General features: G+C 34.0%; 1 protein-coding gene across 1 annotated transcript; it reads left to right on the forward strand.

Moving 5' to 3' along the window:
* Nucleotides 1–7,275: 7,275 nt before the first annotated feature.
* On the forward strand, nucleotides 7,276–52,725 carry zgc:113162 (uncharacterized protein LOC553743 homolog). The gene is made up of 10 exons (XM_056446842.1): nucleotides 7,276–7,541; nucleotides 9,139–9,208; nucleotides 27,749–27,942; nucleotides 32,879–33,000; nucleotides 35,115–35,163; nucleotides 35,427–35,576; nucleotides 43,306–43,479; nucleotides 44,907–44,990; nucleotides 50,576–50,662; nucleotides 51,289–52,725. Exons 1-10 carry the CDS (start codon nucleotides 7,395–7,397, stop codon nucleotides 51,388–51,390), a joined length of 1,179 nt encoding a protein of 392 aa, XP_056302817.1. The 5' UTR covers nucleotides 7,276–7,394; the 3' UTR covers nucleotides 51,391–52,725.
* Nucleotides 52,726–72,089: the final 19,364 nt, after the last annotated feature.

Raw genomic sequence — 72,089 nt, forward strand, 5'->3', positions numbered from 1 at the left:
TCTAAGCTCAGAAGAAGCCTTGCACACAAATTTTACTTAAGGTTTCTGTCTCATTGTATTTGAATTTGAGGATGGGTAGATAAAAATATAGAAACTAATAAAAATTGGTAAATCAGCCTCTAAAAACTAATTAAAACTAACTGAATTTGAAAACGAAAAGTCAAAACGAATTAAATACTAAAACTAATTAAAAAATCCCAAACAATTATAACCTTGACTCAAACCCCTGTCGTTGTAGTCAACTCCTTTATGCGTCTCAAATCCGATGACAGACATGGCGAGCTTACTGGACAAACTGGTAACAGCAGGAAAGCTGGTAAGCGTGACAAGGAACGGCATCATACCGCCCTATGTCGTTCGTTTTAAAGACGTAATGCAGCCATACTGGCTACATAATTTGCGATCCCCAGAAATGTATATAGGGCTACGTTTTCAGGAAGAGCCTATGTTGAGTTTTTTTGGGGGGTGGGGGGGTGGGGGTGTACGGTAGAATTGTAGATAAAGTAGAATTGGAGATTTTAGATAAGCTAATAGAGTAACTCGCTTAAGCTCAGTTTTGAAGTTAGCAAAAATAGTCCAAAGCCCTGTTGAGATTTTCTCAATGTGCACTACTGTCGTGTATCTCCCGTGTTGACTATTTTTCTATGATCGTTTCGTTTTGTTCGCTCTATTTAGCTGTAGATTTCCAAATGTCAAGAGTGACGGTGCTTTTTCCACCAATGAAATTTATAGCTTATGCTTCCACGTATCAGGGGAGTCTTTTTCTGCACAAGTAGGTTGAATGTATGTTGTCGGTTTACCTTGTTAACTAAATTCAGCTCTTTTTTCTTTTTCACGCCACTTTTCTTTTTTCCCTGCATGTTGAACTGCTGTATTTTATAGTACTTGTGTTTTTTTCTCTCTCTCCTTTAGAGGTTTATTTTCATCTTTTGTGTAGGTACTATTACTATGCATAAGAAATCTCACATTGTGGTGCAGTTCTGGACTGTGTAAATCAGTCGGTCAGTCTCTTGTGTTTGTTCTATTGGATGTCGACTATTGAAGGAAATGTGTAATATTGAATTAAATATGCATGTGCGCTGGGGGGAAAAAACAAAGCCGGTAATACATACATATCACTATAAATGTGGATGTTTTAAAGATTTTGATGACCTTTAAATAATATATTTAGAAGCAGATTTTTTTGTTTAGAGAAAATAGGGAAAATCTATAAGGGATTTTATCTTTGCACATTAGAATGTTTAGCTGATTAAAAATTCAATGCATGTGTTAGGGCTGCACGCTATTGAAAAATTTAGGAAAATACACTCACCAGCCACTTTATTAGGTACACTTGTCCAACTGCTCGTTAACGCAAATTTTCAATCACATGTTATAAAGCGTGAATCGTCTCAGACTGGTTTCTTGAACATAACAGAGTTCACTGTTCTAAAATGGCCTCCACAGTCACCAGATCTCAATCCAATAGAGCACCTTTGGGATGTGGTGGAACAGGAGATTTGCATCATTATGGGTCCAACCCGGTACTAGTAAGGTGTACCTAATAAAGCGACCGGTAAGAGTATATTGCGAAATAAATACAATTTCACCAGATGACTTAAACGGCTCTATTTTTAAACTCATTTTAGATTGATTGGGATGATTTGTATGGGAATGAAATATAAATATATTTTATGTAATTTATTATATGCATATAATAAACAAACTACAGTCATTAATAAACACAATTTAGCAAATATTAAAGTGAAACAAACAGCGCTTTGAGTTTCTGGGGAGTGTCTAATAGTATTCGGGTACAGAAACTGAATAAAACGTAAAAGAGCATTGCATAGTCTTCATCAGATAAATAATTCAATAAAAATTATTTTCAAAACTTTTTTATGCTCTTTATGTTCTCTTAAAATGCTTCAAACTCTTAAAATGTTCACATGGGCCTTAAAAACACATGGAAATTTTAAATGTTGACTCTATAATGGTTAAATTCTACAGTGTCCACAAATCTCATGTGCTTTGACCTGTGGATTCTGCTCAACTATATTCATAACTCAACATTGCATCTTGCAATGTGACTATTTGGACCCACTCATTGCGATATCTACGCTCAAGCGATATATTGTGCAGCCCTAGCATGTGTATTGAAAACGTCAAACGAGGCCTCTGTACAATCGAAATTACACAAAAGATTCACCAGCTCAGATCTAAGACTTCTTTTTTATTATTAGCGTTTCTTATGTACAGCCGCTTTCTCCAAGACTGACTTTGCGAATGGTATAGATTGATTGTAGAGGTGTTTATGCTGTACTGTATATTTATAACCTCTTGAAATCACTCTTCACTGTATCTGCCCAGTATTTTCTTGAAGGGCTATTGTAAATGTTTGCATCCCTGTCACACAAGCGACTGCGTTTTGAGGGCTGTTTACAGGGACGTTACATTAATGCATGCTGTCACAGTCAAGCGGTTTCATTCGGCATGTTTTGGAAGCATGGTTGAGCTCTTTAATGCATCTCATTGCTGATCATTACATATATATAGTATATATATATAGTATATATTGTATCCAGTTGATTATTTAAATAAATTAAAGTTGCCTTTACTTTGGTTTTATTTATGTTTCATTATTAACAGTAGTGAATGATGTGGTTAAACCCTATTTTGTATTATAAAAAGTCATCATTTCAGCCTTTCATTTGTTCCCAAACCTCTCCTTTGCGTGAGGCTAATCTGCTGTGATTGGTCTGATGACCCAATCTATTGCGATTGGTCGACTGCGTTCAACGCAAGACAGAGAGAAACGCCCATCACTGTTATGAATTAACAGAGAAAACGTGAGAGCCCAGTGCAGGAACGCAATAAAGCAATGCAGTTAAACATCAGCATATTACTTCACTCTTAAACCTAACCCCAAGTAATAACAACGACACACATTCATGTGTATATCAAAGGTTAATCTCTCATCAATCCAAATACCTATATAAACTGTAACAGTTACTGACAAAGTCCCATATATAACATAATACTCTCTGCTACTCCTTCAATAGGAAGCAGTGAGCAAATCCTGCGTTGCAGCGTAGGCTTTTGTACCAATCATCAGAAAAATGACAGAAACAAACACAGCACTGGGTTGGCTATACTGTGGTATTGTTTTGAAAATCAACTTTAATCATTTATTCCCCACAGCTATATCTCTATCTATAGGTGATCGTCATCTTCGTGTCATGATCAGTCTCGTGTCTCTGCTAGTGTCTAAAGGGAAAGGCATGTTCACGTTTTACCGGAACTGATACTACATGTTTGGTGATGTACCGTTTCAACGTCGACGTGTTTAGGGAAAAGATCCGAACCCAACGTGATTCATTTATTCAACTCTGAGTCGACTATTTTGTTAAAGAATCAATAGTTTTAATCATGGTGCACTTTCAGATTTATACCCCAGCTGGATGTTTTAATTCTGAATGTTTTAATTGCTGTGTTATACACTGCATGGCAGATCATTTTCAAAAAAGCGTTAACCCATAATAATAATAATAATAAAAAACCCTCAAATCTATCTGCAATATTATTATGAAGATTTCTGTCATGTTTTTTGCTCTATTTGAGTGTGGTAGTCTTACAATAACAGACAGTAATAGTAATAGTGTTTACTTTGATTGGTTTACCCACAAATGAATTTCCTTTTACCCACAGTACAATCATAAAGGTTTGGGATGACTTTAGGGTGAATAAATGTCTGCAACTTCCATTTATAACCCTTAGAGGGCGGTAGAGGTCAGTTTTGCAAACATGAAAACACCTTGCTATTGTCTTGCCAGACCCCACTTTTTCTTCAGAACTGCTTTTTAGCACAGATTCAACAAGATGCTGGAAACATTTCTTTGAGATATTGGTCCAGTTGCTGGAGATTTGTGTGCCCAGCCCCAGCTTGGTGGGCCAAGTGAGGTGGGTCAGAAAAAATCTGATGTTCTCTGATAGTGTATTTGACCATTTATGCTTTCTGTGAGAAAATGCTGTTATGTTAACCCTTTAACTGCCCCACCAAGATAAAAAATTTTTTGGATTGCATAACTCCTACTGTCGTTAGTTAACACACTCCATGCATTTTTTTTCAACACATCCCATAGTCATTTGTCAATTTGTAAAATATAAACCTCTATCAAATAGATGATATGTTGGTTTATGATAAAACTGCCAGAATTAATACATACACTGTGAAGATCAGAAAATTTTAAGTGCTAGACCAATTTATTTAAAAAATAATCAAAATAAAACATTTTTGAATTCTAAATCCTCTTTATTGTTTGAAGTGTGCCATAATATATTTCAGATTCTATTTTAACACTTTTTCTTGTTTTTATTTACAGTAAAATCAAGCGTAGAAGTACAACAGGATTATGGTTTTTATTTTTTTGTGAACCAACAATGCTGTGTAGTGTAAACCATTATTTAAAACAGTCCACAAAACAAAAACCACAATATGGTGGTGAATGAGGAGACCCCCCCCCCCCCCCCCCCCCAAAAAAAAACTAAACAACTGATGTCTAGAAAAGCACTATATATATATATATATAGAAATAGAACTAAATAGAACAGGTGTTGTGCTGAGAAACGCACCCCTGCTTTGAAATGCCTTTCATACCCCTCTCATTAGCATTCTCAATCTACATTAATAAAAAAAAAATCAAAGGCCATTATTGATTAAAACGTAATATGATTTAAAATTGGGCTTTTTGGTGGGTTTTAAACAAACATTTACATGGAAAAATGTGTATTTAAAGTGAATCTATTAATTTTTTATTCTATATTTTCTGTAAGGGAAGGGTTCTATTCATGAAACTCATCTCAGTCACTCTCATTAGGGTCATAAATCTTAGCAAAAATTTGTATCATTTCATTTCAGAGGGGTGCATTTTATGGCAGGGGTGTGTCTGATTATCTTACTCTTTTTTTTTAGATAAGTGCTTTGGTTTTTGGAACAGAAATCAATGTGCTTTGCTGAATTAAGTTGTTTTTCATCTAATGCTGCTTGAATGGTTTAAAATTGTTAAAATTGTAAAATTTGAATGAAGATCGTAAATAAGTCTGACAGCTTGAATAATGTTTTTAAAGAACACGTCATGGTCACGTTTCATGCTGGTTTTTCAGTTTCAAATCATATTGAAAATATTTTGTTCTTACTGGGCCTGGGTGGACCAAGCTCCTTATTAGGTGGACCAGACCCACCCTGGCCACCCACACTGGGATCATGAAGGGAGTAACAACACTCAGGTAGGCTGTGACATTTAAATGATGTTTAGTTGGTGGCTCTTAAGTGTGCTGAGAAAATATCACCAAACTATGGACCCTTTGCACATTTTCTGGCTTTCACTGCTGATGTCAAATACAACAAATAATTTTTTACAATCCTATTTGCTGAAATAATAAAAGAAAAACTTCATTATGGTGTTGTCAAGACTGTGTGAGACTGATAACGGCAGCCATAAGAGAGAACATCATTAAATTTACTGTCCTGCCCATAGACGCTGAGTTAGAAACCCCTCACATAAGCGGCCTTTTGGGTTATTTTTTCGTAATTAGATGCAAAGATGACACCAGGGGCGGACTTGACTAATAAGTGAGGGAAGCAGCCGCTTAGGGCCCCGAGGAATTAGGGGGTCCCGACCAATACCAAGAAGACCATTTTAATAATATAGCTTTTTAAATACATTTTCTATCAAATGTTGTAAAATCTATCTATAACCATTAAGATTTTAATGTTATTACTTCTTTTCAAAACCGTGGGCCCCCATGAATAATGCAATGTTCCTTTCATATTGCACATGCTAATATTAAAATCTAAACACAAATATGGCTAATTAACTGTACATATAGTTAGTTTGTCAACTTGTGTTTTTTAATTTGTGAATTTATTGTATTTAATTAATTATTAAGTTTATACAAAAAAAAAAAAAAAAAGAATCTACAGAGAACAAAATATCTATAGGGAAAGAGAGTGTTTTGAGTTTTAATGCGAGGGCCCCATAGCTTGAATTGCTTAGGGGCCCCAAATCACTAAGTCTGGCCCTCTATAATACATACATAAATACACATAAATGTTCATGTTTTAAAAAAATAATCGAAATATTAAAAACTTTAAACGATTTAAGATGCTGATGACCGTTAAACAGTCGCGTGAAAAGTGTTCGTTACATACCACCAATCAGTTTTGAGTAATTATGGATGTGACATTTGCAGTAAAAACTCAAAACATATATTCACACAGAAAATGTACGTTAACATTATACTGAAATGTGTGTTTATATTTTCAAAAACAACTGACCACAGAGTTAAGAGACCAGAAAAATATCAATCTGTAAACATGTTCTGTACTTTAAATGAGGGAAATAAACATGCGTTATGGATGTGACCAAAAAGTCAGCAAGTTTACAATATACAACGTTTTCTGAAATTCTGAATGAATAAGAAATTCTGCGAATTAAACTGCACAACCCAAATGAAATAATGATAATCAAAAAGATAAGAGTCGGCTCACTAGAGAACAAAAATGATTGATTTTAATTTATTTGACATTTTTGCATTTATGGGGGAAAAAGCTTCGTTATGGATGTGACACCTCTCCGTTATGTGACAGATGTGAAATTGTCACTTGTGCTACTTTGGTAAATCAAATAGAATAGTTTGAAAACATAGTCGGAAACATTTTTGAGTATTTCTAACGTACTGCAAAATACTTGCTCACACAAAAAAATTACCAACGGTTTTCATATTTTGGTGAAAACATAATTTTTTTTTCATGGCAAGGTTGACATTTGCATGGAATGGCTCTTTACAGTTTGTTTTTGGTGCACAAACGAAGTAACATGCAATAATTGAACAACATATTTGGTTTCTTTTCTGGACTTTGAACTTTTTGGGACAGCTATTATCTTCGGAGGGTCAGAGAGCTCTCGGATTTCATCTAAAATATCTAAATCAGTATGTAGATAAAATATCTTAAGATGTACGAAGTTCTCAGGGGATTGGAACAACACGAGGGTGAGTATTAATAACAAAATGCTCATTTTGGGGTGAACAAACCCTTTAAGACATCAGACTTATTTTGCTTTCATACGTTTTTTTTCGAAATTACATTTTAAAAGGAATTAAGCAGAAAACTGTATTTGTAAACGTATCTGCCTGCCATAATTACAAATTGTAGGATATTTTCCCCGGAAATTGAAGCCAGTCTGTCGCGTGTGGGAGGCACCACTCGTGTTTGCGCGGATATGTGGAGCCCGTGATCAGCGTGAAGACTTCATTGCACTGGTTTCTATCGCAAATGATCAAACGGACTTGAGCGGCTGCGCGCGCTCTCTGCTTGTGTACAGCAGAACACGTTCGCGCGCCGGTCAACGGGAATGCGCACTGAACCACGCGAGTCTGTCCGCGACGGAAACTACACAAACACAAACCGTGTGCACTCATACTTTGCTTTGTCGTTAATTTCCGAGGTACGTTTTCGCTGGAAGGTGACAGGGAGGATTTTGAGGACGGCAGGTGCTTTAGTAAGTGCATATTTAGCTTTTCTTGTAGCTTGTTTGAGTTAGAGATGCTGTTATGGAGTCTGCAACGTTACTGTTTGCGTTTACGCTTAGGCGGATTCGTTTGTTTGTTTACTGGATACTAGTAACTTTTTAGACATTTGTGTTATGTAAATGTAGATCGTTTTAATATTTAAGACGTTCATGTCATCTTTTTAAGTTCAACAAGACTACAATGTTTCATAGAATTAAAATATACAAATGTAATCATGTAAATGAGTATAATACAGCAAATTGAAACCTAATATTGTTGGATGGTCATCATAACCACACTTTTTGAGGGACCAAAACCCTTTGCTAAATATTTAGAATAAAGCAATATGAAAAAAAGACTTATTTTTAAAATATAAATGTATTACATCATATATCATTGGGGAAAAAAGGAGTCTGTTTTAATTTTTAAACTTTAAGTTTTGAATTAAGAAAAATAATAGTAAATTATGGCCTATTGTCTTTTATTAGGCAAATAACAAACTGGCCAGTACATTTAACTTTCCTCCATCAGAATTTGACCATCTGAAAAATAAAAAATTAAAACATAATAATATGAATAATGTAGAGTTTCATGGTTTTTCTAGTCTCTTTTGTAAAAAAAATATGGGCCGCTTTTGGTGCTTTAAACCTTTTTATTGTTTTTTTTTAAGGTTTAGGTTAAGATTCAAGATTCAGAATAAACTTCACATACGTCAGATTGTGTTTTCTTGCACAGCTGGATCTTGGACTCATGAAAATAACTGTTTGCATTCATTGGAAGCCTTCTTTGATGGGTTCTTTTCACAATTTAAGATGGCATAGCAGTCAAAATATGACAAATAAGCTCATGTATGGGATAAATTCTAGACTTTTATCAGTGGGGGGTGGGTCTTTCGAACCATCTAAACAAAACCTCACCCCAACATTCCATTTATGTATGTATGTATGTATCTATGTAAGTATGTATATTTGTGTGTGTATATACATACATACATGCATACATACATACATACATATACAGTTGAAGTCAGAATTATTAAACCCTCTTTGAATTTCTTTTTCTTTTTCAAATATTTCCCAAATGATGTTTAACAGAGCACGGACATTTTCACAGTATGTCTGATAATATTTTGTCTTCTGGAGAAAGTCATAAATGTTTTATTTCAGCTAGAATAAAAGCAGTTCTTAATTTTTTAATAGCCATTTTAAGGTCAAAATTATTAGTTGGGCAAATAATTCTGACTTCAACTGTACATGAGTGACTTAATACATGTGTATTATTTTGGGGGTTTTAAATTGTATTACTTGCAAAAAATGCTCTAAAGCAGTAAGTGTCATAAACATAAGAAATGTACAAGAAAATAATCTGCAGTCTAGCCAGTTTATTTATTATAAGATCAGATATTTAATGCGTTATAAGTACAGACAAGATCTAGCTTTACAAAAATAAAGTGTGTAAAGAATGGAAAAATGCTGCCTAGTCATCTGACGCTTCTGTCTTCTGATCTGAACTGATGTTAGATTGTAATTCATCTTTAGGTATCATTTGCCATTTCAGTTTTTCATGGTGTGTGGTCTCTCTATCTAGACGCAGTCACAGGAAACTGACCATCGCCACCTCCTCATGATGCATATGAACAGCTTATTAAACCGATGGAGTAAGTATTTATTTTTTTACCTGTCAAATGTGTTTCCTTCTCTGCTTTTCATGTAAGACATGACCATGGAGAGCCATTTTAAGAGCAAGCTAAATGCAGTTGTCTCTACTATTTTATTTGGTCTGAGAGGGATATGAGCCCTAGTAGCTCGGGTTAAAATTAGTTGCAAGTTAGGTCAGAAGAGTGGATTGTATTGCAGAGGGAAATGACAGGTTAGTTTACCCGTCTGCGCAGTTGTTACTAAATGACATATGTTTGGAAATTTACTGCAATTGTCAAAGATATATAAAAATGCAAATTATATGAAGATACTGATAGATGGTGCATTGTTTTTGTGTCATCACATGTTTGACTTGATTTCTGTCTAATTTGTTGTTGTTATATCTAATGAAGAGGATTATTATTATGTTGTGTGAGATTTGACGCTTTCATTTGCATATTGCATAGGTGTGAAGAGTTGTTGAGAGTTCAGAGAGTTCGAATGGAAATGTAGGCGATAAATCAGATATTTATATCTAGTGAGGTAACAGGCCGCAGGGTTTCTATACCAGCAGTGTCTGTTTAGCACAAACAGAAACATCTCTGAAGGATAAGGCTGGATGAAAACTGAAATTGCAATAACCATGTCATTTGCAGGATAAACATCATGTACAAGGATATCAGGGTTTGTGTTTTAGGTGTGCACTTAAATTAGTTGGTTTTGGGCTTGCTTTGTGATTGGTTGTATTGTTGGAAGCCTGATTTGCTTAAATACTTGCACATTTCTGTCAATGCATTATTTTGTATTTTTTTGACAAACTTTTAGAGTTCATTTGAAACAGAATAATCCTTAATACAATTTTGAAAATGGAAAATTTGCTGTTAATTTACTCAGCCTCAGGACATAAAAATTTGACTTTTTTCACCAGCAGAACATCTAGAACAATATATTTTTAAATAAATCCATGTTCTTTGGTGATTCATATAAAATCAGTTGCTAACAGTACTTTAAAAAAACATGTTAGCAACAATTTAGCTGATTGCACATTTCTAATGAAGAAAAAATAAGTGTCAGTATGGTAAAAAAATAACACTGTAGTATTTACTCTAATGTATTATAGTACTTAGTCTGAAATGAATTTAACTTTTTTAGTCCCCATTTTTTTTATTTGTTTTTCACATTCTGATTCCAATGTCTAATTATTAAATAGTTAAATTTCTTAATAAATCAGAATTTCTGTTCTTTGAAATGGTTTATTTGCATTATGATGCCATTTTAATGTCATTCTGGCTTTATATAATAAGTGGCATAAAATGGTCTTAAAATGACAATAATATCATTTATCACAATAAATTTTAGTGCAGTATATTGTGACAAACATTTAGAGGTAATTTGACACAGAATTAATTTACTCTGTCTGAGGACATAAAAATGTGACACTTTTTCACCAGCGGAACATCTAGAACAATATATTTTTAAATAAATCTATGGTTTTTGGTGACTCATATAAAATCAATGACTAACAGTACTTTGAATGTAAAACAACACACAGGCAGAGTAAAATCAATGCATGTGGTTTCTGACAATATATTGAGGTTTTATAAATATTCTTTTTTTGGGTGAATTTCTGTTCCCAAATGTAATTTAATTCAAGATGTCTGTTTATACCTTGACATCATATATAATTTTTTTGAAAGACATTTCTCACCATATGCTCACCAAGGCTGTGTTTATTATATAAAAAACACATAAGAAACAGTAATATTGTGAAGTGTTTAAAGGTTCCGTGAAGTGCTTAAACATGTGCATTTTTATTTTATTTTGACGTAATCTCAATCGAAACACTAAGAGAGGGTGGGACATAGTGTAGCTCCTCCCCTTTAAAAACAAACAAACAAACAGCCAATAGCGTTTTGTTTTATCACAGGTCTGTCAGTGAGAGTGGTTGAGCTCAAGTGCATCAAATGAAAAGCAAATGAGAAGTTTTGAAGGGGGCGGGGCAAGTCAGATACTAGAGAGCATTTGATTGGTTATGATGTGATGAGAAACTAGTATGGGCTGACGTGAATAAAATCGTTAAACCATTTAGGTGGAAGTGACAAACTGCAAGCTTTACATGTTGATATCAGTTTTATATCTTCTAAACGTGAATTTTGTCACTGTTTTGGAGCACATTAGCTTATAGATATCTTAAAAAGGAACAATACTAATACCAACAACTAAAAAACATTTTAATTTCAGGAGACCTTTTAATAAATATATTTGAATGTTTTAATAATAAATTAAAATGTAATTTTTTCTTCTAAATTGTCAGAAGTCTTAATGGTGACAAGACTTTTGTTTACACAGGCAGTCAGTTTATTTAAATTCCATGTCGTTGCTAATGGGTTTTGTCAGATTAGAAATATCTCTTTTTTTTTTTGACAGCTCTGTGATGTCATCCAATAGTGGGAATATATTTGATAAGCATGAATGATTTGAAGAGGATATAATAGCAGGTGCAGGTGGAAAATAGCAGCTTTTCTAAAGAATGGCACAAAACATGCTCCATTTCGAGGTCAATGTATTGTTGTGCCTGTCAAAATAAATGCGTTCAAATTTAAAGGATGTCCAGGTTGTTCAACTTCACAGAAACGTCACTGTTGCCCATAACTTTCAGCAGTGAAATTTAAACTACACTGAACAGAACTAAACTGAACTTCAGCTCTGAAAAATAAACTAAATCAATTTCAATTCACTAGAACTTCTATGTTAAGCTGCTTTGACACAATCTACAGTATGTTGTAAAATCGCTTTAGTAATAAAGATGAATTGAGTTGAATTGAATCTTATTTATATTGGAAGGTCTCAATAGAAGGTTAAAGTTCATCTATGCAGGATAAACAAAGGGAACAAGGGTTTCAATTCATTATGACTCTGAGTTTGCCTGCTGTGGTTGGACAAGTCACTAGCACTCAAACACGCTGATAATCTCAGGTTTTTGCTAATCTCTCTTTTCTTGATGTAATCAGGATAAATTGTCCCTCACGTTTCGCATATTACCGGTTGGAGCCAGTAAGTCTTAAAGTTTTGGCTCAGTACAAACGCATGCAAGTGGAGATCAGGTGTCTAAAGTCCTCAAACAACGGAAAAGAGTCTCGTTTTCACAGGTGTCATTGACTTTTCTGCATGGCCTAAGATTTTCCAAGTGTATCAGTTTTTTAGGCCACAATATTGGATGTTATTTTTCTGGGATTTGGCCTTTGTGATTGTTATTTACTTTTTTTCAAGGCTTTATTTGGTATGTCTGTCCTCTTAATGTTGATCCTGAGTCTGGGAAGACTAGGAAATATGTGCTGCTTTTCTCATGTCAGATGCTTTGGAAGCTTCACCCGGTGTGGAATTTCACAGAATGGTGTGTTAGAATGAACCGCACCCAAGGTGTGTGTGGTTTTGGACATTGCTAATTAAGGCTGCATGATATTAGAAAAAATGGACATTGCGAAATTTTTGTTTGTCTGCGAAATGAGTATAATTTCACAACATTGACATAACTCCATTTGGAAGAATCCATAGTTTTAGATTAATCAGGTTTATTTTGTATGGAAATTATTCATGCATGACATAAATGAATACAACAGAACAAAGATAGAAATAAAATGAACGGTTTCATGGTTTTCTGTGAAATCTAACACTATTCAGGTGTAGAAATTCAGTAATCATACGTTAAACAACGCGTCTTTATTGTAAAAATAATTATATACAATTAATCTTTGTGAAAGCTTCAAACTTTATAACTTCTTGGTTTGCATTTGCTTGAAATCCAGAGGTGGCTAAAGTACACACATCCTTTACTCAAGTAGATGTACAGATACTAATGTTTAAAATGACTGTGGTAAAAGTTGAAGTACTGATTACACTTTTGTACTCAAGTAAAAGTAAAGAAGTACGGCCTGAAATATGTATGTAAGTAAAAAGTATTCATTACCACTACCTGTTGTAGTTTCACAGTGTATTTCAAAACTGAATGGCTGTTAAAAACAGCTGCCATACTTGTTCATAAACTCTACTACACAGGTGTCAATCTCAGTTTCTGGAGGGCTGCAGCTGTGCACAGTGTAGCTTTAACCCTTAAACGCACCTGATCACACCTGAGTCCTTCAGGCTTGTTTTAAAGTATACCTCCAGGTAAGTGTGTTGAAGCAGGGTTGAAACTAATCTATGCAGCGTTGCGACACTCCAGGAACTGAGTTTGACACGCCTGCTCTAAAACATAATTCTGTAGGCTTAAATATTTATTACTAATAAATGTCTTAAATTTTAAAACTTCATTTTGTCCAAAACATAATTTAGTTTTTTTTCTTTTGATAAAATAAAAAACTGAATTTATTTGACTACAAATAATTTTTTGAATTATGCTAAAGCTGCTTTGTTTTCTCAAACAGCAACACTCTTGCAGCTCATATGTATTCACTATAATTTTTTTTGTTTTATTTGTTTGTTTTCAGAGTATTGTGTGTAGTTTATTATTTAACGGATGAAGTAATTAATGCTGTTAATACTTTTTTGCATCATCTTGTTTTATGTGATAAATTACAGATTATTTGCATTATATTTTTATTCATAAATCACCCGGTGTAAATACTGATTTAAAAAAAAAAAAAGAAAAACAAAGAAAACTTTTTGCAATGACTCCACAAATCACATGGTCTGCACTGTGTTTTCTGCAAATTTGAGGTCCTTGGATGTGACTATTGCAGATTCATACATTGCGATATTGGTGGTTAAGTCCGGATAGGATACAGCTGCGGAAAATATATGATAATATATTATAATAATATGCGCACAATAATATTTTAAGATAATATGCGCACATCAATATAGCATAATTTTTGTGACACTGTATAACAATAATTCATATTTTTACAGTACTGTGACTGTTGGGTTTAGGGTTTGGGTAGGGGTAGTTAAAAAATACAATATAATGGGTAATTTAATAAATAATATAAATAATTCTGGTTAACTTCCTGCCACAACCGTATCTGATCTAGCCACAACCGATATCGGTACTGAAATGATATATTATGCATCCCTATTACTAATCAAGAGATTGGCATAGTAAAGCTTTTTAAAATGTTTTTTAAAGAATTGATTTGCTCACTTCTGCGTTTGTTTTAATGTATAAATGTATTCTTTTTATTAGAAATATTACTTTTTTTTAAGCAAATATTGCTCAGTCTGTAGATGTAAAATGATAAATCATTGTAATATGATTTGATCCATAAGAAATGTTTATTAAAGTTACTAAGTTATGTTGAAATTTGATTGAAAACAATTGTGCTGCTTGAGTTATGTGGGGAAAGGGTTTTAATTATGGATGTACTTATATTGAAATTTTGCCAGATACTGATAATTGATAACTCTTTATATTGCCTAGCTGATAGCTTACATTTACATCTATCCATTTAGCAGATGCTTGTATCCAATGTGACAAATGAGAATAAAAGAAGCACTTCAAACTACCAGAGAGCAGCAATATATAGCTTCCATGACAAGTCTAAGTTAGTTTAGCAGTTTTAATGCATGTATACACACGCATATACTGTACACAAACACACACAGACACGCTGATATATACACATGCACACAGAGAGGAAAGAATGTGTCTCCCAAAGGTGACTTGTCAAACCTACTCACTTGTATGAAGCACGCTCAGAATTGCACAATAATTTCCCAGAGGAAAGGAGTGTGTCTCCTACAGGTGGTGATAACTGATCAATAGGCCGATAAATATGAATCTTTACTCACTGGTAAAATATTATTGCAGCCAAGATATTTGCCCAATCATTTTCTTATTGGCCAGATAGCAATAAAATAAAAAAAAACCCAAAAACAAATCATTTATCAGCAATATGTCAGCAAATAATATTGCGCATCCCTTCTTTAATGTCACTTTTAATGCGTTTAAGACATCCTTACTAAATAAACTGTAAAGTATTTAATGTTTCATGCGTCATTATGCAACATGAAGCTCACGTTCTATCATAAATGCTCTCTGGATGGTGTAAAAGTAACATTTTACGAATAATGGTTTAGTTTTACTTGCACAGTTTGAATGTTTCCCTTTTAAAGACCTCAATGTATCTCCAGGAGCCACACGTGTTAAATTTGTTTAGCTTGTTTGTGTATTTTTACTCTCGCTATCGGTAACAGTTAATTTGCATTTTATTAAACAAAATAATATATTCTATCTAAAATAATAACACTTTATTTGAATGTTCTATTGATGAAAATTTCCCACATCTTGGATGCCTTGAAAGTGCATAAATAAAAAGCTAATTTTCTATCTTGCCTGAACGATCCCTTGAATTAAAAAAAAAAACAGTTTCAACCTTCCCAAAATTTGAAAGTCTTGTGTGTATGGTGTTATATCAGTGTCCTCAAATGCCTGACCCCTCTGTCTTCATCACACCAGCTTTTTCCAATGTTTGCTTGAGCTCAGCTATCCATGTCCTGCAGCGTGACACCTTTATTCTGTTTCTTTTCTTTTAAATGCGACCACTGATCTGTGATTGCAACCAGAAACATCTGTTTGTTGTAAAACAATCGCTTGATGAACCCCATGCACTGAAGTTCTGACATTAATTGATACTAGACAGTTGATTTCAATAACAAACTTTTGTTTCATCATTTCACTGGCGTCGTGCTGTTTTCATTTCTATGGCCCTTCAATGATAACCTTTTAGCATTCAATTTGGCTCGCCCAGTCATGGAGAAGCAATAAAGATAAGTAGGAGGATAGAAACTATTAATCCTAAACACTAAAAATTAAGTAACTATGACTACAGTTTGTATATAAAGACCATAAAGATCGGCTGCCAAATGTTTTGCTGTTTCTCGCTGTGAAGCTGAACATGCAGCTCTGCATAGTTTTAGGAAAGAGCGTTTATTTTCAACAGTTCCTGCTCATTTTAAACCTTAACAGACTGTGATTCACATTTTAGTGTGGATTGTTGTATGAAACTGTCAGACTTAAGAAAAAGCATTATTTTAAATAAATGAAAAAAATGTTACTTAAGTCTTATTAAAAATATTATTGAAACGTCTTTCCTGTCACTTTTGATTAATAAAACAATAGCATTACAGAAAATTAACATTAAAGTTATTTAAAAACAATAACTAAATAAAAAAATTGTATAATGTTAAAAAATATAAAAATAAATGCTGTTTTTAAATTTCATATGTAATGTAATGTGTATTTATATAGTGCATTTATTGTGTATGGCCATACGCCCAAAGCGCATCACAATCATGAGAGGGGTCTCTCCACACCACCATCAGTGTGCAGCATCCACTTGGATGATGCGATGGCAGCCACAGGACAACGGCGCCAGTGCGTTTACCACACACCAGCTATAGGGGGAGTGAAGAGGCAGTGATAGAGCCAATTCGATGGATGGGGAGGATCGGTAGGCCATGATGGGTAAGGGCTGATGGAGGGATTTGGCCAGGACACTGGGATTACACCCCTACTCTTAACAAAAAGTGTGATGTGATTTATAATGACCACAAAGAGTCAGGACCTCGGTTTAACGTCTCATCCGAAAGACGGCGCCCACTGACAGTAAAGTGTGCCCTTTACTTTACTGGAGCATTAGGATTCACGCAGACCACAGGTTGAGGGCCCCCTGCTGGCCTTACTAACACCACTTCTAACAGCAACCTAGTTCCCTAGTCCCATGTGGTCTCCCATCCAGGTACTGACCAGACTGAGCCCTGCTCAGTTGAGTAACCGGTCTTGGGCTGCAGGATGATATGGCTGTGGCAAATTTTTGTGAAAATCAAGATACATTTTTAAAAATTATTTCATATTAAATATTAAACTATATTAAAAAATTATATTTAACCACCATAAAAGTTACTACATTGAAATTTCTATTTTAAGAACCAATATTAATAAAAGAGTACCAGTAATAATTGAGAAAATCTGCATATTGAGCATATTTCTGAAGGAAGTTATTTTAAATTATAATAATGTTTTATTAATTTTTTGCCTATTGAAAAAAAAATGTAAATATTGAATTTTCCATAGCATAAATATGCCTTTTTGTATTCTAAAATCCATTAACTGTGCTGATAGTTGATCTGCATTTGTAAGAGTGTCTCTGTCATGAAAGCATCCAGTAAGTGTGAATTATGGATGTGCTGTCTGCATTACCTGTGATGACTGAGAACTGCTTAACCCACGCGTGCCTTCAGGGTTATTACCGGCCAAATCAAATCACTTAGAGATGCTTACCAATCTGAAATGACACAGATTTTCACAGCTTGCTGTTTCAGTAACCATCTGCGAGACGATATTGCTCTGAATATTCGAACATCATTTATAAGATTTGGAATAAATGTAGCCGAACAGTAATTTTCTTCGCCTCTTTCACTTTTTTTTTATTTTCTCACTCTTTCTGGGCTCACGTCATAGAAAGCAGAGCGGGGACGTGACCCAGGCAGCTTCAGTTGCCACACAGACAGAAGGAAACTTGATCAATCTCTGAAGGAGTGCATCCAAGAGATCTCACTTTCCACTGAATTATTCACTGCAGAAATGGCCTGTTTTAACCCTTGGTTGTTTTGCAGCACATGCTGGCTCGTGTGTCTAGTTTCTTTTTCCTCTGTGTACCTTAAGGGATGCATAATAGTGGAAAATAATTGTGTATATATTGCTGGATGTTGAATAAAATATAACATAACAACATAATATAATATAACGTAATGTAATGTAATGTAACATAGCACATAATATAGTATAATATAATGTAATGTAATGTAATGTAATATAATATAATATGTATTGCAGGAATTTTCATCAGGTGACTTGAATCACTGCATTTTAAGGATACGCCAATATGCAAATTTTCTCCAATAATGATAAATATTTATTGTTTGGCAAAAATAAAAAAAATCATAGGCCACATTTAAACTTTTTTTATGACTGTAAAATATTAATAATTATAATTGAATTATTATTATTACTATTAAATAAAATGTTTCTTTATATCATTATTTGAAGGACTGATTTCACTGTAAAATAATGATGACCTCCTACATTGTTTTAGTTCAATTTAATCAACAAATGAACTTCTCTAGTCAAACTAAAACTTAAGTTATACTTTGTATGACTAAAAAGACAATTTTGTTGAAACCTGATTAACATATTTAAAAAGTTAAAGTAACATAGACATATATAACACGGACATATATCAAAAGTAACCCATAAAGAAAATGTACCATATGCCAAAATCTGAGTCCAAAAATTATTTACTTTATCAGAACAGGGATCAGGGATCTTCATAGTGGGTTTGCTGTTGCTAATGTTAAAGTGGTACAGTACAGTTCGCTTTTTGGTACCTTTTGACATTGGAAACAGACATAAAAGTGCACAGAATTGTATCGTACCGTACCACCGTACAACCTTGCAAGGCCCATCTTTCTTGTTCATCTTTCTATACACGTATATAGACTGGGCCATTCTTGGCGATCATATTTTAAACTCTACTTAAAGCCACTGAAACCAATCTTGGAGGTAAACACTATAGCTATAAGGGATATCGCCAAACATAATGTCATGATTTTTGCGTATATTGATGTTTTCTTATACCCAAAACGATTTTATAATCACACTAAGCCATGTCGCAGTATTGCTTTTATTTTAAAATAAAGTTTAAGTGAAGTGAAAGTGAGATGTGCCTTGTCAAGTATGGGTTTACCCACACTTGAAATTGGTTTTCTGCTTTTTATCCATCCAAGTGTACGTACACATTTTCAGTGAGGAAGGAAAGCACACACAAACACACACAGTCAGCATACATCTTGAGTAGGCATGGGCCAGTATAAGATTCTGACGGTATGATAGCCTTAATTGGATAAAAATATCCCGGTTTCACGGTATTATGATTACTGCTCTAAAATATATGCATTTAAAATGTCTGGGTAAAAATCAAAAACTTTTTTCCCCTTTGAACGCAATATATTTTATTTTGAGAAACTTCTGTAATATTTTGGAGCAGTAAACATGTCAGGCTAAATAATTAAAGTAGATCATTGTCTTCTGCTGTCTTCATTAGTTTCAAAAACACTGATTTCAGAAAACATTTTCTGCTGGAGATACTGATGTCCTGAAAAAGAAAAAAAGTAAATAATAAATCGTACACATACCTTAGGAAATTTTCCATACCACGGTACACCTTGAAAACGGTTATTGTCCCATGCCTAACCCGGAGCAGTGGGCAGCTACTGTTTTCAGTGCCCGGGGAGCAATAGGGGTTAGGTACCGTCTTCATGGGCACCTCTGCTGGGTATCAAAGATGGAGAGTGCAGTTTATGCACTCCCTCCATCTTCAATTCCTCTCGGTACCAGGAATTGAACCTGCAATCTTTACAAATCCAACTTCCTAACCATTAGGCCACAACTGCCCCAAAAAGTCTACCTGAATGCTATACTGCTCATTTTCATAGAAGAATAAACTATTTTAAACATTTACGCTCTCCACAATATTAGTTTTCAGACTGTTTTCTAGCATTTTCCATGTGATTACATTACGTTGTTTCACCCTGAGCGCTTTGTAAAGACTAATTGGCCAATTTCTACCTCTCTTTTCCCCAAGTCAGATCAAACAAACACTTTGCGTCACATCACAACTGATTCCATATGCTCCCAAAACGCTGTTTGTTCTCTTTCTATGTCTGATTTACATCATCATGCCTGCAGACACTGAAAAATACACCTTGACTTGCTAAAGCCCCTTAAAGTCCACATCAGTCTCTTTTCTATTCACCTTTGTCATGTGCATGTGAGAAAAGCAAGGTACGTCTGTCTGGCGAAGCCGGTTTCAAGTGTCACGCATAACGGCAATGACATTTGAGGATGGCTTTAAGAGTCATTTGTGTGCGTGATTGTACAACATATCAAATATCAGCCAGTTATGCGCTGGCAGCAATTACCCTGTCCTTCTTATCGTACAGGATTAGTGAGTTTCTTATCTCATCTGGCATTGTGTCAGCTTTGATGCTTGGATGACCAGTATATCTTTGAGTTGTGTTTACTCTAGATAGTTGCGTTGATGCTCCCTTCTGATGATGATAAAAATATCAAGATTTAGGCCCCGATGGATCGTATTACATCTTAAGTACATACGCCATCATGGGGTGTGCGAGGAAGTTTTCAGAAAAATGTTTTTGTTTGTTCACACATGTACTGTAAGCTCACATGCGTGATTCGTGGAAGTATTTAGCATCATCCAAGCATGAAAAAGAAAACATGTCAGTCAACACCTTTTGTTAGCGCAGGTGCACTCCACATATGCCAGAGTTTTTCCATAAATCATTCGTACTAACTGTATTGTGGTGGAACTGTGGTAAAGCAATGGCATCAGATGGAAATATAGTGGCTTTTTTGTTGTTGTGGTGGCTCATTTTTAAAAATATTTAGCATTTGCTCCTTTGGAATAAAAGTATACACATACCTGACAAGTCTAGGAACAACAAATAATAACTTGACTTCTAGTTGATCATTTGCTATCAGAAGTAGCTTATATGAACAGCAAAGACCTCTGGATTACACTTATTTTACCAAAATAAAATATGATCTATCTTGATTTTTAATGATTTAATTAGGACAGTATAGTCTGACTTTGCTTAGGCAAAAGTCTTGTCACTTATCAGAAATAATGTACAGTGTAGAATAGGCATGGGTCGATAAACGGTTTCAAGGAATACCGCAGTTTGGAAAAGTCAAGGTTTTAAAACCGCAAAAGTTTTCTGTTATACTGTTCCTAAGGTATATGTTTGATTTTTTTATTATTTTTTTTACATGTTTTAGTTTTTACAACAACAGTATCTCCAGCAGAAATATATCTATAGATGCCTTTTTCAAATAGTAAGGAAATCAGTGTTTTTGAAACTAATGAAGACAGCAGAAGTCAATGATTTATTTGAATTATTTAGCCTGACATGTTTACTGCTCCAAAATATTATAAAAGTTTCTCAAAATAAAATGTATTGTGTTCAAAGAGGAAAAAGTTTTTGTTCTTTACCTACACATTTAAAAAAATATATATATATTTTAGAGCAGTAATCATAATACCATGAAACTGTGATCATTTTATCCAAGGTTATCATACCGTCAGAATCTTATACCGGCCCATGCCTAGTATAGAATATAAAGTCATGGTGCAGTGGTAGAAGAATAAATATTGTGTAGGACTCCCATGAGCTTGGACGACTGCATCCATACATCTCTGCAATGACTCAAATAACTTACTAATAAAGTCATCTGGAATGGCAAAGAAAGCGTTCTTACAGGACTCCCAGAGTTCATCAAGATTCTTTGGATTCATCTTCAATGCCTCCTCCATCTTACCCCAGACATGCTCAATGTTTATGTCTGGTAACTGGGCTGGCCAATCCTGGAGCACCTTGACCTTCTTTGCTTTCAGGAACTTTGATGTGAGGCAGAGGAGGAGCGCTATCCTGCTGAAGAATTTGCCCTCTCCTGTGGTTTGTAATATAACGGGCAGCACAAATGTCTTTATACCTCAGGCTGTTGATGTTGCCATCCACTCTGCAGATCTCTCACACGCCCCCATACTGAATGTAACCCCAAACCATGACTTTTCCTTCACCAAACTTGACTGATTCTGTGAGAATCTTTGGGCCATTCAGGTTCCAATAGGTCTTCTGCTGTGTTTGTGATGATTGGGATGAAGTTCAACAGATGATCGGAAAAATCTACCTTCCGCCACTTTTCAAATGATCAACTAGAAGTCAAGTTATTATTTGTTACTGTTACAACTGGGACTTTTGTCAGGTAGTGTACAGTCAAAGGTGTTAAAAAATAGGAAAATTATGTTAAATGATATTTAGAAATAAATGCATATTATCATATTTAAATTATATATCATTATATCATCTTATATTATGTTATTTGATATAATAATCATTGCATGGTTTTGTAATTTACCACAATTTAATTTTGTATAAAGCAAATTCTGATTGTCATTTGATTGCTATAGTGTATACTTTATATTTTCAATGTAACTAAAAATAATACCTTAGTATTTTTATGCTATATGACTTTTTTTTTTCTTTTGCATTAGGTAATACTGGTAAATCATTATCATTTGTTAAACTAAGCTCAAAAACAATGTCAAAACAATAGTAACAAACAGCTAAAGTGTAAAAAAAACAACTTGACCAAAACATCCTGAAAGACTAAATGATGTATCTAACAGACAAACATCATTGCAGTGATATAACCCAGTTATTTTATCCCTCTCTTGCCGCAAATCCCTTGGACTCTCTAATGATCGCAGTGTTGTCTCCGTATGTGCGGTCGGCTAGTTATCTAACCAGCTGTATATGCTGAGCTAACACTGATATTACAGTCTTTATTTTCCAGATCTTTCCAGCGCAGAAGCGATGCGTCATCAGCTTTAGGATTATTGCCACCAGTGCAGAGCTGTGGATATTTGAGGGCGATAGTTACACAGTGTGAAGGAGTCTTTTGTTTTCAGTAGCCTGAGGTCAAACACTGTTGTGTTGGAGGCAGATGAAGGATGGAGGTAGTTTGAGGATCATCACTTAAAAAAAACCCTGCGGGATGTTGCGTGTTTAAGCCAGTAAACATGTTATTGGGCAGTTTAGGAAACCCATAATGCTCTGAGAGATAAAGATGACGTGCTTTCAGTCAAGCAATGATGTAATCTCCAGCTGACACGCTAATACGCAACTCAATAAAATGTTCAGACTTATAGATGTTTAAAGGTTTTGCAGTGTGTGTTTTTTGCAAGCCACTGTGTTTAGTGTAGCACAAAAACGGTGTTATCTAGATCAAGTGTCAGGTGAAATGTATTGTAAATAAATATAAACTTTGGCTGGCCCCTTTTACTTTGACCAAAGTTCGAATATTGACCTCATGTTGCAGATTCAACCAATGAGAAGCCAACCAATATGTCATATGTTTTGCCCTAATAAAGTAAAACCATAATTAAAGTCACACTTACAGGCTTTTGTGCCTTAACTATGAGCACAAAGTCCATTTTTGCAGCTTTAGGTAACTAAAATGGCAACTTAGGTTATGCCTGGCTAAGATCCAGATTCAGAATTACCACAGATTGCTTTTTGTGATGGGTAAGACTGAAATCCAATATAACTGGGACAACAAAGGGCAATATAGAGGTGTGCTCAAGGGTACCTTGTTTACTTGTTTCTCAAACAAGCCTGGAGTATTTTTCTAAGAGCTGATGATGTCATTGTAAAGTCATTAAACTGGACCAGCTTGGTAGCTGGTAAATACAACTTACAGATTGTTGTGAAGTGCAGCTATTGTTGGGTAGATTCAAAGGACATTTCTGTTTTTTTATTAATACTACGGCACAGGTACCCTTTCAAAAAGAGTTTTTCCATTCTATATTTTTATTTATGTTTTGAATATTGTGTCAGATTTTTCAGGTCACAGTTTCAGGAATAAAAACTCTAGTCATTGTCGTTGTAGGGAAGCTACTTTTTAACAATAACTGATAAGGCCGACATCTTGTGAGCTCTGATGTTGTTAATAATTTGTTAATTTTTTGCCGAACCCATAAGTTCACATTAATTCAACTTATTTACAGAAAATATTTTTGATTTATTATTAATATTATTATATTTTCAAAAAAAATTTTTTTGACCTGGGTAGGGTTGCACCAGCTGTTTGTAAGTTCTTTCTTAAACTGGAATGTAAAGTCCACACTAGGGGCTTAGAAACTACTAGCTGCAACTGAATTTGTTCTCACTTCGGTTGCACCACGTGTTCTTAAAGAGCCCATATTATACATGAAATAGGGTCATATTTAGGTTGTAAGGGTCTCCAACAACAGTCTAATATGCATGCTAGGTCAAAAAACACTTTGATGGTCTTATAATCTGCATTTATTTTTACCTAATTATCCCAGCGACTCCCATATGAATCGTTCAGCGATTCATTTGTTCCCAAACCCCTCTTCAGCGCGAAGCTAATCTGCGCTGATTGGACCGATGACAGCCTGCTGCGATTGGTCGACACGGACAAGGCTTCAGCGCTAGAGTCAAATGCCCAGCTGCTAATCTACAATATAAAAGTAGTCACAGTGCATACACGCTTCATAGTGGATTTTGGCTGCCAGTGGGTGAATGTAAACACAGACGATGGACTAGAAAATACTGACGACTAACTATTTTATTGAGCAAAAAGTCCAAAAACTGGCGAGGAGGTCACAGTCTTCTTGCTCTTTTCACACACACACACACACACACACACACACACACACACACACACACACACACACACACACACAGGGCCTGCGCGTCCATAGAGGACCGGCTGAATAGAGAGGGCGCGGCGCTCAGTAATATCCGCGAATACCCGTGCGTTACACACACGAGGAGACACACACACACACAGAGGTCCGGCGCGTCCATAGAGGAGCGGCTGAATAGAGAGGGCGCTGCGCGGCGCTCAGTTATATACGCGAATACCCGTGCGTTACACACACGAGGAGACAGACTCACACAGGGCCGGCGCGTCCATAGAGGAGCGGCGCTCAGTTATATCCGCGAATACCCGTGCGTTACACACACGAGGAGACAATAATATTGAGCTGAAATATTTTGAAACTTGTCCGTTGCATGTGTGTAAACAGCTGACGATCCGTAATCAAAGCGGCACGCGTCGCGTTTTCACGTTTTCAACGTGGCTTTACACGCGATATGGGAATATAAAGAGTTAACCTGATACAGTACACGCAGTTACAAGTAACAAAACACAACTAAATACATAATTTGCAAGATAGAGTAAATGAGGCAATAATTTTAATCGCACTTACTTACACTTGTGAAATGGGGGTAGAAAATGATCCATGATGCACTGATCCATGTTCTGACAGTCTATACTGATCCTTCCTTTAACAAACTGAAGAAGTCTTCTTTGAAAGCATATAGTTTTCAGAAGCATTAGATCTGCTCAAGGCTGGGCTATATTGCTGATGTTTCATCTTTGATTAGACTGTCCATAATATCCATCTGCACAGCGTGACTTCATTCGACCGGTGTCTCTCTGTGTGTGTGTGAGACTTTTTTTTTCTGTTAGTGGGCGGGGCCGCAGGTTTCAAATCTCCCGGGTTTGCGCGCCCAACTACTTGTGTTTCGTAGCTGCGTCATCGCGAAACACCTAATGACTCGTTATCAAGACGACTCGTTTGAAGCACTATGAGTCGACTCTTTTATAGATGAATCAATAGTTTTAAACACTGTACACTTACAGATTTAAGCCTTAGCTGGATATTTCACTTCACTTAGAGCTGTGTTACACACTACATGGAAGGGCATTTTCAAAAACCCATAATATGGGCTCTTTAAGGCAAACCGTAGTTAGTAGGTAGTAAGCTCTTCGTAATGTCATGCGTAGTCTCATTGAATGATGTAATGTCCTATAAATAGCATTTAAATCGTTCAACCGCTTCAAAATTCTGCAACTAATGCATCTATATATAACTGTAATATGAAAATTCAATGATAAATTACTTTTTTATAGTACTTTACAGTCAGTTACTAATAACAGACGCACATACCTGGTTTACGAAATACACATGAAGTTCATTCATTCATTCATTTATTCATTCATTCATTCATTCATATTCTTTTCGGCTTAGTCCCTTTATTAATCTGGGGTTGCCACAGCGGAATGAACCGCCAACTTATCCAGCACATTTTTTACACAGTGGATGCCCTCCAAGCTGCAACCCATCACTGAGAAACATTCATACACACTCATTTACACTTATACACTACAGCCAGTTTAGCTTACCACATGTCTTTGGACTTGTGGGTGAATCCGGAGCACCCAGAGGAAACCCACGCGAACACAGGGAGAACATGCAAACTCCACACAGAAACACCAACTGACCCAGTCGAGGCTCGAACCAGCGACATTCTTACTGTGAAGCGAACGTGCACAAGCTGTGGGTAGAAGGAGGGCTCTCGGGCTCCTCTATGTAAACTAATCTCGCCGTCATCTCATTTCTATCGTAATATGTGGGGGGAGGCTGCCGTAAAATATTTAGTTGGAATGTAGCGTTAGCGTTTAAGTTTGGTGGTGCAAGACAAAAATATTTAGTAGTGCGTAAATTGTAATTCTTTAAGTCACAACTAGGCTTTGTTTTAACTTATGCACTGCTGGTGCAACCGGCCCCTGTTGGTTATGTTTGTAATACTTCTATATATTGAACATATTATTTCAATTCGGTTTAATAGTTTGTATGTATGGAGTTTGTTTGAAAGTGCATGTTGTGTTTATGATTCTGTATCCATCTTATACAGTAAATATGCAAGTTTTTAGTAATCTGAATCTTTTTAGTAATCTGAATCTGAGTTTTCTGGGAGGTTTTGTTATTAATCTGGGAATCTTATAACACTGCAATATTTTTTTTATAAGTCTGTTGTTATGAATCTGCAATTTTTAAAATCCAAAAATATAGTTTTGTTTTAAATCAATAGATCTCTTTTGTTGAGAATCTGAAAGTTTTTGTCATTATCAATTTACAAGTATTTGTATGGATCTGCAAGTTTTTTTTTATATTTCTGTGGATCTGAGAAGCTTTGTAATGATTTGGTGGTTCTGTTTCTTATGAGTTTGCAGGTTTATGATATGAATATGTGAACTTTTTTCTTATGAATCTTGTTGAGTTTTTACGTTTGATCAGTGTTGTATTTAGAACTATGTTTGCAGAGACTTTACAAACATGTGCCTATATTGAAAGTATATGCTATTCTTAAAGATTTAAGCATGTAAGCGCACAGTTGGATAAAGGGGGAGGCATGTTGGCTCAGTGGTTAGCACTCAGTCGCCTCACAGCAACAAGGTCCCTGGTTTGAGCCCCAGCTGGGCCAGTTGTCATTTCTGTGTGGTGTTTGCATGTTCTTCCTGTGTTCGCATGGGTTTCCTCCGGGTGCTCCAGTTTCCCCCACTGTCCAAAGACATGCTGTATAAGTTGATTGGATGAACTAAATTGGCCATAGTGTATGAGTGTGTATGGGTGTTTCCCAGTACTGGGTTGCGGCTGGAAGGGCATCTACTGCATAAAACATATGCTGGAATAGTTGGCGATTCATTAGGGACTAAACTGAAGGAGAATGAATGAATGAATGAGTTGAATAAAAGTAATGTAACCTGACATAAAAGAATGTTGCTTTAAAGGTCCCAAAAAGTTGGCTTAAACAGTTTCATCATCTGTTCTGTGATTTTTCATTAAGATACATGCATTTGTTCATGTATCTGTGGATTATCCTCTGTCTTGGACATTAGGACTCAACAATGTAGGCTTTACAACAACACTGATCTTACATCAGATGATTAAGGCTGTGTATGATTTGATGAATCATAGTGTCATTTATTTTTGTATTACAAGAAGGATTATTTCATCTGCTACATAAATCCTAGTCATTTTGATTGCTCATATTCCACGTCTGTATTGTAAATCTAAGCCTCATCTCTCTTGGTTCTTCTGTTGCAGATGAAATCTCCAAGATGTGTGAGGTGGACGAAACTCCAGAACCGGTTAGTCCCTCACTCCTTAGTGAGTCCACGGACACCTACTGCCAGACAGATTGCTGGCACCCGCTGCGTACCACCGTCCGCAAGCTAGAGTTTTGGGAAGACTTCAGCGCTGAGCTCATTGGGACTGGCTTCTTCTCCAAGGTTTACAAGGTAAGGCTTTCTGATCAAAAATGGAGATGGAACATTTGTGAAAGATGTATTACAACTGATAATGTTATGAAGTCTTATGAAGGGCCAAAAACCAAACTTGATTGAGGGCTGTGGGCCTGAGGTAAATATTAGGGATGCACAATATATCGGCGACCATATTGTTGCTGGTCGATAAATGCTATTTTTAATGTTACGGTTATCAGTCTGATGTCAGAATCTTTAAGCCGATAGATTACGTAATTGTACAGAACTGCCTGCCTCATGCATGCTGGGATTGAACTTGTTTAGACTTATCCAGTGCACTATAACGGAGCTTTCCTCACTTTGTTTATTCCTTCAAAGTCCATCCTTTCTTTGTGTGGTATTGCTGTGTGTTAATAACTCAGTAAGTAACCATATTCCTTACATTGTAGATGCTTGATAGTGTCATTGTGTATTTTGGTTTAAATCGCCTCAGGAAAAAACATTACATGTGTAAACATAATAGCAGCAATGCACACGTGCTAAACAACTCGTTGGATTGTTTGTAATCTAATATGATTATTTGTTTTTATCAACATGTTGCTTGCCATGTGTGGTTGATGAAAGATTGTATTCAGTTTGATCGGAATATTTATAATGAGCCCAAACAGCAGCAGTAATAAAATCTGACTCCAATGACAAATCTGGCTCTGCTTCGCGTGTACGCGCATCACACAGCGCCTGCAGTTAAAGTTTCAAACTCACTGCGGTTTATCTTAAACCTTTCATCACTTTTATCATTTTTCCATCAATTGACAGCAAGAGCAAACATAGAAGTGTTGTCTGATTGACAAGCAGCAGCTACATGTGTTCAAAAGAATCTAAAGCGCTTTTTCCAGACGTTACATATTTGTACATATGTACATTACTGTAATATATTTTATTCAAGAACATTTGAGCTGGTTTCAGTTCTAGTTCTTTCATTTTAATTTCATTTAATATATATATATATATATATATATTTTAATTGTTTGTTAATTAAGTCCCATTTTGTTATTTAACCTATTATTTCCATGCAACAGTCAAGTTGCATGTTAATTTGCTATGCGAAGAAAAGGAAATCACTTATTTTGGCATGCTGATTTACGTAAAATCATTACTGTAAAAAAAAAAAAATTATCTTTATTAGCTAAAATATCGGTTATCGGCCTCCAAATCTTTAGAGTTATTGGTTATCGATATCAGCTAAAAAAATCCATATAGGTGCATCCCTAGTAAATATATCAAACTGTATTACCAAGTTGCCATGGGTTATTTTCTAATTTATTTAAAAAAATAAATAGAAAACATTTTTTAAATTGTATTAACTATTGCATTGTACATTTTCAACATTTTATTACACCCTTATTACAGTAAAAACATAAACAATTCCATTTGTAACACAATGGAGTTGAATGCTGAAAACAGTAGTCAAGCTGCACCTGCCTTTACCTTGATTTATCCACTGATGTTTTCTGCATTGTGCTTCATCAAACGACAGTATGTTCATTAAAAAAAAATGGGTTCATTCACAACATTTATTTGAAACTATTAGATCCCTCCACTGACCAAGTGCTAAAATGGAGGAGTCTTTTGTAGGTGGCACAGAAGCTCTACAGATTCTTCAGTTGTCTAATTAACCCCTTTTCTATCCAACTATAAATGTAATTTTTGCATTGGAGTTTATTCAGTTCTAAATGCATCTAATATTCAGTTTTCTGCCTCAGTAATTCTCAGTTTTCCATTATAAACCTCTGATAAGAATGTTTTTATATATGTATTGTGTATATCTATTGTTCTGTTGCTTTGGCTTTTATAATTATGATATATATTGTATTTTTAATTGCTTAAATTACTTAATGTATCTTTAGAAAATCACAAATAAATAATACATTTTAAAAAGCTGCATACAAAAATAGATACAGCTGCTGTGCCACTGATACTAGATCTGATTAGATGATCTGCCCTTTAGAGAAAGTGCGCTGATTTAATCAAAGCTGTGCATTGAGACCTTCGAGATAAACGTTCTCTTTCCATCACAGCCTTTCAACAGCAAAGTTAAAATTCATTATATTATTCTAGCATAATTAACAGTTTGGAAATTTTGTTATTCACACACCTGAATTCTGTTGCCAAAATGTTTAATAATCTAATGGTCTGGAAGTCACGGCCCTGTTATTCTCTACAACAGAGCTTTACAGACATGACGAGACTGTAGACTTCTGAAAACAAGCTGCGTCCTGCAGACACTCTTTGAATAACAAAGAAATACTTTTAACATCATGTACTGTCGCCACCCAGTCAAACTTAAATGGCCTTGAAAGTCTTCAGAAACAAGAAAATATCTAGTTGATTAAAGAAATACCTGTTACCATGTTACTTTCTATGCTATATCTTTGTTTTGCAAAATGCGACTACTGCATCACTTTATCACTACTGTCCTATTGCAGTTCTTCATTAATAGTGTTGATCAGTTACTGATTTTATATTTAGCTTAGCTTCATTTTTGGTCCCACTTTATATTAACTACATGTGCTTGCATTCAAAAGATAAAGTAGGACCCATATTATATTTTAGCTTGTTTTTGATTATTATCTTTAAAAATGTCTGCATTATTGCTGTGCGATTTGGGGAAAATATCTAATTGCTATTTTCCTGACAGATATTCCGATTGCGGTTTTTGTTTTGCTATTTAATTTTGTAGTCAAGCTTCAACTCCACAATCTGTAAGCCTTGGCAACAATTCTGCGACAGCACCTAAAAATGACCTGTTTTTGTTTGGTGCCTGTGATTTTGAAACCAAAATATTCCCTTATTAGCGATGTCCTGTTTTTCTTTGATATTAAGTTCTCTATTAATGCTTCTGAAGCAGATACCATTATCCAAATTGTCCATGTTATCCTGTATGTTTTTAATTTATTTATTTTTATTTATTATTGTTATTTTATTGGTTGTTGCGCAATTCTGATTTGGCAGAACTAAATTTTGCTCACTCAATTGGCTAGTAAGACTAACACACACAGACAGCAGTCACTCATTTGCTCTGGGCGGGGAAAATTAAATAATACATATATTGCATATTAGCCAATCACAACGTTTCAAATTGCGATTTGCGATTCGATTTTTCTTTTCTTAAAATGCCTTAACTTGAAGTGCTGTAAAAAAAAAAAAAAAGTACTTTTTTTTTTAAGGTACTTTGATATGTTGCCATATGGCAACAATGTCCAACAGTGAATCTAACTTAGACATTTAGAATTTAGAATTTTCCTTATAATTAATAATTTTGTTTAAAATTATTTAACTGGTGTTGCAGTATTATAAGCTTTAATGCAGAACTTATAAATGACACCTTATAAATACTTTCCAACAACTGATATTCCAACAGCTTTCATTTATTCCATTCTTTTTTGCTGAATATTATTGAAAACAATCATAATATTGTATTTACATGTATTGAACATACAGTGAATATAAATATTTTCTCCAGTAAATATTATAACAAATAAATAACAAGTCTAGTATATCCAGATGCATCAGAATAATGTAGCTACTAGCTAACAATGTTGATATATTATACTATATACTGTACTACGCCTGTCTTATATGCCTCTGAGCTAACTTACTTGAACTGTCTGCATCACTGCTCTTATCAAATGTCCTATCTGCATCATTCTCATGGTCACTAAAACCCATCTCATCCTCACTTTCATCTGCAGGAAGAGCCAGTTCTGTCTTTTTCTTCTTTCACTTTCCATAGAACATGGTGGTGCTCACGAATACATTGTTCCTTGTATTTATATGTAATCAAATGTATTGCTATTAAATTTTGATGTTATCCATAATTCAAATGCCATTAACACATGACTAATCAACATTATACTTCTAGCATTCATGTTGTTATTGTTACAACTTAAAAGTTCACAGCTGATTTTGCTAGCTAGCTAACCCATTACAATATTGCACCTTCCACTATTGGACAGTATTGCCATTTGGCAACACATTCATTTGATCGATTTACAAACAACAAAAAATAATATAAATAACATAAATTAACATAAATATCATGTTGCCATATGGCAACACCATGCGGTAGAGGGTTAAAGAATATTTTTATCATTTTTATTGGTGTTTTAGTTATTTTAATATATTGTTTCAGACACATTTCCTTAGCCAAAAATGTTCCATATTTTATTTTAATTATCGTTCATTTATTTTAAGTAACAAAGTTTTAGTTTGAAGGTTTTAGTTTAGATTTGTAACAGTTTGAAATAAATATAAATTTTTATTTTTACATGTCCTGTTTTCTTGTAAGAAAGAGAAAAGTGATGACATGATTTCTTAGAAGCTGAAATAAATTATAAAACGTGTTTAATTGTATTCAGTCAATGTTTCTTTTATTTTAGGTAAAAAATTGTTAAAGTTTATTATTTTTGTTGACTTTTGTTAACCCTGATCACATTAACTTTGCAACTAAAATAATTTTTCAAAATTAAAGGCGACACAAAAATGCCAAAAGGGGATTTTCAGTGTGGAAATGAAACAGTTTGTGCTTGATATTATCTTGAATGAAAGTTGTGAGATTCACTGGAGCTTTACATTAGCATAGCGATGGAACACAGATAACATGTTTAATATCAATACACAAAGCACATGAAAAGCTGTGCCACATGCTTCACTGTGACCATTCTCACACCACGGGCCAAGAAATTATGACGTTTTTACTTTTTAAATTTTTTTTTAAAGAACATAATGTTCCTTAAGTGTCACGTACTGTAAAGCAACTAACTGGTTTACCTCAGAGAAAATTCAATCTTTTTGTTGTGAATGTGTTTACAGGGAATTAACATCTGAAAGGAGGAAATCCCTCTAGTTTAAACTCCTGCTCTATACATGTGACGCCCTCAATGCTAAGTCAATAATTTTGTATTTTTCACAGGTTATGCACGGCACTACGAAGAAGGTGATGGTGGTTAAGATCTACAAGAACGACGTGGATCAGAACAGCATCGTGAGGGAGATCAGTTTACTTCAGAAACTCTCCCACCCAAACATAGTGAGGTGAGTCGCCTCTTCAAACACCATTAATCACTTCCCGCAGTCCCACGCCAGCCTGATGCTCACAGCGCCCACTAAGACTCTATTGCCTTATACTGAAAAATAAGCTGGGTTTACATTTTCTGAGATTGAACAAAGGTGACCTGTCTATGGCTACTTTAAAATTAATATTATAATATTAAAAAGATTAACCTTTGACACTGTAATTTTGAATAGAGATGCACTGATACGTAATTTTAATGTGATTTTTCAGAGGGAAATCTTGTAATAATGATATCAAATCACATGTGTGCATACGAAAATAATAAATGGCAGCCAACAGCGTTGATCTTTACTCCCTTACGTTTATTTGTCATAACATTTACGTTTATTCATTTAGCAAACGCTTTTATCCAAAGAGACTTACAAGCAAGGATGAAAGAAGCACTTCAAATCATCAGAGCGCAGCAGTATATAAATGCTATGACAAGTCTATGTTAGTTTAGATTTTTTTGCTTTGCTCCAATGTTTAGATTAGAGAAAACCTCTATAATGACGTGGTCGATAGCAAGAGGGGAGTGTATTGTTCCCAAATGTAAAACTTCCTTTGGCCATTCTTCTTTTTCTCATGCAGCTGAACACACTTCCAACTGAATTATTTAAATATGCAAATTTCAAGATGTTTTCAAGCCTGTTTAAAAAGTGTCTCCTGTCTAAAAAATTATGTACACATAAAGGGAATGTTTGATTATTTGTGTGTAATTTGTGTGAGTGAGCCTGTATATTTTAAATTGTAATATGTTCACCTGTCCAGGGACTGGCACAAAACATATCTCCTTTTTAAGGTCAATGTATTGTTGTGCATGTCCCTGTCAAATAAATAAATTCATACATACGGATAGGAAAAAGAGTGTCTCCTACATGTGCTTTGTCAAGCCCACTCACTCATGTGGAGCACACTCAGTATTGCTCAAAGTTTTCAGAGAAGTATAGGGTGCTTATAAGAAGGTGTCTGGTGTAAATGGAGAGGCAAATACTATTTCTTCTACAGGTTGTTTGGCAAGTCCTCTCACTTGCATTAAGCACAGAAATTGCAGTTTTTCCAGAAAAATGGAATGTTAATATAAAAGTGTCTGGTGCATATGGAGAGGAGAGAGTGTCATAATGAGGATTATTTGGCATGATTATTCATAAAAGCTGGTGGTTTGGGCTTTTATACGTTTTAAAATATGTGATGATTATTTTTAGAATTTTGAAAAGAGAAACTAAAAGAGTAACTGGTTTCAGTCTTAAAAAGAAAACACATTACTCACATTAACAATCTTTACTCAGTCCCTCTGAAATCAAAATGAATGTTTTTTTTGTGCTAATATTAAAGTTAACCTTATTTCTACGCAAGTGTCCTTCAAAAACTACATTTGCATTTTAAAAAAAGCATAAACAATTGACCATTGCATTTCCTCACATTTGCCAGTATGGATCAGTGCTTAAACATTTTATTTTAATCCATTGTATAATAGAGACTTGGCGTGAGACTTATCGCTATTTATCCCACCAACCACCCAGAACACCCTGTTAATCCAAAAACAACTCACAAATACTTTGAGGACCTTAGCAATTACATAGAAACACCCTAGCATTACAGCAGTGAGTTTTGGCTAAGCACTACTAATCTGCTGTTTAATGCGTTTTGGTTTCAAGTTTTGAAGCCTGGTATCCACACTAGTCAAGCATCTTCAACCTGCGAATGCGGTGTGTTTCGAAAAATGCGAAAGACCCTGTTTTAGTACTGATACCTGCAAAATATGAGCATGCCAAGTAAGCATGAATGGTTATGTATTATGTATTTTAGGCTGTATAGAGTGGATGGAAATAATTTTTCTGCAACACAATAAAAACACCCAGTCTGGATGAGAAGCCTATTCATTCTTTAAAAAAAAAAAAAAAAAAAAACATTTTAAAACAAAAATGCACTAGTGTAAATGTAAAATTGAGCTGAAAATGTAAAAGTCAACTTAAAATTGCACTGCTGAAAGCCTGAAAAGTTTACATTTAATTTAAGTCGATTTAAAGATTTGTCTTTGCGAATGATTTCAACTTCAATACTGTGATCTCAAATTCTGTTTTTCATCCTGTAGGTACCTGGGCATCTGTGTCAAGGAGAACAAGCTTTACCCAATTCTCGAGGTGGGTAAAAACCTTCTGAAACGAACATTCACAATTCACCATAGTACAAGCAATCTTTTGCTTTCTCAAAGTGCAGCGAAAGCAAACCTCATGACACCAGTGACTCACCATCTAATGTGTCAAGAGTACAGTGTCTAATTTTCTATAAACTGAAAGAAAAAATCCTGAACGCTTGCTGCAAAAGTGATCTGCATCTTAACTGTATGAATCAGGTCAGCATTGGAAGTGTTTTATAATCCCGTGTCTTTTCCTCCTCCATCTAGTATGTTAGCGGAGGCTGTCTGGAGGAGCTGCTGGCCAGAGCTGACGTCAGTCTCTGCTGGAGGGAGAAGATCGAACTGGGCTGTGATATCAGCCGAGGAATGGCATATCTGCACTACAAGAACATCTACCACAGAGATCTCAACTCGAAGGTCAGGATGAGCCTGTTGGCAGACTTTAAGGTTCAAAGTTAAGCAATTACTGTATGTCAAAGAGGTATTACGAAACATCAGCGCACAGCAGTTTTCAACTTTGATTCAAAGGTGTGTGTCAAGATCACACCTTGCATTTATAGATAATGACAGAAATTCATTCCAATTAATTATTATGCACTAATGTTGTTAGCTATAGTGCTCTATTAACTTGCCTGACCACCCAGAACACCCTATCGACCCAGCAGGTACTTTAAGTACCTTAACAATTATATAGAAACACCCTAGCATTATGGCAGTTTTGGCCTGTCACTGCTCAGATTTAGTTCAAAATGTACAAATTTACTATAAAGTACACTACTGAGTGTCTCAAGCGTTTAGATTCAATTACAAATGGCTAGTCAGTCAAAGGATTATTTCCATTACTGCCGATGAATATTGCATAATTAATATGTTTATGAAGTACAATCATAATTGAAACAAAATGTTTTTAATAATTGATTCAGCAAGCATTATGTATGCAGATAATAACAGATGTATGTGTGTAAACTTCACATTTTCTCCTTTATAACATTATTTACTTTTTTATTGCTTATGTGCAGACTGGGATCTGATATTATTTGTGAGATAACCATAATCTTTATACCATTATCTTAAATAATCTTTAGACTGGGGCTGAACAATATATTGTTTGAGCATCGGTATCGCAATGTGTGTATCCGCAATAGTCATATCGCAGGATTTGTAAATAGATTACAAGAAAGATATTAAATATTATTTTTATATTGTATAAAATAATTTATAAAATGATGATCATGTTATTTTATGCTTGATTTTTCAGTATTTGTTCTTAGACTCCACCAGAAAACCACAAAGCACTATTTGTTTAACTTGTTTTTGTATTTCTATATGCCTGCAATTTATTACATTATATGCAGATTTCTGCAAAGAAAAAGACTTTGTCACTATGGTCAATCTAAATTTATGAAATCTTTCAAAAATTATATTTTTATCGCAATATATATCGAACGTGCAGCCCTACAGTGCTTTAGGCCATTATCTCAGATTATCTTATTTATGTAGAAATGAAGATTTGACTTTTTTTTTACACATTTTACACATCTAAATAAACATAAACAAAGAACATTGATCACACACTTACCAATCCGGATTTCATCATTTCCAGATGCTAAAAACTCTCGGGTAAAAAATGTTCCTTACGAACGTACTTTTGACGCATGTTAGCAGACCATTGGAGTCCACGCATGAATCCAGCTGTGCTCTCATAGCGGGAAAATGGAAACAAAACCTTCGTTGCGGCACATTTATAAGCGCAACACTAATGACCCATGTCTCCAAACAATTCTTCTTCCACTTGTTTTAATTATGGTTGGCAACACAACATGGCATCTCTCTGAACACTGTAACAGGTAAAAACAGTTTTCGAAGCTATATCATGCATATAAATGAAGTTGCACCTCATTCACAATAGAGCGCGCTGATTGGTTCGAACCAATTCTTTCTCATGAATTAATTCTAAAAGCTCAAAGACGTCACGTTGTACCCCCCAGTACAGACATCAATTCTACACGCTGGAATTCAAACAAGGATCTCATGGTCGTGACGTAGCTTCAAAATTTATTTTCAAGCCGGAAGAATGAATTTGCTCAATGCCAAAACAATCATTTTTCACTTATTTGTGATGTATATGCGTGTCATAGTAGTGTTTTAAGCCGCATGGCACATATACATGACTGTCAACATCTCAAAAAATGTTTCATAATCATTGCATTGCATCGAAAAAGCAACATCGGCAAAGTATTGTCTCTGAAATAAATTCACTCTTTTTATCCCTACATTTAACCAACTAAAGTGAAGTAATTACTTGCATTATTCAATTAAATTTATTTTCTTGATTTAATGGAAGCTTTTAGACATCCTGTAGAAATATAATGGATCAAGCTTTCAGTCTCTTTATAACATTTGCAAAAAGAAGTCTAGTCGCTTTTTAATCAGCTTCACAATTGAAATGATAAAGAGCAGAAAGGCATTTTGTTACAAGTAATGCTTAGGGTGTTTTTCAATGTGTAAAAGGTTATGTGATTGACTTTATCTTGAGTGAATGGTTCTGGAGAGGCGTAAGGCCATATCGAAGATTTTACTATGGTTATGATTTCTATTCATCTGTTATGATGATAGCAGAGAGATGGAAGCTAGATATCAAACACACAGAATATGAAAAGCTGTGCTGCATTCCTCCATAATTCTCACACCATGGGCCAAGATATGTCAACATTTTTAGGTAAAGAACATTGCGTCCTGAAGGAGACGTGCGGTTAAACAGGATTAGCCCAGAGGAAAATAAGAGAATAGAGCTTAAATTAAATGTCATTCAAAAAATAAATAGTTTTAAGTAAAAGAAGGTGTGTTAATTTGATTAATAGTTAAACTATTAACCATTAACAGTTCATCTTTAGCAACCCTGGAAAATGTTCTTCACCCTCATTCATCCAAAAATTACAAACAATTAAAAAAATATAATTATTGTTGTGCAAGGAGAGCTTTTGTGCACATTTGATTCATTTTCACATTTCACTTGAATCCTAATAATTGAATCAAATTTGTGGGACATTTTGGTCATATTTGTGCAAAGCCCCCATTAATTTCCAATATTTTATAATAACTAAAAAAATAATGATTAAAAATTGTCTGTTTTATATAAAAATAAATAAATAAATATAGTGACAAAAATCAATTATATAAGAGGAAGTGTCCGGTGCATTTAGAGAGGAATGAGTGTGTTTCCTACAGTTTGTCAACAGCCATTGCTTTGACATTGCATTGGCTTAAATGACCTGAAGAGTTGAAAGGTTGGGTTTTGTATTATAAAAGTAAATAAAATAACGATTTTGAAAATGTTGAAAAACAATGATTTTGAGAATACAGTTAAGATCAGGATCATCTGATGGTGACAATTATGGCAATCTGCTAAGATTAAAAAAGGAAACAAAACATGATTTACTTTTATTGTTTTGTTAGGGAAGTTTATTTATAAACTAATTTCGAGAGGAGCACGTGGTTATGATTGACCACGGCTGGTCCTGCATTAGCTATCATATGATTTTTCAATTAGACGAACCCAAACACACTTAAATAATCTGATTTTCTTAGCTTAGTCATCTTCGCCTCGAAGAATCACCCCATCCACCCCGACTCCTCCCCCTCTTTCCTAGATTAATCCAGGACAAGGCGGCATGGTGGCTCAGTGGTTAGCACATATGCTGGAATAGTTGGTGGTGCATTCTACCGTGGGAACCCCTAATAATCAATGAATAGACTGAGCGAACGAAAACGGGGAAGCTTTGGAGACCTGCCTGAGCTCAGACTCCCCTCTCTCCCGATGAAACGGAAGGGAGCCTCGGGCTCATAGATATTTTGAGCTCAGGGCTCTCTCCTGGGACAGCATGCCGAACACGCTTTGTCAATCATCAGCTAAGTGTGAACTTTTGAATTGTTATTAAAATATCAGGAGAGATTTATGCTAATGGAGCAGATTGAGATTTATCCAAAGCCTGGGTTGTAAAGAACATAATGATTTGCAAAACATTTATGCATTTATTTAATGGTTAAAAATACTGCCATACATAAAACAGTGTAAACAATTATTGGATTTTAAAATGTTAGAATGTAAAACGTGTTAAAATGGAATTTGTTCTATTGAAATTTAACATTTTAAAGCAGAGTTTTAAGCATCATGAGAATATGTATATGATTTAAAATTTACAGCTGAATTTTTTGCATCATCAGAATATTTATATGATAATGATTTCCAATGATTAAAGTATTTACGGGCTAAAAATAGCAAAACAAAAAAGAAATTATTGTAATATACACTATACACAAATATACATGAAAAAAGCAATTAACTAGTAACTACTTGCTTTTTATAGTGTATTTATTGTGTTAGTTAAAACTGTAATTTCCTTTTTTTTGTTCAGGGATGTTAAATGTAATGTTCAACCTCCAAACCTTTCTTCCCAAACCTTTGAACATCATTGTATATACAAAAAGAAAAGAATGATGTTGCATTTGTGGGCAGACCCTGTAAAGCTGGAGTAGTGAAGTTCAGTTCTGCTCCTGACAGATTTAACTGTGTCAGTTGCCAGGCTGCAGCGTGCAGCGAGCGCAGGCCTCTGTGTGTGTGGAGGTCAGACCTTTATTATGCTAATGCTGTACATTCACCATCCCACAATCTCAGACCTGCTTTAACTCGCTTTTCTTTTCTTATTGCTCTTTCATAAGAAATGACCTGCTGACTCTTGTCAACTTTTTTGCTTTTATTCTCTCAGCCTTCTCACACACTCACAGTTTTGCCAAAAACATGGTACCCTGGCCTTGTGTTTTTATTATAGCTAGATTTGGAGATTTTATGAAGAATTTGAAAGTGCTTCTTTTTACTCACTGCCAAAGAAGGCTGCTTTAATGTTAAATGAACTTAAATGCTTAAAACTAATGTAATTTCTTTAATCAATCATAAGACTAGTACAAACTAGTAAAAACAAAACAAAAAATGGGCAAGAGATCTGGTGCACATTTATTTCTTTTTCACACTAATAGTTTAGTTACATTTGTGGAGCATTTCTGTTCATTTTGGTCTTATTTTCGAAACATGCCCCCATTAATTACCAGCCCTGGATAATAACTATACTAATGATTGCATAATGGATATATATATATATATATAATGCATATAGTTAAAATCACTTTCACAATAGTTTTCAATTTTTTACAATGTTGACAAAAAAAAAACAAAACTGACAGACATTGACATGATTAAAGAGACTTTTAAAGCAGGGGTGCCTAAACTTTTTTATATGAAGGCCAAATATCATTGAGAGCCATGGGCTGAAGGTAAATAAACCAAACTGTATTACATTAAAGTTGCTTTGGGTACTTTCCTAATTGATTTAATTCATTCATTTTCTTTCGGCTTTGTCCCCTTATTCATCTGCGAAGTGAACCGCCGACTTGTCCAACGTATGTTTATATGGGATGGGAGCCAAATCAAAGGTTAAAAGCTATAGTTTTACTATGCCGTTTTCTGCTAAATGGTTACATTAATCGAGTTATATTTATTTATTTATATTTTCAATGAAGTGGAAACCAATTTACAAAATAATGTAAACTTGACTGAGTGCGTCATTTCTCCTTTAAAGTGTCAGAAAACAATTATCATGTTTTGATGTGGATACACTATGTAGTCATGAGCCAATATAATTAAATGCAAACTGTAATATAACAATTTGAAATGTAACATTTTATACAGTTGAAGACAAAATGATTAGACCTCTGAATAAAAATAAATGAATAAAAATTATTGGGGGGACAAATTATTTTTTTAAGTGGGCTAATTATATTAACCTTAGCATTTTGTCCTATTTTTTATTGCAGCAAAACTGAAAGAAGTAAGAGTTTCTCCAGAAGAAAAAAATTATAGGAAATATTTTGAAAAATTCCTTACTCAACATCACTTGGGAAATGTTTAAAAAAGTTAACAGGAGGATGAATAAATTTGTCTCTAATTATTGTCTCCTGAAAACAAATAAAATTTCACAAAAATACGACACATCACTACTGTTTCCAGCAGTGAAAACCAGTTTATTGAGCATCAAATGATCATATAAAATGATTTCTGTAGAATCATCTGAAAATGAAGTAATGATCCTAATATATAATACTATTGTTGTGTCAATTTGTTACATTTTCTTTTATGATACTGTCTTTTAATGATACTGTCTATGACCTACCCCTAAACCCAACCCTCACAGAAGTGCCAACCATTAGATACGAATAAAAATGTATTAATTAGTGAGGGACGAGCTAAATGTCTTAACTAGCTTGTAGATTTTTTAATATCTCACTATATCAGTGAGTACAATCGATCCCTCACAAGTAGAACTAAACCTGTACACACACAAACAGACACACACACAATCTCTCCCTAATGTAGCACACAGTCACTCAGCAGAGCAGTGTTTTACTCCTATACATTACTGCTTGTGTAACTTCAAGTTCAGGTTTCCAGCCGGAGGTAGTGATTGATTCATGTCACCGGATGTGTTTAAAATGGTTGGATTGTGTTTCTGACACACATGATCTCACATTCAGATTCTTATTGATGTTTATTGACGTACAGCTGTGCTGAAACGCTGCTGTCTGTGTCTGCTTTCAGGATGCTCTTTGCTGTTTTTGACATGTGTTTGCTCTTCCCATTCAGCGTCATACTGTTCATTTTATTTATGTATTTCACTTCTTTATGTGAATTAGACGTGTAATTGGGAATAATTTAATTGGAAAATATAAAATAATTAAATTTGTTAGGCATAGTTGAGCACAAAAATAGTGCTGTTTAACAGAGGTTTTTTTTAACCAACATTTTTTTAAACAATAGTTTTATTAACTAATAGCTGATTGTGTCTTTGCCATGATGACAGTACATATCTTTGCAATCTAAGTATATATGTAATTATATATAAAGAGTTCAGATGCAAAAACCTCTGAATGCAGAGTGCCATCTAAAATCTTCTTCTAAAATGAGCATTTTTCTTAGCCTTCTGTGTTTATGGCCAACTATTTCACTTTAAAGGCAATAAAATAATCTGTTCTTTGCAAAAAAAAAGGTCTAATTTTAGAAGAAAAACTTAGATGGCACTTAGAGGTTTTTGCATCTGAACTATTTATGTAATTCTTTTTATAATTATTAGTAACAACATTGATATGGTCCAGTAAAACTTATGTTAGTATTCTATTTATATTAAATTATTTTTAGATTTTATATTGCATCAATTATTAGTATTGTTGTGAGAAGAAAATAAATATATGTATTTGATTTTGGTTAGTTCATTGTTAACATACAGTGCATTAACTAATGTTGCCAAGCATGACTTTGTTTTTTTAAACACTGCATTTGTAAATGTTGAACTATGATTATTAAATGTTGTACAAGTACAAGTATTGTTTCTTTATTAGTTCAGGTTAGTAAACCCAATAACTAAAATTTAAATAATGAAACCTTATTGTAAAGTCTGACAAAAATTTATTTATTATAATTATATAATTTGTATAATATATATCATTATTATTGATAAACTTACAGTATATAATATATTGGATAATATTTTGTATTATTAATGCAATCAGATAGTAGATCTATAGCTTTAGTTTTATGATATAAAATAGATGGAGGGTACTTGTTTACTTAAATTTGTAATGTTGAAATCATAAATGTATAGAGTTTGAGTTACTTAATTACGATAGTTGTTGTTGATGATGATGATGATGATATTATACGATATTATATTTGATGTTATAAGATAAGTTTGTCTATACATAAGTTAGACCCATAATTTTGTGTCACAGAAATATAAAAATAGGGGGAAAAAATTATAACTATCTGGTCAGCTAAATGATTAAATTTTTTTAAATTTTATTTTATTTTGTCTTCTAAAAAGCTTCAGTCTTCCTAAAGAGCAACACTGCCACCTTGTGGAGAAACAGTGACATCTGTTTTGAGAGATTATGGCACTGCCTCTCAGTTGACTCTGATATGCAGGTCATTGTTTTGGTAATCTGAGATTAAACCTCACCTCCCCCGCCCCCCATACCTCAGTAAAAGGTGTGAGATCAAAATCGAGGCTTGATGTTGCATGTGTTGTTTGTGTTGATGCAGAACTGTCTGATCCGCATGTCGTCACGTGGACAAGAAGCAGTGGTGACTGATTTTGGTCTGGCCAGAGAGGTGGGGGATCTGCCTGCTAATGATCCTGACCGGAAGCTCTCTCTGGTGGGCTCCGCTTTCTGGATGGCCCCTGAAATGCTCAGAGGAGAGCCGTATGACCGCAAGGTAACAAATACCAACCAAAATGACACGTTGAATATGAAGTGTGTGATATTTGACATCTTTGATAATATCGTAATTGTTGATTTTATGATGTGTGCACTCACATTATCAGCTTATTCAACTCATTAACAGCAGTATGAAAATTATCACTATATGATATTGTAGGATTTTGTTTATTTTATTTTTTTGAAAAGTTGACTTTTACAATTCGACACATTCAAACCACTGCAGAAATGATCAAACCAGGAGGCTCATGTCATATACAGTACAGACACATTTTTAATAAATAATCTACTATAAATTAAAACCGTAAATGTGTGTGTGTGTATGTATGAATATATGTACTGTATGTATATATGTGTATTTGTAAAATTTATTTGTTTATTTGTTTTCACAAGCTTTGGAGACGTAACTATAAATTCCATTTTTAAATAATAGTCACCTATAGCTTTCAACATGAACCACGGCTGCGTTGCCTGCACTACGAAGGGAACGCAATTGTGTCAATATGAAGATCGGTAAAACTGAACTGTAAAAATACTTGCAGCGATGACTTTAAGGCTTTTTTAAAAATAATTTGAAGTTTAAATGTTAGAATGTTCTAAATGAATAGGGCACAGGGGGGATAACTGGGAATAGAACACAGCCAGGAGCTATGCTTCTAACTACAGTTCTAGAGGTGTAGTTGCAAGCATACAGGTTTGTGATGCAGTTTGCGAATGTTCACTGGAACGATGGATTTGGGAAACGACAAATCAACAAAACTATTTTTGTAACGATGGAACTTGCGACCTTAGTTAGCTAGCGATGGTTTTCGGAACCCACCCCAGAACTCTATTAATCCAAAAGCAATGAAAACTGTTATTTTATATTCTTCCATTGTGTCTCTTTGAGGTGTAACTTTATTACATTATTTTTATTTTTGATACCCTGGTTTGTTTGTTTTCGAGTATATTTCTGTTTTGTTTTTTTGTTTGTTTTTTTGTCTTATTTGTTTTATGTATGTAATTGTATTTGACCTCTTTACTTTAATAATAATAAAAAAAATATTTCTAAATGAATCGGCTTTTTGAACAAATCATTTGAATCAATGATTCAGTGATTCATTACAGGGGAACTTGCTGCCACCCGTTGCTGATTTTACCGTCATGTTTATTTATCCAAATTTAGCAAATATACCCCAGCAAAAATAAAAACCCTCCAAACATATACAGATATTTATATGTCAGGCCCAGTCAGTCACCCCTGCTAAAGTGTAGAAATTAGCATTCATTTACTAACAGGTTTAATATTATTCCGCACAACCTTTCGCAGTTGCATCTCAATTAAAAATTAACCTCCTGATCTGATGGCAGATTTTATAGGTCAGCTCTCAGGTTTTGTGAGTAACAGACACATCTGTTTATGCTGCTTTCTCTGTTTAATCACAGGTGGATGTTTTCTCGTTCGGGATCATGTTGTGTGAGATCTTAGCAAGAATTCCTGCTGATCCAGAGGTGCTGCCAAGGACAAAGGTCAGCACTGTTACAGACAATTCTTCAACACTCCGTCATGTGTATTATGAACATCATGCTAACAATTGTTTAGTTCACTTTTCTTTTATAAAATTACTATCAATGATTCACTACAATAATTATTTAATTCGTACATCAGGGTGTCTGCAGGGTCTTAAATTTCAAAAACTAAATTTTAGGTCTTAAAAAGTCTAACATTCACTGAAATATTATCCTGTAGGAAGTCTTAAATCATTTTAAACAGGTCTTAATTTTGCTCTGTTCAAGTAAAGCTACCCAATCGGGCCGACATCCATCTAATCACCATCAATCCATCTCAACAGTTTCTGTAATATTTACGTCTTTTATTGCAAAGAGATACAATTTACAATAGCTGTTCGGTGTTTTTTTACAGCAATTTCTCCAAATTAAATTCCCTAATCAGGGAAAGAAAACTTATAACAATTCCTCATGATAATAACAGAGCAACATTTCACTTTACATGATACATTATACTCAATCAATTTGGACCAAAAGCCAACAAATGTATTTTTTGATTAGGTCATTGTCTCCATAATATACTGTTAACAATGTTAAACTTGTCCTTGAAAGAAAGAAATATTATGTTGAAAAAGTGTATACAACTAGATCTTTTTTTTTTTTTTTGACACATTAAATTATGTAACTTAGAAATAATGACTTTTTTTGTAGCAACTGACTGGGTCATTAGAAATACTCATTAGTGTTTAGCCCTGTATAAGTCTAAAATTTAATTCATAACAGTCTTAAAGGTGTCCTAAAAAGACTAAAATTGACTTGATTAAACCTGCAGAAACCCTGTGCATATAGATTACTCAAAAAACTTTTTTTAAATAAAGATTATTTAGAAGGCAAATATTTTAGGAAATCTTATTTATTTTATGTTATGTTAAGTTATTTTATGCATAAAACATTATAAATAAAATAAAAAAAAAATTAAAGAGAAGACAAGTTATTTTTCTTATTTATTTTTTATCTTATTTAACTTATTTCTGAAGTAACTGTATCAAGATATAAGAATTGTACTGCAAAATCAGACCAAAAATACTGAGTAAGAAAATAATATTTTTAGGGTAAATTAAAACGTTAAAAAAAATACATGTTCAAAATATAAAAAATGTAATATACTTGTTTCATTCATGTGTCATTCAGTATTTATGTATTCAATACAAGTTATAACAAATAACAAATAATAACAATAATATATTTTATTTAAAAGGCAACTATTTTACCCCTTTTACAAGATGTAAGATAAGCCTTTGGTGTCTGTAAAGTTTCAGCTCAAAATACCCGTAGATTATTTATTATAGCCTCTGGAATCTGCCTGTTTTGCTGTTTTGAGTACATTGTAGCTGTTTTTGTACCTTGTGGCTTTAAATGCAAATGAGCTGTTTCTCCCCGCCCACCGTTCCCACTTGCACATCTGCTTCTCATGTGTTATGTCAGATAAACAGCAGTCAGTGATAGAAACAGACACAGACAAAGCTGAAATACAGCTCATTAGCCAAAAATACCAAATAAGTTTCATATATTTCATATATTTGTTGTGGAGTTTATTCAAGCCTTTCTGAATTGAGGAGTCTCACACAAATGCTGTTTGCAGTACAAACACACACACACACACACACACACACGCATACACACAAACGTGTATATATATATATGCGCGTTTACTGACACCATGCGGCCGTGGTGATTAGATCGGTTAAGAATTAGATAACGATTTTATTACAAACATGCTCTGTTTTAAAAACGGTTTAAACTTATAAAACTTAAAAAAATCACAGAGAATTGGAACAGATATTTTAATCACAGTTTATTTGCAAATAAAATTCTGTGGACGTTTGCATACATTTTGTTATAGAAACATGGCACCTGTCGATCAATTCTGTGGGTGGGGAAAATCACACTCCTGCGTCACACTGCGGTGGGCCTCAAAATCACTGGGATTTGGATCCTATTTTAACGTCAGGAAATTAAAAAAAAGAGATTTGTTGGGTTAAATCACTCCGATATGACAGTGGACACACTACCTACACACAGTTCTTTCTAAACGGCTTACTAAAGTTGATTTTCATCATAGGTACCCTTTAAAGCACCTTTCAAGAAACCCAAGGTCACTGTACAGCATATATCTACACAATTCTATAATTTATAAACAACTAACCGACAGTATACAAATAGAGAAGATAATAAAATACAAAGACAAAATGCAATAGTGCAGTTAAAAAAAGTGTACAAGCTATTAAACTAACCACATTAAAGAAATTGCTTATAATTTATTTACATTTGCTTAAATGTGCAAAAACGCTTCATTAATGATATATAAATTCTTGATAAGTGATTTCAGAAATATTTTCTTGAAAGCAGTTATTTGGATTCTTCACAACACAAGATGTTGTCTGTAAATGTAGGCTAATGAAAACCATTTGTTCACTTACAGAAGATCATGCATAATTTAGCATGAGCTCTGCCTTTAGAGAGTCTTGTTTATTAATATGCTTGTCTTCCCTGCGTCAGGGATAAAAGGAAGGTCAGCTAGAGCGTTTGTCCTCTGGTGTGGTCATTTCTGCTTCATTAATGCTGATGGACAGCCCAGAGAACAGATAGATCTGATGTAGGTCAAGGGAACCATCACATCCACATTTACACTCTTTACTACAGATTTATTCATCACGCTCTTCTGGCACTCCAAGGATAATGATTTCCTGCTCTCTCTGTTTTCACTGTTGTTGTAAATGGATAAGGCTAAAGTCACATGGTTATGGTCATTGTTTTTTTTTTTGGTATGTTTTTGAAAGAATTCTCTTATACTCCACAAGTGTAATATATTTTAGGATGTTATTTATTTAGCATCATCACTAGTAGGGCTACATTATCTATCATTTCAGCATTGATATCGCAATGTCTGCATCTGCAGCACATTTGTAGAGTCGCTGCTAAGTTTGACCATAACAAAGTGAAAGTTTTCATGTGTTCACATTTTCATGTGTTTTTAAGGCCTGTGACTGAGCATTTCAAGAAAATTTGAAACATTTGGGCACAATGTTAGAAAGTGTAACAGAATAATTGTATTTAATTATTTATAGGGAATTTATAGTTTATGCAACAAAAAAGTTTTATTTTCTATTTTTATTTTTTGATCATTTTGCCTGTTTTAAGGAAAAACTTTTGATTTTGATTTTTTTCTGAAGGTGAAAACAAAACGGTATGTTTCATTGATTTTTAAAGTTGAGACATTGCAGTAAGAAAAGCATATTTTGCATTGTGATTATTAAATTTCTATAGGTGAGTACTGTTAAATTCCTCAGAAAACTGTCAAATAGAGCTATTCAAACCACCTTGTGAAAGTGTATTCATATCGCAATATTTATCACAGAAAAATAAAATATTGCAATATCTGATTGTTCCAGTATCGTGGAGCCCTAATCATTAGAGTTTTCACTGTCACATGATTCTTCAGAAGTCATTCTGATATGCAGAAAATATCACTTTCTGCTGCATTTTTTATTAAATAAATGCTTAATTTGTATTATAAAGTATAAATGCTAATAATAAATGCTTCTATACAACAGTTTATATGTAGATTTGTCTTGTTTGCTAGTGCAATTTGAAGAAATAGAATTTTCATAATATTAATAATAATATACAGTGCTCAGCAAAATTGAGGACGCCCCATTTTGAAAACGAATATTGTATCCATTTCGCATTTAAACAAAACAGATTTATTAAACAGATATATTCATTAAAATAATATTTTAGTCACCAAACATATTTAGAAATTGAAAGATAATACAATTAAACTCAAGCAAATTATTGAAAAAAAATTACAATGTACAAAATTTCAACAAATTAAAAACAATTTTTTTTGCTTCTCTTGATTTTTTCCTCTTTTGTAAATTTGTATTTAATATTTTTCTATAACAACTACTAGTTTTTGGACTGTTATCATAAGTTATTTTGTTAGATTAGCTCCAGATTTGGCTTCAGTACTGACTAATCTAATGTATATGCGCACATATAATATTGTATAGCTTCCTATTAAAAATATGAATTTTTTTAAAAGATAGATTTGTGAGGGGTGCACTTATATATGCTGAGCACTGTATGTCATGAATATTAATTGTAATCATAAACAAGTATTCTAGTCAGAATACTAAAAACATTTAGTATAATTTATCAAATGTAGTGTAAAAACCGAAACTAAATGTGATCTATCGAAGATCAATTTGCGTAAGCGTGATTCAATGAAAACGTTCTCATGCACAAAAACCCATGCGTACACCTCTCTTCTAGATGTGACATTTATGAAGAGCAAATGATCTAGAAATTGAGCCCAGCTGCTGTCTGATCTTTACCTTGTAAATGCCCCTAATTAATGTCATTACCATAGAAAAGAGCAGATGCCAATATCTGAATTTCTATGCTTGAGAACTACAAGCAGAAAGAAAAAATGTATTATGAGTCTTAAACTGTGCTCCTGCTGGTGGAGGTAGAGTAGAAGCATCACATAGAATTTTACTGAATGTTTCATATCATCAAAAAAAGAAAATTCTTATCCGATCATCTTGTTTATTTTATAAAAAAAAATGTATTAAGAAAAAACTGCATTAAATTAGAATTCAGATATCAAAATAAAATCTAAAAGCAAGACTCTTTCAGCATAAATGTATAAAGTGGTTAAAAAAAATGTTTGACATTCACAACCAACGAACTGAAGAAAAACAAAACACAAACGTAATATAAACATAAACGTAAAGTAATATTAGAACTAAAAATTACACTTTTGAAAAAATGACCACAACACAAGGTTTAAGGCTGATGTGTCTCTTACTTTTCACAAAAGCAGATGTTGATTTTGTTTTTTTATTATTTATTTATTGTGATTTTTGTACATTAGTAAATCAAGATGTATCAAATTTTCTTGTAAAATAAGATAAAAACAATATCTCTCTACATCTTTGTTGTTTTTTTTGCTGAATTTGTTGCACAAATACTTTTATTAGATGTTCAAATAGATGCAGTACTACAACTTTTAATGGGGCACATTTAATAAAACTATTAAACATCTTGTGAAATAGTTTGTTTGTAAATTTTGTGTGCCAGTTTTCTTGTGAGATATAGTTTGTAAGACTTGTGTTTAATTTTTAACAAATAGTTTTTTTGTAAAGTTATTTTTTTTTTGTCATGAAATGTACTTTGTCTTACAGATTTTTTTTATAAAGTCAGTTACAGTTTTTTTTGTGAAATATAGTTTTTTTTTAAGTGTTTTATACTTACTATATTTACAAAAAAGAAATAGTTTCTTTGCAGTTTTCTGGTAAGTTTGTAAAATACAGTTTGTAAAATTTGTGTTGGACTTTTCTGTTTAAAACACAGTAAGGTTTCTACTGTTTTATACTGTTGCTGAAAAATCCGTTTGTTTTATAGTTAGTCTTTTAGTTTCTTTTTGTGGGATGAAATGTTTGTGAAGTGTGCTTTGAATTCCATGCAGTATTTTCATGTATATCCTATTTTCCATGTATATTGGCAGCTGATGTGAGTGAGTGTGTGTGTTATGTTGATAGGATTATGGGCTGGATGTGCAGGCCTTCAGAGAGCTGGTGCAGGGCTGTCCAGAGCAGGTTCTAGAACTCTCCGCCAGCTGCTGCCAGGTACAAACCCTGTGCCTATGAATAAACCCCAAATAGAAATCTGATACATGAAAATATGACATAGAAGTTCATATTTGAATTATATATATATTTGTCATAAATGCAACATAAATTTCTAGCTATCGGCCATATAGGAACATAATTATAATATATTTGAACATTTGTAATTCCAATCGTTGAAAAAAAAAAAAAAGTTTTTTTTCCGGTCACACTTTACGATAAGGTTTCATTATTTCATGTATTTACTAACATGAACAAATTATGAACCATATTTGGATAGCATTTATTAATCATAGTTCAACATCTACTAATGGATTATTAACATCCAAATTCATGCTTGTTAACATGAACTAACAATACACGCATATATTGTCATTAACTAACGTGAACAAATACTGAAATAAATGTATTGTTCATTGTTTGTTCATGTTAGTAAATGCATTAACTTTTACAACCTTATCGTAAAGTGTTACCAGTTTTGCTACAGTATATATCAGATTTCTATGTAGGAACACACATCGATCAACAAGAGATTTCACCTTCAGCCCAGTCACTCTTCTGAACATGTATATTTTACAGATTTTATTGAAACACTAAAGATGAACCTGTTTCTGTTTCATTCTCAGATGGATTCTTTCCGGAGACCATCCTTCTCTGAGCTTCTGGACCAGCTGGAGGACATCGCTGAGACTCTGGATCCACCAGACAACAACCTGTCTACAGGCTGAGCTCCACAAATCCCTTCTAAAACAAAGCAAACCCCTGCACTGAAGGACTGAAGCGTCTGCGGCGGTGGACCGTGACTGACACTCTGTTCTCCCACGAGTGCCACATACAGGAGAACGTCTGGTAATTGAGGACAAAAGAAAAACAAAACACCCGACTGAATGTTCGCTCAATAAGCAGTTCTGGACGGCCTCCTTATAGCGTGACACTGGACAAGAGGCTGAATTTGACCTTGTCTGTTTTGTTTGTTTTTTTATGTCATGTAGATAATAGTGTGATTCTTTAGGGACCAATTTTTTCAATTTTATTCACATTAAAAAAAAAGACCAAATTCATCACAGACCAATTCCTGATTAATGTAGATTTCAGGAAACTGCAAGTTTACTTTTTTATTCGCGGGAAATAAGTTTAAACCAAACCAGAGAAATTAAGGTGCCTTTCTGTTTTAGAAAAACGTTTTAAGTTGTTGTTGTTCTCTCTTAACATTTTTTTCCCAGTGTTAACGTCAATTCGATGAAACTTAAAAATGTCTGGCCCACACTTGTGGTTTGGTTCATTTGATTTGGACACAAATAGAAAAATCATACATGTAGTTATTTGTTTAAACTGCCTTTTTAAACCTTATCATACAAAGCAAACACATTTAAAAAAGACTTTTATAATGTTTATTTAGCGAAAAAAAAAGTCTTAAACAACACTTAATGCAGTTGTTGTGTTTGTAATTGTATTATTTAAGACCTAATGAAGAGATTATATAATGTGTAGAGTGAAAAGAGCACCACCAGGAGTTACTCAAATGAACATTTGCTGCTAGGAAATACATTGTGGAACTGTAATGGGTAACATATTGACCATGACAGGAAAAAAAAAGGTTTATTTTCTGTAATAGATGTTATCTTTTTGGTCTGAGACCCCTTTTTTCATCCATCTTGGTTTGGTCTATATACATGATCTATATTTTATACTGTTTTAAAAGAACCAAAATGCTAAGTGTAAACAAACCCTTTAAATAATAAAAACCGTAATTGTAGAGCGTGCACAGATAGCTGAACAATCATACTAAAATAAGTCGCTAGTATTTTGGTAAGGGCTGTAGAGTTTTCTCAGGTCGTATGGGTTTTGAGTATGTGAATTCCGTCATAATAGTACATGTTTGTATAACCCTTTTCTGATGTTTAACTAGTGTTTCTAAACTAGAATCTATATTGTTTACCGTTTATAAAACCTCTGAGTCTATTTGTGTGTGTATATACAGTTTGCTCGGTTACGTTCAAATATTACTTATATTTCTACTGTAGTTTGTTATTTACACCAATAAAACATTGATTAGTTTTGAAGGTGTTTTTATTTTGTTTACAAAAATACAATATAACAAGTCCTGACATTAATTAATTTAACCAATGAACACATTTCTGATTCTTTTTGAAATTGTATGACATTAATGAGAACAGAAATCAATATTCCCCTATTAAACGCCATTAAAAAGCCTATTAAATCAACACTGAATCAATATTATAATCATGACATGACAAAAACAAGTGATTTGTGCGGCACCATCTATAAATGGAGCATTAGGTTTACTTATATTTGTCATTAGTATTCAAGTACAGTTCAGGCCAGGGGTCCTGCTCGGCTTCTTTGATATGGTGGTCTGCATTACTGCTTGTAATTGAGGTGACTCAGAGGTCATGGATTTACCGTTCTGACAATAGTGTGTCTTCGATCCTCACCAATGCTGTACTAGACATGGCTCGGGTGAAGTTAATTTATGATCAGAGGAAAAAAAAAAAAATCCATTTGGAGGCCACCAGCGGTGTGAAACGAGTGCACTTGGCGTGTAAACAGCACGTATGATTTGTGAGGCGAGCGTTTGCAGCCAGAGGAAAATGTGACGGGGAAATGCATGTGGGTGATGGTAAGTGAGTGTCATTTCTGCTGGGAAATATGTTCCTGTGGCGGCTCTAAATGACCCCTGTGTGATGGAACGTGGTAAATATATTGACGCAGGCCTCATTATATGGGAAATGCAATCAGTGGCTCTCAGTACAAGGCTGTCAATCAGGTTGTGAGTCATTGAAACACATCCAGAGCATGGTTTATGCCAAATGATATCCAAAAACTTGATATAAAAATAAATCTGCAGGGCTATAAATTTAAAAAAAAACATGTCGTCGATCATTTATAAACCTATTTTATTTATCCTATGTCTGATGAACATTTTTACAAAGTGTATTGTACTTAAAATTGACGTTTATCGTTTGTATTTTTGAAAAGCTCTGCATGTAGATGACAAATCAATCATAATTAGCATTATCTAATAAAGGTAATATGTTGTATTCCACATTCCAGGCCAGTAGTTGGCGCTGACACTTTGTAAAGAAAACTTATGTGGCTAAGCACACACCTGTATGGTTCTGTAAACCATGTTGTTTAGCTTGTCAAGTAGTCACAAACACTCGTAGACTAAACTCATAATACCCAGCAAACAGTTTTTGCTTTTAAAAGATGTCAAATAGACGTCTAAACATAGTCGTCTTGGCTAAAACAAGGCTAAATTTGGGCTGCCAGTGAAATCTAATAGACGTCTCAAATCAAATAAATGAGTGACTACACATATGAAGTCTGTCTAATTGACGACTTGTTTTAGCCAAGCTGTCCACGTTTAGATGTCTGTTAGACGTTTATTAAACACAAAATTGTTTGATGGGTACACATTGCTTTCACAAATTCATGCATTTGTTGTTTTCATGTAGCCAATAACTTTTTCAAAAGGTTTGATGCGACCCAAAAAAAATGTAAATCATGAAGTGTGATGCAGGACAGCCATATTGTTATATTGATTATCGATGCCTAAACAAGTCTGTTGCTGAAAGCTGATACAGCAGTAGTAGTGCTTACAGAAAATTCCTACTCTGTAAAAAAGGTGTTGCTTGCATTGAAGTTAAACCACTTTATCTTTACAAGTCATTTTAACTTACATCAATTAAGCTCAACATTAAGGGAAAATTTTTTTTACTTAAAAAAACAAGTTGAAACCTGATTAACTTTCTAAAAAAACGATAAGTTGTCATGACTTTTTATTCATTTATAATTTTCTTTTGCAGTGTAGATGTAATTACATGGATGTCAACTCTTTTTACTGTCGGAGTCTCGTAATCAGTGTTGGGAAAAGTTACTTATGAAAGTAATGCATTACAATATTGAGTTACTCCCCAAAAAAAGTAGATTGTGTTACTTTTTATGGAAACGTTACGTTACTTTTGAGTTACTTTTTCATAGAGGCTTGATCTCTTTCAGAACCTGCAGGGTATTTCTCTTTTTTTAAATAGAGGAGCTCTGCATTTACTGACACACTGTATAACCTACATTTACCTTTAAAAAAAAAACTAATATAAAAAAAGGAACAATGTTTCCTTTCCTATATATACACAAGTAAAAGTGATTAGCCATCCTGTGAAGTTTTTTGCTTTTTAAATATTTCCCAAATGATGTTTAACAAAGCAAAGGATTTTTCACAGTATGTCTGATAATATTTTTTCTTCTGAAGAAAGTCTTATTTGTTTTATTTCCCTAGAATAAAAGCAGTTTTTAAATTTTTTTTTTAAACAATTTTCAGGTCAATATTAATAGCCCCTTTAAGCAATATATATTTTTAGATAGTCTACAGAATAAACCATCGGTATAAAATGATTTGCCTTATTACCCTAACTTAAGCCTTTAAATGTCACTTTAAGCTGAAAACTAGTATTTAGAAAAATATCTAGTCAAATATTATGTTCTGTCATCATGGCAAAAATCAGTAATTAGAAATGAGTTATTAAAACTATTATGAATAGAAATGTGTTGGGAAAAAACTTAAACAGAAATTGGGGGTAAAATAATTCAGGAAGGCCAATAATTCTGACGTGAACGGTACAAATAATCAGAGCATACACTTGCAGTCTGGCCTTGTTGAGCACTGCGCAAATCAAAGTATAAGTTGCTCAGAGGTAAAGAACGTGGGGTTTAAGGAGTCAGCAAAATCATTTGGTTCACTCCGGTCAGCATGTTTCCGGCAGAAAGAGTAATGGCCTTCTGTTACACACTATCTATACATAGAAAGGTGAAACATCTAAAATTGTACAACCCGATTCAGTGTGAAATTCATACACTGAAATTGAATGTGTCAGGATTCTGTTGATTCAGCCATGTTTGCTAATGTAGATAATGTCTTATACTGTCCGAGAAACAATGCTATAAAGAGCTTTCAGAAAAACTCAGTAGTTCTTGGAAAGGGCACATCAGACTATGTAATTTTATCATAATCTGATTTTTTGTGATTAATCTATTTTATTTAAGTGTAAATTTTCCAACAAAAAAACTGCAACTTTTTTTTTATAAAGAACTGAAGAGTTACTTTTGTATTATTCAACATAGTACTAATAGAAAGGCCATTAAAACTGTCCATTTGTGCCAAAATGCGTGTCAACATTTTTGATTAATGAAGTCCTGTTTGTTTGTAATTTTTAAGAATTTTATTTAAGTATTTATACTCTTGTTTTTCTGTGTGTGTTTGTTTTGTTTCCCTATTTTTTGTACTGTTTTTATTATTTACTTTCTATCACCCTGGCATTATATTGCTTCTTCTATTTTCATGAATCTGTTGTTTAAAGCGTAACAATTATAATAAAATAGTCAGACTTTAATCGAAGATTACCAAAACAAACCTTTTTTTTTCCAGTGGATTAGTTGCACAGATTAATTGTTCACCTAAAAAATGTGCCCTAGCAAAAACAAAACCAAAAAACCTTTAAACTTTAGAAAATTAACAATAGTTTTACTACAAACAAATCTATATATGTATTAGTTGAAGTCAGAATTATCACCCCCCTGAATTATTAGCCCCCCCGTTTATTTTTTTCCCCAATTTGTTTTTAATGAAGAGAAGATTATTTCAACATTTCTAAACATAATAGTTTTAATAACTCATTTCTAATAACTGATTTATTTGATCTTTGCCATGATGACAGTAAATAATATTTACTAGATATTTTTTCAAGACACTTCTATACAGCTTAAAGTGACATTTAAAGGGTTGATTAGGCCAGTTATTGTATAACAATGGTTTGTTCTGTAGACAGTCGGAAATAAAAAAAATAGCTTAAAGGGGCTAATAATATCAAAATGGTTCATAAAAAATGTAAAACTGCTTTTATTCTTGCAGAAATAAAACAAATAAGACTTTCTCCAGAAGAAAAAATATTATCAGAGATACTGTGAAAATTTCCTTGCTCTGTTAAACATCATTTGGGAAATATTATAAAATGCTTTCAGATAAATTCAGTGGTTCTTGGAAAGGGCTCGTCAGATGCTTTAATGCCAAATTTTTTTTTTTTTTGGGCTCATCTGGGTATTGAACCCAGCGGTACACGATCATGGAGTCAGCAAGCAAGAGTTGCTGATCTCAGAAGAGGTTTGTAGACGCCATGTTTAATTGTTTTCTCAGAGACCAGGTGCAGAAACACCACAAGAAGGATTATCATCAACTCTCCACAAACGCAGGTGCAAGAGTGTGTTTTGTTGTTTCCAGAGGTTTCTCTCCAGTGTGTTCAATCCAGCTCTCTAATACAAATAAAGAACTAAACTAAACTGGGCGGAGGAAAAGGAAAATTGTGAAACAAAACAGAAGTTGATGAGAATTTTAATGGAATATTGAGTAGGGGGCGGGGTTTATTTGTGCTTATTATTTCGTAGTAAATTAACGGTGAAAGGGGTGTGGTTAAGAATCAAACGCCATCGTCACTTCAACTGCAGAAGCAAACAGTCAAGCAACAGTATTTTGTATAAACGCAAGGGTATTTTTTTTGTGTAGGTGGTTTGAAAAGGGTATTGTTTTAAAAGTCCAAAATCAAACAAAAAGTGTCAGGGGTACCATAAATAATGTGCTCTTTGGTTAAGGGATTCATTAGAATAAACAACAAAAATCAGTCCAAGACACTCGAAAAATGTGGAAAAAATATTTAAAAGCCTTTATTGACATGACAATTCCTCACTAGCCATGTCAATAAAGGCTTTTTAATATATTAATAAAATATGCAGCTGAGATGCAGCTGGAAGGGCATCCGCTGTGTAAAACATATGCTGGATAATATATTTAATATTCCACATTTTTCGAGTGCTTGAACTGATTTATGCAGAGTATTGTTTTAGTTTGTCACCTGTTAAACACTCAAGGGTTTCTTATGGCATATGATGAGTTTCTTGTACATTTTAACTTCCCTGTGACTCCCAAGGAATTTTCTCTGCTATTAATTCTAGTATTGATTCCTTATTTAGAGATGTAACTTGGATTCATGTACCCATAATCAGTCTAACTGATACATTGTGCGGTAAAATTAGTTTTTCAGACTAAAAATAACAAATCTGTTTACTCACTTTTTGTAAAGCAAGTTGTTGCCAAGCCTAGCTCTGTTAGGAACGTTTTGCAAGAATTCCTAAATGGGAAAGTATTTGGATTTTACCACACAAATTTGTTGTTACAAATTAGACAAAAGAAATATATTTTAGGCTTATTCATAAATTCTGTTTGGTTAAACATTTTTATACATTTAAAAACGGATATTGTAATAAACAGCTCTATGTACTTGTAACTGTACCCCACATCTTTTGGCACTGTGGTAATGTTAAAGAGTGTTGGTCTGATGCCTCTGTCTTCATTAAAAAGAAAAAAGAAAAAAAACACAATGGTACTTTTTAATCTAGATTTGCATTTTGAAAAAGTAATTTTGGTATATTTTAATTATGATAATTTGAAAAATGAAGTTTTTGTTATTAATCTATTTCTTCATATTCATAAGTGTTTTACTTTGTTTCATAAGGAACTAAAAAGTTACTTTTGTATTAATCAACATAATAGAAAGGCCATTAAAACTGTCCATTTGTGCCAAAATGTGTGTCAACATTCTTGACTAATGAAAAGGTTCTGTTTGTTTGTAATTGTAAGAATTACAGTTGTAATTGTAACGATTACAGTATTTATACTCTTGTTTTTCTGTGCGTGTTTGTTTTGTTCCTCTAGTTTTGGACTGTTTTAAAGAATATAAATGTGCCCTGGCAAAAAAAAAAAACAAAAAAAAAAAACTTTAACCCTTAGAAAATTAACAATGGCTTTACTACAAACAAACAAAAATTTTAAACAGCAAATATCAGTCCAAGGTACTCTAAAAATGTCAACAAAATCATTTATATATATATAAATATAAATAATATATTTTCCACATTTTACAAGTGCCTTGGTCTGATATTTGCTACCCCTGAGCACTTTTTGTTTGGTTTTGGATTTTTAAACAAAATGTTTAGTTAATCATTATTAACCACGGTTTAATCAAAAAAGTTTAATAAAAAAAGGAAACTGATAATAAAGATGCAAATCAAAAAGTCTAATTTATGGCTAATTTATCGTAGGTGTTTATACATATAAAACACATTAAACGCAACTACAGTGTCCACTTTAAAATCTGTTGTGTGAAAAACAAAATGCCAAAACATAAGTGAAATCATCTTGGGGGGGCTGCACTATGATCAAATATTTTTAGCTAATTATTTTTGCTCTAAATGCCTGATGAGATATTTGCCATTCTCCCATATAACCTATTGTTACACTAAAATAGAATTTAAGTAAATAGTGTAAACCTCTGTAAAATATGGTAAAAACGTATGTACCTCACATTTTGCTCAGAAAAATATTATAAAACCATGGTTTTATTATAGCAAATGTAACAGTGTGTTTTAGGCAGATTGATTACCATTTGAATAATCATCATTTTACTAGAAAAAAAAAACTAGAAAAAAAGATTTTTTTTGGTTACAGAAGTTTAACTACGATAAACATCTTTTTTTTTCATAAGGCGATGTTCAATAATAATCAACAATAAACTAATAAAATAAAAATCTGTATTACAGTTTCTCTGATGCCCCTTTTCATCTTTGACTCATGTGTAATAATCATAACATGAATTGTCAAACCTTATCATAAATCTTATTGAGGTCTATGAGAACTCAAAGTATTGAATTTTTCTGGATTTTAAGCTTTCCTTTCTTTTAATTCTGTTCACACGACAATCAAACAAACAAAATAATAATAATAATAATTAAATAAATACCATATTTTCCAGTGATGGGTTGCAGCTGGAAGGGTATCCGCTGCGTTCAACATATGTTGGATAAGTTGGCAGTTCATTCCGCTGTGGCGACCCCAGATTAATAAAGGGACTAAGCCGAAAAGAAAATGAATGAATAAATACCGTAAAGCGTGTCATTCTGCTCCTGTCCTCTAGGTGACGGTACAATCGAGCTTTTCAGCCATCAGACCACTGCATCAGACTGATCAGAGCAGCGTTTAGACCTACCGTACATAACATAAGACAAAAATAATAAATACGCGACCATCTCATCTAGGTCAGTGGATGATGGATGAGAAAACATATCTTACCAGTACTGTCACAGCTGAAGCTTTTTCGGCATATACTGCTGTATGGATTGATGTTGTCTGCGGAGGACAGTCACTGCATCATCTTCCTCAAGGATAGTCATGTGCTCTCACATAAACGCGCCACTTTAACGTTCAGTCAGGTAAACTTTTATCACACAGCAGAGACCTTGGCTATTTGTCACTCCAGGCTTATCTGTATAGACATAAGGTCTATTAGGTTTGCGGTAAAAGCCAGTCATTTGTATACTATTGCAGTTTTTTATTTTAATATCAAAATGTTAATAAGATACAGACCAAACTCATAATGTCTGTCATCATATGTGGACGACGGTTGCCATTTTCTGAGGCCAATAATGTTTTTATGAGCCAAATAATGTTCAGTCTCTAGTATGGACTATTTATTTTGTTTCATAAGGATCCACGGGTGTTCAGTTTGGTTTGTTTGTATGTGCTTTTTTACTCTCAAAGTGACGATAACGGTTATTAGCATTAGCGTATGTATCGCCAAGAAACACAACTAAAATCTTAAAGGGACAGTTCACCCCAAAATGAAGTCATCGTTTACGCAACCTTTTCTTGTTCCAAACCTGTTTGAGTTTCGTTTTTTCTGTTGAACACAAAAAATATTTTGAAGAAAACTATTGACTTCCATAGTAGCTTTGATTTGTTTTTGGTACTATGGCCCTGCTGAAAAATCCATTTTAAACCAGCCTAGGCTGGTTGGCTGGTTTTAGCTGGTTGACCAGCCTGGTTTTAGAGGGGTTTTGGCCATTTCCAGGCTGGTTTCCAGCTATTTCCAGCCTGGTCTTAGCTGGTCAGGCTGGAAAATGACCAGCTAAATCCAGCTAAAACCAGCTTGACCAGCCTGGTTTTAAGCTGGACATAGCTGGTTTAGGCTGGGCTCCCAGCCTGACTAGGCTGGTCAAGCTGGTTTTAGCTGGTCGTCTCCCAGCCTGACCAGCTAAGACCAGGCTGGAAATGGCTGTAAACCTGCCTGGAAGTGGCCAAAACCCCTCTAAAACCAGGCTGGTCAACCAGCTAAAACCAGCCAACCAGCCTAGGCTGGTTTAAGCTGGATTTTTCAGCAGGGGGATGTCAATGGTTACAGGTTTTCAGCTTTCTTCAAAATAATTTCTGAGGGTAAATAAATTCTAATATCAATTTTAAATATTTTGAAGTATTGTCCCTTTAAAGTCCATGTGAAATCAAAATTTACTATATTTTGCCAGTGCACATTGTTATTATTTAGGTGAACTATTAAGCTGTGCAAGTTATTCCACTGAAAATCAAATTGAAGATTTCAGCAATAATATTTGTAACCATGCCCCTCTTTTACAGTTAGTTTGCTCAGTGTTGCCAGATATACAAGCTGACTATTTACAACCCAAAAACTGGCCAATACCCACCCAAACGCACAAACAAACTGCCCAGAGTATTAGATTAATATTTTATTCAACTTTAATTTATTTAAATCAAAATTAACCTATTTACTTTAACTGTCATAGTTTTTAACCATACAGCAACCCAAAACCAGCAGTCACAGAACCACAACATAACCGAAACACATCGAAACACTGCCCCCTCTCACCTACACACTGCACTTAACGTTTAGTAAATTACACTACCTATTAGAGCATGTTTTACTTTCGAAATGTGGTATAAATTTGTACATTTGGTATTTTAAATTCTTTTGAATATAATTATGTGCTGCTTGTCAATTAGACAATGCTTCTATGTTTGTTCTTGCTGTTATTTGCGGAAAAAAAAGATCGCTAAAAAGTTTCATAAAAACCACTGTGAGTTTAACTGCAGGCGCTGCGTGATGCACGTGCACATGAAGGGGGTTGTTGCTAGATTGGATGTGGTTGCGGCAGGAAGTTAATAAGAATTTTTATATTATTTATTAAATTTCCCATTTATTGTATTTTATTAAGGTCTACCCCACCCCAACCCTAAACCCAACCGTCACAGTACTGTAAAAATATTAATTATTGTTATACAGTGTCATAAATAAATGCTTCTATATTATTGTGCTATCTCACTTCCGCCCGGCCGCGTATCCGATCTAGACTTAACCGAAGCTGTCAATTACAACTGTCAATCATGATGACATGGCCCATTTTTATAGCATTAAATAGCATGGCTAAAAACATACTCTTTACAAAAATGAACATCTGAACCTATAGCAGCTTGATAACCAGTGACTTATTTGACAAAAATCATCTTTTGGGGAATTTGATTGCAAGTGTAATTAATTTTTTTTATCTGGACAAGTCTCGTTCGTCAACTTGGAGGCGAGCTTTATGACTTGGTTTAGGGTTGGGGTGTTGGTAGACGTTAATAAAATACAATAAATAGGAAATTTAATAAATAATATAAATACTTCTCGTTAACTTCCGGCTGCAATCATATCTGATCTAGCAACAACCGACAGCTTCTCTAAACAGACCGTCGCAGCTTCGGAAGGAGATTGAAGTATCAATTTTCGATTTCTGTATTATTTCACTATGATAAAATGAGTTGTTCAGCAGTAAACTATACTTTCTGACCTACAGGATCTGATGGATCATTGGTTACAGTTATGAAACACTGCTGCACTAAAAGAGCATGTTTACAAATATAAAATTTAAACCAGCATGACAAATCTTTATACATTTCAGATTATCATATGCAAATTGACACTCTTGTACTGTAGTTTTTAAGTTGACATTGGCCTGAGTTTCTGTTAATATCGCAATGTTATTAGAAAAATGAGTTAAGCTACATTTACAAAAAGTACAATTTGTAATATTTAAGAAAATTCCGGTTTGAACTGGATTGACCAATTAGCATCAAGGAACAATCCAACTGATGTATTTTTTACTAGAGGTTCATAGTATATAGTATCGCTATCAGAACCGGCTGATAAATGCTTATTTTAAATGTTATGTTGTTAAAAAATGGTGACACGGTGGCTCAGTGGTTAGCACTGTCGCCTCACAGTAAGAAAGTCGCTGGTTTGAGTCTCGGTTTGAGTCAGTTAGCATTTCTGTGTGGAGTTTGCATGTTCTCATGTGGGTTTCCTCTGGGTGCTTCGGTTTCCCCCACAAGTCCAAAGACATGCACTATAGGTGAACTGAATAAACTAAATTGGCTGTAGTGTATGTGTGTGAATGTGAGGGTGTATGGATATTTCCCAGTACTGCGATGCAGCTGGAAGGGCATACGCTGTGTAAAACAAATGCTGGATAAGGTGGCGGTGTATTCCACTGTGGCGACCCCTGATGAATAAAGGGACTTTGCCAAAGGAAAAAGAATGAATGAATGTTGTTTTAAAAAAAAGTTAGATATAATAAAGCTGATTCTAAAAAAATTCTGGTGGTTGAACCGCTTATTTTATTTATAATATATACAGCCATAATGATTGGTCAATTTAGTAAAAAAAAAGTAGAAATTTATATAAAAAATACATAACTAAATATAAAAAAATAGCTTATATGTAGTAAAAAATCTAATTAAATGACTTAAACATTGCCTTTCTTAAACTCTGTGGACATACATAATTACTTACAAGAATTAATTAATATTGCTGTTTCTGTTTTGAAGCTCAACACTCAAGAGTCAAGCCTCATTAGAAATAATGAGTCTACCATGTGATGGCTTATTACATAACAGCACCAAGCTAAATATTTAATCAGTGTTTTGATGTATGTTAATTCACAGGTGCTCACTTATATGTGAATGAATAAAGCTGATCCAGACCTCTTGTGGTCAGCATTCGGGAAAGGCATCAGACCAACAGTATATAAGTGATAAATGTGTGGCGCTGACAGGCCATCAGTGTCTCTCCACAGCCTTGAGCTCAGCAAGGTCAGCAGATCACAACTCCTCCTGTCCGCTTGCACATCGCCTGGCCAGATGGCCTTTGCAAGAGCAATTAGGTGCTGTTCAAATCTCAGAGCAGATTTTGTATCATATTTGATAACTTTGTTACTTAATTTTATATAAAGTTCACTTACAATTTTCACAGATCAAATCAGAACTAATATATATATATATACCAATATATATAAATTAATAAACTTTTCTAAACGTATAGTTTAATAATCATTTCTAATAATTGATTTCTTTTATCTTTGCCATGATGGCAGTACATAATATTTTACTAGATATTGTTCAAGATACTAGGATTGAGCTTAACGTGCATTTTAAAGGTTTAACTAGGTTTAACTTATGTTAACTAGGCAAGTAAGGGTAATTAGGCAAGTCATTGTATAATGATGGTTTGTTCTGTAGACAAGGGAAAAAAAATAGTTTAAGGGGGCTAATGTTGAACTTAAAATGGTTTCAAAAATTAAAAACTGCCTTTTTTCTATAGCTGAAATAGAACAAATAAGACTTTCTCCAGAAGAAAGTATTATAGGAAATACTGTGAATTTTTTTTGCTCTGTTAAACATAATTTGGAAAATATTTGAAAAAAAAGAAAAAAAAATCATTATTAGCCCCTTTAAGCTATATATTTTTTCGATAGTCTACAGAACAAACCATTGTTATACAATAACTTGCCTAATTACCCTAACCTGCCTAGCTAAGCTAATTAACCTAGTTAAGCCTTTAAATGTCACTTTAAGCTATAGAAGTGTCTTGAAAAATATCTAGTGAAATATTATTTACTGTCATCATGTGAAAGATAAATATATTATATATATATATATATAAAACTTTCAGTACCGATTGGTATCGAATTCCAATATCGTGACAACCCTACAAACTTCTGTGTCAAATTTTACAATATACACTAACCAACTAAACATGTTTGAAACCTTATGCCACTTTTGGGTGGCACTGAGTGAATGTATAATCCGTATATCCTGCATTTTGAGTTCTGATGAGCAGTGAACACTCTGTGGTCATACATGACTGCCTGCTTCATAGAAATGCTCCTATTTAGTCTTACTGCCTTTGTCGTTTTCAAAATAAGTCTCACATAAATTTTACGATCAAGGGATTTACATGAGAACAAGGAAACAATGGTGTTTGAGGCTGAAAGTGTGTCATTTACATGTACTTAACTCCTATTATTTAGCTATGCCTAGGTATATCCAGATTTTCCAAATATGGCACCTTTAATGTACCATAATTGTGAAAGTTTTTTTTTTTGATATATTAAGTCACAGATAAAGCAAAAAGAAAGTTAAAGAACAGATAATAGGGCCACAAAGCATGATCGAAACAACATTTTATTAAAAAAAGAAACGCATTAGAAACACTTTGCACCCTTTCGGCGCCAGCATGTTGGAATAATCTGGTATTTAAGATGCCGCGGATCCAGTGACCGCACACAAGATCAATCTCCAGCACAACCATTCAGTTACACCATGAAATGCACAAGACACAAATCCGCAGATGTAGATATCTCAAATGACATAATCAACACCAGATATATCTGTTATGCAAGTCATATCTACAACACATACTCATAAAAACAATAACGCCATCATTATTCATGGGAGAGTTAAAAAAAAAAAAGAATCAATTCTCCTCATTGGTACACACACTCCACACGCCTCTCAAGTGGACATGTTCATTCTTACTCTTTACTCAATAACAGACCATAAAGGATATGTTTGTTGTTGAATATTCATACTCTTCAATTATAAAACTCAATCTCATATGATGTGAAGAGGGTTGGAGTGTAATGTTCTGCAAAGCAAACCATCTATCAAGTCTCTCATAAAGCTAATGAGCTCTGGCGCACCTGCGCTCATGCTAGTTTTCCCGCTCAAGATGATGAGCAGAAAGGGAGACAAACTGTGTGGAGATGAAATTCTATGAAGAGATTGTGTGATATTAATGCTACTCAAGGGTGTTTTGAGTGTTTTGTGAATTGAGAAGTCGGCCTGTAACTGCGACCACTAGAAATGAATCAACACAGGCTCGTTGGAAATACGTGCTTCGGCCTACATTTACGTGAAACTGCAGCTGTTTTTAGATAAATGAACACTATGGGGTAATATGACGGTCCTTTTCACACTAATGGTATATACATGCACATATTATCAACAAATAAAGGATTATATTTATGCAGTTTTTTTACCAAACAACATGGACAACTTTTCTGGCATGGTCAGTTTGCTTGGTAGCTCACTTTGTGCAGTTTTGTACTTATGATCCAGAGCTCAGGTTCAAGTATGGTGAAGCATGGTTCCACAAAACATATAAGTAAAATAAAATCAAGGTAAAACATTTACAATTGCTTTTGAAAACACTGTTGGTTGGGTTTAGGTCAGTGGTTCGCTAGTCTAAAGGCTACTTTATACTTCTGCGTAAAGGGCACGCGTATGCTCCGGCGCAGCCTTCATGGGGTCGCATAGCCCTCGCCGTAGCTGATGCTGACGCGCACCTCTCAAAAATGTAACTACACGTTGCAGTGACACATAGTGCAAGCTCTGTTGCTCTGTTGGAGCGACTGTTTACAAGTGTCGAGTCCCTTGAAAGCACTCCAGATGGAAACTTTTGTTTTGTGTTTACCTTATGATTAAAGTTGTTGAGCAAGTTTTAGCTGCTTGTACATTAAGGTAACATTCAGAAAAATCAAAACACCCACAAAGAAACTCGACACAGAGGAACATAAAGGCCTGCTGCCAGTTAGCGTTTCAGAAGTGTTATTGCAGTGCAACACAAACAGCATGCAGAAGTATGATTGCATGGCTACACGCAAGGCAGTCGCCGTGGGTCACAACTAAGATGTATAAATCAGCCTTAAGGCTGCGTACAAAATCGCATACTTTCATACTATATAGTACGCTAAAACAGTATGGGGAGTCAAGTAGTATGTTTGACTTCATAGAATTTGAAAAACAGTACGCGATAAGTACCCGGATGACTTAATATTTCTGGCGAGATTCTGAAGTGCACATCCGATGGACGCTACGCCATCCCATGATGCACCGCGAGAGAATTCATGAATAGGAGTTAATGCAACTGACCATGACAAAATGGCGGTTGTAGTATGTCTTAGTTCCATTCATACTGTATAGAACATACTTTTGTAACGGTCGAGTAATAAATTCAACTGCAGTACCTACTGAGTAGTAGGCGTTTTTGACGCAGCCTAGGTGATCTGTACTACAAGCCCCAACTTCTTACAGTAAAACATACAGTACAAAAAAAAAACATACCTCAAGTACTATATTTCAGATTTCCAAGATTATACACAGTGCCCCCTAATGCATTTGTCATCTGAAATGTGCAACAAAACGTACCCGGAGCAATGTATTTTACACATCTCAAAGCATAGGCTGAGACATGTATTTCCAATGAGCCTTGGCTGAATAAATCCCAAAAATCATTGACTGGAGAACCACTTAAATACATTAATAAGCATACCGTAGTGAATGATTAGGAGTGGTTGAAATATGTGCATTGAATTTAAATGAGTACCGTATATACACCCATCTTACATGGTTTTCTTTTTTTGTGCTCTTATAGGAAGCACCAGCTTGATTTGCTGATTGAAGTTGACCAATGCAAGATTGAGAAGTATAAATGTTGTATCGAAGAGTTCAAAGGTAAGTTAGTGGATGATCAGGTAAGCTCCTGATGGTAGATGCAACAAAAAAGCCTTTAAGTAGGGCCCTGAAAAGCACTGCACTGCAAAAAAAGTATTTCTTCCTTAGTATTGTTGTATTGTATCTGGCATAACTACTGAAACATTCTTAAATAAAGATAAAAGCAATAAAGATGCAAGCAATTGAGTGACTTTATGCTTTAACTCCTTCCACGTTTTGAACATAGACATGAAAATGACATGTTCAACTTAAAAGATTGCCAATCTGCAACGCTTTGGTGCATAGATTTAAGCTTAGTCTCATTTTAAAGAAGACACTTGTTGGATTGTAGCCAAAGTGAAAACAACAGTACAATATGTATTCATAAGAGACCTTTCCAAATGTACATAGTTTATCGTGATTAGATTAGGATTTAATTGCAATATAGTAAACTTAAGCTTCCCACTATCGGGACGATGAAAGTTAAGGGTAAACAATGAGAAAAACAAATATCCTAGTGATGTAATAGATAAATAAACAAGTACATTTAATGGGAAGGAAAGATTTTTTTTCTTATATAATTGGCAAATATTTTTTATGCATAAAACTGTTGAATTATTTTAGCATTTTGTAATATTTTTCACAGATTCGTGAGTGTAAAAAAGTCAAAGTTTTAAATGTAACAATATTTATATTGTATTATATCTGTAATTACCAATCTTTAAACCATCTAAAATGTTTAGATATCGCCGAAATACTGAAGAAGAAATACATTTTTTTTGCAGTATGGACCTTTCCAGGATATATAAGCAAAGATGGTGCAAGAATGAAAATGCTAACAGTTATTACAGAGCATCTCAACCATAATGCCTAATAAAGGCTACTTAAATATTGAATAATAACAAACGCCTACACACTGTTGTCCATAAAGTCTCATAAAAATACCTTGTATGTTTGAATAAATAAATCATTTATCTAAAAAAATTACAGCACCGCTCCTTTAATACAATTTTTTTACACATAATTAGATTAGGCCCAACAACAAAGAGAATACATTAAATGGCTAAACACTGTTAAAGCTGAGGCAATCTTCTGATGGCTGAAACTTCTCATTCACGCCTGTCAAACAAGGTTGACAAATAATGCCAGTTTACACATATGCAGGTTCTGTTGGTTAGCTGGTTTAGAATCAATCAATCTGTCTCTACCACCAAATCTTTGGGATTGGGGGTTCGAGTTTGGGTCATGGTTTGGAGTGGGCTGGAGTTCTTGTCAGCCTTCTAGAAACCATTTCTGTTTACATCAAATACACGCTAGATGGCATAAAGTGAAATTGGTAACACTTTATAATAAGGTTCCATTTGGTTCGGTTTACATCGAGTGATTAATATTAATAATGTCTGCGTCAAAATAAATGTGCAAAAGTCATTTTTTGATCATACAAAGTGTATTAAATGCGAGTTACAAATAATTTTTGTGAAAAAATGTCAAAATATGGCTAAAATAATGTCATTAACGCCATTCAGCGCAACATTATTTATGTTAATATGAAACTGCATACTTTTCTTATTAAATTAAACTTGTTTTATTTAAAAAAAAAACAAAATAAGTGACCATAATACATATTTTTAAATAATTAAAAACATCTTATTAAGATAAATAAAATATAAAAGCTAAATAAAAAAATAAACAAATGACAAAAAAAGAAAAATAAATTTCTAAATAATAATAAAATAATAAATAATAAAATATATAAATTATTTGAAATTATTTTAATTATAACTAAATAAATAAATAAATAAATAAATAACCAATAAAAAAGTTAATAAAATGACTCTCATTATGAAGTGTTACTCGCAGATCACATTGAAGCTAATCAAATGCAATACAAAGTAAACTCAGACATTGCCAAAGCTTTGTGTACAAAAGATACAAATTCCTCAATAAATGAACAGAAATCAAGCTTAGCACAAACAGCCATTACCGTCCAGCACAGAGACCAAATAAATAGCATAAATATAAAATAATCAGTAAAAAGTTCTCAACGTTCACATTTAGCAGAGTTACATATATTGCTACAGTACATTGACAAACCACACTAATGCATTATAATGTAAATCAATCAATGTGCAAACTGACATGAGTGGTTTAAATGCCCTCCGTTTGATGCGTTCTGCTCATTTTGGACCTTCGCTCTCAGCACCGAATGTTCCTGCTAGTGTGATGTTGCCGTCTGTAGTGAATGTGGATTTTCTCTTTCTCTCTGACATGCCAGGATCCCTGACACCTACTGCGAGTCACAGATGGCCCCATAATGACTGAAATTGCTAGAGAATCGCTCCAATTCATTTGCAGCCTGTTTTCTGGCCGGGGTGCAGCCCTTTAGGAGAAGCGAGCGAGCAACCGCCGGCATCTCAGCTAGATGAGAGAGCGAGCAATTTTGCCCCTATGGTAAGAAAACCCTACTGTATTCAATATCCGGACACACTCTGAGTGGAACAGGAGACTAATTAAAGGTTATCATAGCTAGATTTTCTGCATATCCGCCATATAAGATCACTATTAAACTGAAGCCATGAATGTCTGATGTATCTTTGTAGTACATGTATGTTGCCAAGATGTGCATTCATTGGAAAATGGGGTTTCAGATGCATTGCTAAATAGTTTTCTGAAGTCAGACAAAAGTATGCTAATAGAGGTTATTATAGATTTTAATTTGTATTATTTAAATTTCTTTTTTTATTTTGAAGCTTTTTTTAAAGTTTGGTGTAAATTTCCATTTGTTTTTAGTTTGTTGTTGGTTTTAGTTTAGTTTTAATATAGTAGTTATATATTTAGTTTTAGTTTTGGGAATTCACATTCATTCATGCGTTCATTTCCCTTCGGCTTAGTCTGTATTTCAGAGGCTGCCACAGCGGAATAAACCACCAACTATTCCAGCATATGTTTTACATAGCAGATGCCCTTCCAGCCGCAACCCAGCACAGGGAAACACCCTCTCATTCACACACACACACTCATACACTACGGCTAATTTAGTTCATCCAATTCACCACATGTATTTGGACTGTGGGGGAAACCGGAGCACCCGGAGGAAACCCACGCCAACACAGGGAGAACATGCAAACTCCACACAGAAATGCCAACTGGCCCGGCCAGGAATTTAACCAGCGACTTCTTGCTGTGAAGCGACAGTGCTAACCACTAAGCTACCGTGCTACCAATTCTTTCGTTTTATTTTAATTAAAATTTTCAATTTCAAAGCTTTAGTCTTAAGTTTAGTTTTCGTTTACTAAAATAACCTTGATGCTAATAGGCAGGCAAGGGTGTAACAATATAGGTATTGTGTCACCATATTTTGCAAAACAGTGACCAAATGTGGCATATATTGTGTAAAGTTCACACACAATGAAAATTTAAATTTTGCGCAAAAAAGCCGGAACATTTAAATTTTTGCCTGACACAGATAACTGATAACTCTTTACATTTGTTAACCGATAGCTGATATGTAGTTTAATGAAAATAAATTCTGATCTTAGTCCTGAAGTCGAATAAATAGTGGACAACTGATCTTATTTTAAAACTAAACTATAGAAAACAGCCAGGAAACATCTAGATCTTTCTTTTGCCTCTTTTTTAGGGTGAAAAATGACAGAAATAATTCTTTCTTTTATTTTAGTTGACTTAATTTTTTACCTGACCAATAATGTCGGTATTAAAAAAATAAACATTATTGGCTGATACCCAAATATGGCCATTGATATATATTTTGCATCCCTAATTTACCATCAAATACTGTAATGAGACATTAAATATGGTATCTAATAATATTATATTCCAATACTGTCAATTTTAGTAGTAAAATGAGATATTGAAATATATTTAAAATAAAATTGACCTAATTTTGTTCAAAATGACAATTTTGCTTTTAATATACTTTTATAACCTTTATACTTTTCTGCATAACAAACCCTTATATTTAGTTGTATCTCCACTTTAAATTGCCTCTAAATCAAATGAGATCCCACATAATGCGCATCTTGACAAGGTACATGAGTTTCTTCTGACAAACAATACTTGTAATGACTTTCACTTATTTCCATGGGGCAAAACCTCATTCTGTCTATCAGTTAAGTGTAAGATTGCCTAAACAATACCAAGGGAGCAGCCAATTAGCATTGTTGGTGCATGAAAAAAACAAGACAAAAGAAAAATCCATCGTTCAATCAGCTGGAAGTTTATCATGAGCGCCTGAAGTCATCTACATCAAAGAAGCATCAGTCTGAGCAGCTTATGAAAGAGTTCATGGCTTATTAGCTGAGTACATTAGAACATTCATAAAGATACACATGGAAAAAAACAACTCCAGAGTTGCTCAAAGCTACTAATGGAAGAAGAAGAATGCATAGAGTTTTACACCTGCAGGCCGTCGTTAAACGGTCTGCATCGTTCTATTATCCATGTATGGCCATCAAATATCATCCTGCCCCATCAGGCAACAGTGACCTTCAGAAAAATGGCCGCTCATGATACCACCGCATCCATGGCTTTGAGTAAATGGAGGGAAAAAATAAGGCTGTTTTCAAACTAGAGTCGATATATTTGGTCGGGAAGATTTTGACATCATGAAAACACTCTCAAGGTGAAAAAAAAAGATTAAGTTAGAGTAAGTTTAATTCATTTAGTCTCATTTGTGAATAT

Source organism: Danio aesculapii, chromosome 21, assembly GCF_903798145.1.
Source record: "Danio aesculapii chromosome 21, fDanAes4.1, whole genome shotgun sequence".
Taxonomy (NCBI): Eukaryota; Metazoa; Chordata; class Actinopteri; order Cypriniformes; family Danionidae; genus Danio; species Danio aesculapii.

Bases quoted from the DNA above. Each gene is read 5' to 3' on its own strand.
- zgc:113162 (XM_056446842.1), top strand. From the start codon at position 7,395: ATGCGCACTGAACCACGCGAGTCTGTCCGCGACGGAAACTACACAAAC. The intron at 9,209-27,748 runs GTAAGTATTTAT...CTTCTGTTGCAG, and splicing joins CAGCTTATTAAACCGATGGA to ATGAAATCTCCAAGATGTGT. The intron at 43,480-44,906 runs GTAACAAATACC...GTTTAATCACAG, and splicing joins GAGAGCCGTATGACCGCAAG to GTGGATGTTTTCTCGTTCGG.